The 72,089-nt window shown below is 37.9% G+C and overlaps 5 protein-coding genes across 5 annotated transcripts; 2 read left to right on the plus strand and 3 right to left on the minus strand.

The window, feature by feature from the left end:
* The first annotated feature begins 15,767 nt into the window (after nt 1–15,767).
* LOC104249997 (uncharacterized) lies at nt 15,768–18,920 on the plus strand. The gene is made up of 2 exons (XM_009806535.2): nt 15,768–17,353; nt 18,417–18,920. Exons 1-2 carry the CDS (start codon nt 16,870–16,872, stop codon nt 18,464–18,466), a joined length of 534 nt encoding a protein of 177 aa, XP_009804837.1. The 5' UTR covers nt 15,768–16,869; the 3' UTR covers nt 18,467–18,920.
* Nucleotides 18,921–25,426: 6,506 nt separating this feature from the next.
* LOC104249996 (kinase-interacting protein 1-like) lies at nt 25,427–29,529 on the plus strand. Its single transcript, XM_009806534.2, has 2 exons — nt 25,427–25,738; nt 26,768–29,529. Exons 1-2 carry the CDS (start codon nt 25,645–25,647, stop codon nt 29,431–29,433), a joined length of 2,760 nt encoding a protein of 919 aa, XP_009804836.1. The 5' UTR covers nt 25,427–25,644; the 3' UTR covers nt 29,434–29,529.
* Nucleotides 29,530–29,737: 208 nt separating this feature from the next.
* LOC104249995 (nicotinamidase 1) lies at nt 29,738–32,680 on the minus strand. The gene is made up of 5 exons (XM_009806533.2): nt 32,356–32,680; nt 31,147–31,330; nt 30,932–31,065; nt 30,622–30,804; nt 29,738–30,144 (listed from the first exon to the last, which is right to left on the minus strand). Exons 1-5 carry the CDS (start codon nt 32,509–32,511, stop codon nt 30,049–30,051), a joined length of 753 nt encoding a protein of 250 aa, XP_009804835.1. The 5' UTR covers nt 32,512–32,680; the 3' UTR covers nt 29,738–30,048.
* A 2,128-nt stretch (nt 32,681–34,808) lies between these two features.
* Nucleotides 34,809–35,558, minus strand: LOC104249998 (uncharacterized). Its single transcript, XM_009806536.1, has one exon. The coding sequence runs from the start codon at nt 35,556–35,558 to the stop codon at nt 34,809–34,811; it is 750 nt and encodes a 249-aa protein (XP_009804838.1).
* Nucleotides 35,559–61,846: 26,288 nt separating this feature from the next.
* On the minus strand, nt 61,847–66,790 carry LOC104242028 (protein ecdysoneless homolog). Its single transcript, XM_009797004.2, has 5 exons — nt 65,536–66,790; nt 64,327–64,647; nt 63,754–63,887; nt 62,919–63,079; nt 61,847–62,606 (listed from the first exon to the last, which is right to left on the minus strand). The coding sequence occupies exons 1-5, from the start codon at nt 66,678–66,680 to the stop codon at nt 62,424–62,426; spliced, it is 1,944 nt and encodes a 647-aa protein (XP_009795306.1). The 5' UTR covers nt 66,681–66,790; the 3' UTR covers nt 61,847–62,423.
* Nucleotides 66,791–72,089: the final 5,299 nt, after the last annotated feature.

Here is a 72,089-nt window from a genome sequence, read left to right on the forward strand (position 1 = left end):
CTTTGATTTGCAATCTGAATTATTGCAATCTGAATTAGCCAAAGTCTTAGACACTATCGAGAAAAGTCAACAACCTGTTGATACTCCTTCTCCTGCACTTGATGCTCCTGGAACGGAAGAGCTTTTAAATGAAGAAGTGGCTACTGCGGCAATTGGAGTTGCAATTCCGGCTCCCGAAGGTGAAACTTCTATGACACAGTCCATGGAAGCTGAAGCTCCCGTGACTCTTGCTTCCCTCGGTGATTTTAACATTCCAAGCCTAATTGAAATTGCTCCTATTACTGCTCCCTCAGAAGTTGTTACCGTGCCTGTGATTGCCCCTGAAAATGAAATTGCAACTTCTGATGTTCCAACCCCTTCAGTGACTAGTTGAATGTATTTCAAACTTTACTGCTGTTATTGTTTTTGTTTTTATTAATTGGTGGTGTTTTCCCTTGGCAACTTTAAGGGATCTTTTGACGAAGTCCCCAGTTATCATAATGGGGCATTTGTAAAAAAACAAATATTTTGCTGACTAAGTTTGTACTTAGTCTTTTATATTAAGAAGTTTTATCGGTACTTCTGTATATTTTATTCTTGCCTATTTATCTAGGACTTATAGAATAGCTTAGCATTTTTATCCTTTTAAAATGCTTTATGATTCTTCTCATGGATTATCAACATGAGGCTTATAAAAGAGGGCCCTTTCATTTTATCGACACTTAATGAAGAAGACGTCTCAACTTCATAATGGTGTTATAATACGATGAAAGAAATAGGAATACACATGTTTTGTATGAAACAACTTTGGCAAGTTTTTATTCATGAACTTTAACAAGTGTTTGACTATTACATGTATTACAATACATCTACAACTTTCTCGTAACTGTTTTTCTTGTAACAGATTCGTACATAACATAGAATAAACAAGGTTTTTCTTCATAACCTGTTTCAGTACATAGTCATGACCCTATCTTTATATATTAAGAAGGGTTTGAGAGGTGACTTTGTTTATGAGTTTGAGAGATGACTCTGTTGTTCTCATGAATGCTGAAGACTTCGTAACTTTTTCTCAACACTTGTCTCTTTGTGGCCGACTTTTGTTCGATATTCGTATCTGTTTTTCTACATTTATCTGCGTATAATATGTAGTCCCCCAAGTGTTTGAGCGATGAAGTATGAAGCCTCGAGCACTTGTTTATTTCTTTTACTTTGTCCCTTTTCCTAAAATAGAAAAATATACGGGACTCGGAGGTGCGATTATAGATGAAGACTGTCTAACTCGTTTGTATTTCCATCAGATTAATTGTAACCATGGGCTGGGAAATTAAGAATACTCCATCTTGCCTTGCAGGTTGTGACTCATCATTTGGCACGAGTTAGGGTTTTTGCCTAGCATCTAAAATCGTTAGTAAAACATTAATAATTCAAGAGAGAAATTTTAACATGGTGATACCTGACCATGGGTACTTTCTCAGAAGTAATATCTCCTTAAATGGACGGCATTCCAATGTGAGGGTAAAACTTTGCCGTTCATGTCTCCAACTCGTATGCTCCTTTTCCCGCAATGTCACGAACTTTGTATGGTCCTTCCCACGTTGGACTTAGCTTTCCTGAATTAGCAGCCTTTGCATATTGGAACACCTTTTTAAGCATGAAGTCCCTAATTTTGAAAAATCTGAGGCGTGCTTTCCTATTGTAATATCGTTCAATTACTTGCTTTTGTGCTGTCATTCTTATCAATGCAGCTTCTCTTCTTCCTTCAAGCAAATCAAGGTTGACCCGCATCTCTTCATCATTAGATTTCTCCGTTGCCCGATCGTACCGTGTGTTTGGTTCACCTATTTCAACTGGAATTAAGGCTGTCGCACCATAAACCATTGAAAATGGTGTTTCTCCAGTGCTTGTTTTTGTCGTTGTACGATAAGCCCATAATACTCCAGGTAACACCTCAGGCCAATTACCTTTTGAATCCTGTAACCTCTTCTTCAAGTTGTTGATAATGACTTTGTTAGTGGATTCTGCTTGTCCATTACCCACTGGATGGTATGGAGTAGACGTTATCCTTTTAATCTGTCAACTTCGAAGAAATTCTGTGATTTGAGCTCCTATAAATTGTGGTCCATTGTCACACACGATCTCCTTTGGTGCTCCAAAGCAGCATATTATATTTCGCCATATGAAGTCTTTAACTTTCTTCTCTCGTACATGTTTAAATGCTCCTGCTTCTACCCATTTAGTGAAATAATCTGTGAGTACAAGTAGAAACTTTACCTGACCTTTTGCTTGTGGAAGTGGACATACGATATCCATTCCCCATTTCATAAAGGGCCACAGGGCTATAACAGGGTGTAGTAACTCAGCTGGTCTGTGCATATTATTGCCGTATCTTTGACATTTATCACATTTGGACACGAAACTGTTTGCCTCTTCTTCCATCTTAGGCCAATAATATCCTGCGCGAATTAATGTTCTTACCAGTGACCTCCCCCATGCGTGATTTCCACAATGTCCTTCGTGCACTTCTCTCATCACATATTCTGTTTGAGAGGGTCCGAGACACCTTGCTAGTGGTCCACCGAACATCTTTCGATAAAGATTTCCTTGATATAAACAATATCGAGCAGCTTTTTTGCGAAGCGCGTGAGCCTTTCCTTTGTCATTAGGCACGGTACCGTGCTGTAAAAAGGCAACAATTTCGTTTCTCCAATCCCATGTTAAATGATTAAAATTTACCTCGTTTTTATCAGGTTCGAGAACGGAATGAAATAAATGTATGACTGAAGCATTTGTATTGTTTGCTACGTCTGCTGTAGATGCGAGATTAGCCAAAGCATCTGCCTCTACATTCTCATCTCTTGGGATCTGCACTATTTTCCAATTTTGGAATTGCTTTATTAACTCCCGTACCTTTGCGAGGTATTCTTGCATTCGCGTCTCCCTGGCTGTATAAGTCCCCAGCATTTGATTGACCACGAGTTGAGAATCACTCTTGATTATAATTTGTGTTATGCCGAGTTCTCGTGCCAATTCCAGACCTGCAATTACAGCCTCATACTCTGCTTCATTGTTAGTTATAGAGTGACATTTTATAGCCTGTCTAATAGTATCACCCGTAGGTGGTACGAGGACTATCCCTAGGCCTGCCCCTTTTACATTAGATGAACCATCAGTGAATAAAATCCAAGTCCCCGGGTTTGCACCATTAAAAACTTGTAATTCTTTTTCTGCTTCTAAATGCATCCCCTGACTAAAATCAGCCACGAAGTTAGCTAGTACTTGAGATTTTATAGCGGTCCTGGGTTGATAAATGATTTCGTATTCACTTAGTTCTATAGCCCATTTTGCTAATCTTCCTGAAAGTTCGTGTTTATGCAAAATATTTCGAAGCGGAAAAGCAGTAACTACAATAATGGGATGACATTGAAAATAAGGCCTTAATTTTCTAGATGCCATGATCAAAGCTAATGCTAACTTTTCTAGCTGTGAGTATCGTGTCTCAGCATCTAATAAGGACTTACTTACATAATAAATAGGAGATTGTTTACCTTGGTCCTCTCGGACTAAAACAGCACTTACCGCAACTTCAGATACTGCCAAATAGATGAGAATCTTTTCCCCCACCTTTGGTTTTGCCAATAACGGTGGTTTTGACAAATAAGCTTTCAAATTTCTAAGGGCTTGTTGACAATCTTCATTCCATTCAAAATGATCTTGCTTTTTGAGTGCAGAGAAAAACTTAAAACACTTTTCTGAGGATTTGGAAATAAATCTCCCCAAAGCTGCAATTCTTCCCGTTAATCTTTGGACTTCCTTTTTATTAGTAAGGATATCAGGGATTTCTTCTATTGCTTTGATCTGAGAAGGATTTACCTCAATACCACGGTTAGAAACAAGAAAACCCAAAAACTTACCTGATGCAACTCCAAATGCACATTTTTCTGGGTTGAGTTTCATATTAAATTTTCGCAAAATATCAAATGTAACAGATAGATGAGAAATATGATCATGAGACTGCTGGGTTTTGACGAGCATATCGTCTATATATACCTCCATTGTCTTCCCTAAATGTTCTTGGAACATTTTGGTGACCAACCTTTGATAGGTTGCCCCAGCATTTTTGAGACCAAAGGGCATTACTTTATAATAGTAAGTCCCCCTATCTGTGATGAAAGAAGTTTTTTCTTCATCACTAGGATCCATTTTAATTTGATTATATCCCGAATATGCATCTAAAAAGCTTAAAAGTTCATGACCTGCGGTTGCATCAATTAGTTGGTCTATATGCGGTAAAGGAAAAGAATCTTTTGGACAGGCTTTGTTTAGATCGGTATAATCCACACAAACGTGCCACTTACCATTTTTCTTGGGTACGACCACCGTGTTAGCTAACCAATTAGGATACTTTACCTCGCGGATCGATCCGATTTTTAATAATTTTTGGACCTCATCCTGAATCACCTGGTTCTTGAAAGCACCTTGCTTTCTTTTCTTTTGCTTTATTGGTGTGAAAGAGAGGTCCTCATTGAGTTTGTGAATCATCACACCCGGTGGTATCCCTGTCATATCAGCGTGGGACCAAGCAAAGCAGTCTAAGTTAGTTTTTAAAAATTCAATTATCATACCTCGCATGTCTGAGCTTAAATTGGCTCCGACATAAACCTTCCGTTCAAGCCATTGCTCAAATAATATCACTGCCTCGAGCTCTTCAATTGTTGTTTTGATGCTTTCATTTTCTTCAGGTTCCTGAATTGTATCAGGCCTCGAGTCCAAATCTGTCTTTTCTTGTTCAGCTGAAGTTTGATCTTTTACACCTTCAACTGTTTCCGGTAATTGCTATTTTTCTTTATTTACGGTGCTCGTACCTGTTACAGTGTTGACACTTCTACCGTCTGCTGATCCCCACGAATTTGGCAAATTCCCCATGGTGATGGGAATTTAATAACTTGATGTAGAGTTGATGGGACAACATCCATATCATGTATCCATGGTCTCCCCATGATCATATTGTAGGCCATTTCCATATCAACTACCTGAAATTTAGTTTCTTTAACAACACCTGTAGCAAAAGTTGTTAGAATTACCTCTCCTTTTGTTACCACACTTGAATTGTCGAAGCCTGACAAGGTATGCGCCTTGGGTATCATTTTGTCTTCAGCTTGCATTTCACGTAATACCCTTAGTAGTATAATATTTACGGAACTCCCTGGATCAATCAAAACTCGTTTTACATTAGTATCATGTACAAGTAAAGATATTACCAGAGTGTCATTATGTGGAGTTATCACTCCTTCGGTATCTGCGTCATCGAACGAAATACTTTCATTTTCTAAAACCTGCCGCACCCGTTTCCCGTGTGTAATTGTTACCTTAGAAACCTTGTTGGAGGCTGTGTAGGTTATGCCGTGAATATCGTCTCCCCACTTATCACATTCACTGTTCTCTTGGGTGAAGGAGGCTTTGGTGGCTCTTGCCTATTTTTCATATAGGCTTGTTTTCCTTTTTCAATAAATAACTCGGTGAGGTACCCTTGCTTCAATAGATGATCCACTTCACTCTGCAAGAATCTACATTCTGAAGTTTTGTGCCCGTGATCATTGTGGAATTCGCACCAATAATCTGGATTACGTCTATTTGGATTTGACCTCATCTCTTTTGGCCACCGTACCTTATCTCCCATGCTTCTCAAAACAGCCACGAGCTCGGAGGTAGAGACATTAAAATTATATCCGCCGAATCGTGCCTTTAAACTTCTATCATCATCTCGTGACTCTTGTCTGTTCCGATCATTCCTGAATTTCGAAGAAGAACCAGAGTCCCTGTTCCTCGATTTTTGATCATATTGCTAGCTATCTTGTTTTGACCGTGGGTCTTTTCCTGCAGGTCCCATATATGGATCGTACCTGTTTTTACCTGATCTTTTTTCGGTTTCTGATCTTCTGGAACCACCCCTTTCTTCATGATGAAACTTAGGTACGGTATCTTCTTCAATTCGCAGCTTCGTACTATACCTGTTGTAAACATTATTCCACGTGGTTGCAGGAAATTCTCGAAGGCTTTCTTTGAGTCGTCTCGTGGCTTTAGAACTTTTGTCATTTAAATTACTTGCAAAGGCTGTTGCAGCCCACTTGTCAGGCACACGGGGTAGAGTCATTCTCTCACGCTGGAATCTATCAACAAAATATCTAAGCAACTCTGAATCTCCTTGTTTGATTTTGAAAATATCTTCCATTCTTTTCTCAACCTTTTGTGCTCCCGAATGTGCTTTAATAAAAGAATCTGCAAGCTCAGCAAAAGAATTTATAGAATTTTCAGATAAAAGAGAATACCAGGTTAATGCACCCTTGGTGAGTGTTTCTCCAAATTTCTTGACCAGTACTGATTCAATTTCTTGTTTGGTCAAGTCGTTGCCTTTCACGCCTGTTGTAAATGCAGTCACGTGGTCACGTGGGTCTGTAGTACCATCATATTTCGGGATGTCAGGCATTTTGAACTTTTTCGGAATTGGAAGGGGAGCAACACTTGGCTTCCAAGGTTGTTGTGAGTATTTGTCCATGTCTACTCCTTTTATTACAGGCGGAACTCCAGGGATTTGCTCAATACGCTCATTTTGTTCCTTAATCTGTTTCTGCAAGGTTAGTACTAAATTTTGCAAATATGAATTATTTGAATTACCTGGTCCCCCTTCCTGTGGTTCACCGGTGGTTCCTCCATTTCCAGAATTAACAAGACCAGAACGGGGATTCTCCAATGTATTATTATTAGGAGTTGGTGTGGGTGGTGCAGCAGGCAATCGACTAACTAGAGTCTGAAGAGCTTTGTCGACCTGTGCATCAATTAGCTTTTGTAAAACTTCATTTGTACCTCCTTCAAAGTGTTCAGATTGTTCTTGTTGATCAGCACGGGATTCAGTAACAGGAGTGCCTTCACGAGATTGACGTGGTGAATCTGGAGGGGAGGGAACCACGTCACCTTAATTTTGATGGATTTGATTTTCATGGTTTCCCAATGTGTTATTACTGTTATTGTCGGTGTTGTTTTTTGAAATGGTGATAACAATGGACAAGATATAGCTTAAAAGAAAAGATTATCAGATTCCAGGTAACGGAACCAATTTGTTTAACCAAAAATCTGAGTCTTTGGTCAAAGCTAAAAAGAAATTCGGGTTACTGATAATCAGGAGACGAAAATAAAATGTTTTTGAGAATGATGGTAAAGCAGTAAATAGTTTTGTATTGCAGTAAGATCTCAATAGTATTTTCGTGTCTCTACAGATGTTGAGTCCTTCCTTTTATAGTTGATTCTAGGAGAAGATGTAATGCCTTTGTCTTAATGAGGCAATTATGAGCAATAAATGACATTAAAAGAAACGTTACACAATCATTTCTATTTAATTCAAATATTCTAACGTATTTGATATTTAATGTTGTATTTAGACTCTTTTACGTCATCAGATTCGTATCTTCAACTTCTTCCGATCTTCGGTCTTTAAATGACTCGAATAGGTACGAGACTCGTACCTATTTTAGTAACGGTCCACACCTATATTGCTTTCTTTTTCCCTTATCTGTTATCGCCCGTGTCTCTTGGCTATTTATTGTCTTTTGACCATTTGACCAGTCCACGTGTCATGCCACGTCACCTACAATGTAAATTCAGTTGCTTTTAGTATCGCCAGTCCCTTATCTGTTATCGCCAGTTGCTTTTATTAGTATGAACAATAATTATCATATATAGTTGCTTTTCTTCAAAATATATTTAACTTTCACATTCATATTTAATTCCCTATGCAAAACGTGTCACACATATATATACACGAACATATGTCTGCTGTATATCTTCTAAGATTGTGATGGCTTGGCTAGCCATTAATCGTTGAATCTTAATTACTAGATTCTAGAATTAGCACATGTTACATAAATTTGAGATCTTTGAATGAAATATCATAAAGTACAATCGAAGAGGTGGAATCAGAATTTAAAATTTATGGATTTAAGCTTCTAGTTCATTTAAATTATTAAATTTTAAATTAATAATTTATATATTCAATGAATTTTTATAATAAATTAATATACAGTTTGAATTAAAGCTACTGGCTTCGGCCGAACCCGTAACCTGTGTTCTAGCTCTACCACTGAGTACAAGTTTTGATTAATTATAAATTGATTGGAATCTAATGAATCAATAAGTAACACGTACACAGCCTATCATATTCGTTTCACTCCTGGGAAATGCACGCTAAAATTCTGAAAGATAAGAACCATGCAAAGTTCTATGATCAAGAAATTTAAGTGAGTAGGTGTTGAAAAAAATTGTCACATTTACTGTTCTGCTATATATAAATATAATATATAGGAACTAATATAATATACGATATATTTTCTAAAATGTTTCATATATATATAACTTCAGTTTATGACAATTGATTTAAAGATCTGTTGTCTGCAATATATATCCAAACATTACGTACAACAACGTATTCCATAAATTGGTCAACCAAATTTTTTAACGAAAAAGCTTGTAAATTGTAAATTTTAAAAACCGGTTGTATATGTTTTAGAGAACCCTATTTTGTTTTATTGAGTAGTTGAATAGAAGTGCTTTAGATAAAGTAGGGCGAATATAAAGGATCATATAACTAGCTAAACTAAGTTCATTCGCCTTGCGCGGGAAGGTAACGAAGTTCAGTTCATGAGATTGCAACGTAACAGAGTGGAGCAAACGCGACACAAAGTTTCTTACCTTAGTTGGATCTCGTAGATGCTACCTAAAATGTAGGTAGGCGACAGATATGTAACGTTTGGAGTTGTCATTCGTGCATATGTTTATGATGGAAGAATGAGCGATATATTTCCCTGCTAATCATGGAATCATAGAACCGTTACCCCACGACCCCCATCTAAAATGAAAATCAAAAGAGAAAAAAAGAAAGAAAAAAAAAAAGAAGAAGAAGAAAGAGATGATAAAATAGGAAAAAACCCTCTAGCTCACGTTAGTCTTGATTTACTTCCTATTAAATATTAGTATTAAGCTAATTACTCGTAAATGGTTTCTTACAGCTGCAAAAGCAACTTTAGGTTTACCAATTTTTTTTTTAATTAATTTTATGAGAAGATGGGTAGTGCACCAATCTATAGGAATTTATGACAATTTACAATGGGTAGGAAAATTGATTATAAAATATTCATCATTGCCTAGGAAAAGGACCCTTTCAGGCTAAGGTAAACAGAATATTTTGGTTTAAAGTAAGAGAAAAGTTAAATAAAGTGCGGCTAAGGTCCCGTGCACAAACAAACTTTTCATCACCATCTTTATTTAAAAAACAAAATATACGTTTACAAGTAGATATCCAAATTAATTTAAATTGTATTGGTGAGTGCAAACTATTATTCTATTCATTAATCATTTGTGCAATGACATTAAACTTTATGCTCATAGATACGTTCATGATCTTTAATAGTTCCTCGGTCTTCTTATTTGTCCTCGTCTAAGGTTTTGATATATATTAAGAAAATTATTTAATAACATTAATTGTTTGAAATGAAGGAAAGTCTTGAAGCAATAATAAAGTTTTTAGCAAAAAAAATAAATAATAATAAAGTTGTTTGTACTATAGGTCATGAGTTCGAGCTATAAAATCAGTCATTGATGCTTACATTAGAGTAGGTTGCCTACATCACATCCTCTTGGGGTGCGCTCCTTTATTCGAACCCTGCATGAAGGCGAGATGCTTTGTGCACCGAGCTACCTTCTTTATTGATTAAATTAGGATTTTTCTCTTCTCAGCTTTTTCTAAAAATTGATGAGATTAATTAGTATGACTTTTAGAGAAAAAATGAATGTATAGATCATTTATTGAAACGGTGATAAATTTTTAAAGAGATAATTAATACAATCTTGATGTTCTATTTTAAACCTAATTTGTTTGATTAAAACAATAAATAAAAAGGATAAGCTAGAAAGAAGGTTATCCTTATTTACTTTTATCTATCTTTTTTCTCAAAACTTTAGTCCAGGGCATATATGCTAAAACTTTAAATATTTGCTTCTTTAATGTGATCCAAATCATAAGATATGGTTGACGTTCAACAAAGTAGATTAATACAGATTCTCTCTATGTTGATTCATTACGTAGATATATAGAAGAACTTAAGTACGTTGCATACATTAGGAATTTTAACCACGCGCAATAGATAAGATCCGATTCAGTTTTATGTAGAGGTCTCGAGTTTGCAAAAATTAAAAATTCAGGCAAGAAGTAATTTTCTTTTGATAGATTCTCGTACATGACACATATCTGAATTAATTTGTTTTTATCCAGCTATTGACAAAACTAATACAAAAGCTAAAAGAGGAAGGATTAAGTAATGGAATTTCCTCTCCAATTATTATTGACTTATTATTACAGACATAACCAAAGTCATTTCCTTGTAATATGGAGTCTAAATTCCTTAGTGCTTTCTTTTCAAACAATCTATTCTTGTTGAGGATTGTTTTGTCGAAAACGTTTTCGATGATGTAATTGGGGAATTATCAAAGACGACTTGATCTTTTACTATAAGATGGTCAAGTATTTAAATAAGGAAATTAAAAAATTTTAACGTTAAATTTATTGTACTTTTAAAATTATATAATATAAAAGTACCATTTACTAAAAATTTAATAATTTTTTTTACATATAATTATATTTCACGTTAAAAATATTTAATTCAAATGAATTTGTTGCTTAAGAGTTACTAAATGATTTGGACATTAATAATATCCTTTCTCAACAACTTCTCTCCATAAATATTTTTACACGTACCCTCATTGAGTTTTTGGCATATATTGTCCCTTATCTTTGAGGGTAGGTCTATTTTGGTCATTCAAATATAACCCTAAGCATATTTAGTCCCTTAAGTATGCTAAAGTGGAGCACCTTTAGTCTCACTGACACAATGTGTTCAAAAACTAACGGTGTTACCCAACTCTGATTCATGAAGCAAATTTTCTGCTCTGAAGCAAAACGTTTCCTCTCCTTTTATTGGATAACACAAATTATCACTTTAATTCCTCATTTTTAGATAATGTTTTTTAAAATTTTGACCTTGAAAATATCCCCTTTTGTGTCAGTTTTTAATGAGAAAATGACAATGTATAGCCGCCGTAAAAATAATAACCGAAAAAATATATACAAATTACATATACTTTTTCCGCTACCAAATGCAAATAGTTTGTGGCACGGGCTAAAAGTGATAATACAACCCGGTTATTTGTTTGCTTCAATGATATGCCTAGAAGTGATCGTGCAGCTCTATTTTTTTTAAAAAAAATTAACTTTTCTTTTTGGAAAAGTCAATCGAAATTATATATATATAAATTTTATTCATTTTTCGGCTATTAGTTTTACCACATCCATATAATGTCATTTTCTCGTTGAAAACTGGCATAGAAGGGGATATTTTCAAGGTCAAAATTTCAGAAGACATTATCTAAAAAGTGAGGAATTAAAGTGGTAATTTGCATTGTCCAATAAAAGGAGAGGAAACGTTTTGCTTCAGAGCAGAAGATTTGCTTCATGAATCAGAGTTGGGTAACACCTTTAGTTTTTGAACATATTGTGTTAGTGAGACTAAAGGTGCTCCACTTTAGCATACTTAAGGGACTAAATATGCTCAAAATTATATTTGAAGGACCAAAATAGACCTACCCTCAAAGATAAGAGACAGTATTAGCCAAAACTCCTAAAATGCACGGCTTCAAACTTCGAAGCACTTACTTTTGGGAAAAAATCCAAGAATTTTCCAAATACTTGTTTACTTGTTAAAATTATTTATTTAATATTTATTATATGTTTTGAAGTCCGACTAAATTCAAATTCATGTTGAAAAGAAAAACTTGTCTATTCCTTGTATAGAGAATTTCTCTTCTTTTTTTTTTTTGTTTGTTTTTATGTAGAGGTCTATTTGTTGTATAACTAATTAGTTATTTTCTCAAACTCAGACATTAATTACACTCTCATACTCCGATAGTTTGATGAATTGGTGCAACTTGCTATCAAAGAATTAGTGTAACTTCATCTTGTTTTGCAATATATCATATTAATATAATTTGAAGAGTCTAACTTATACTCACCGTGTAAATAATTTTCAAACTATCAATATAGTTTATTCATTGTTTCACTTTAGTTTTAGGTTGTATTTCAACTATTATAAATAATTACATGTTATTATCTTTTAATTAAATTAATATAGTGTAAAATTTTTGTATTTACAGTTAATACCTAAAAGTTAGACATATTTTAGGGTGTGTTTGGTCAAAAGGAAAATGTTTTCCATGAAAAATAGAAAATGAGTGGTTTTATCACTTATTTTCCTTTGTTTGATTGGTGAGTGAAAAATTTTTTCCGAAAAATATTTTCTAGTATTTGGTTAGAGAATAGAAAATACTTTTCATGTACTCTCCTCACTCCCCTTCCCTCAAGTCCACATGTTTCCGAAAATACTTTTTACTACATCATTTTGTTAAAATGAAAGAAAATACTCATTTGTTGAAATGAAAAAAATAATTTATTTACAACATTAAAAGAAAGTATTCTTAATAATATTTTTATTTAGGGTTGGTGGCGGGCGAGGTTGGGGTGTGGTAGAGGTGGTTGGGGGTGGGTAGGGGTGAGTGGGGTAGGGGGGGCGTCGGGCCGGGCCGGGATGGTAGGTTGGGTTTTGTAGAGGTGGGTTGGTGGGGGTTGGTAGAGATGAGGAATATGGTGGGAAGGTTGAAAAAGAGTTTTGGAAAATGTTTTCCTTCTTGATAGAGAAAACATTTTCCTCCAATTTGAGGAAGATGAGTTCATGAGGAAAATATTTTTCAAAACATTTAACCTAACCAAACATGAAAAAATTGAAAAATATTTTCCGGAAAATGTTGTCCTACCAACCAAACACACCCTTAATACCACTTCATTATGTTGCTCTGAAATAGTCATTGTCTTTTTTGAATTTGCTTTTCTAATATTTGATGTTTTCTTTTGTTTAAAAGTTTAAAGTGTTGTTATTTTTTTTCACTTGATAGTTTCAGAAAAAGACTGCCATTAAAATTGATAAGTAACAATTTTCAACAATGAACTTTCTCGTTTTGTTTTAATGTCTTTTCGAAAGTTGACTAATATATAATCCAATAATTAATGGGGTCATCTCTTATATTTTCAACCAAATTCAACAAATGATTACGATGAGGAAAATATGAACATTATGTCTATTGTGAAACACCTTGACATCAGACAAATTATATGAGAAATCAAAATACTTTTAAATTTAACTCTTTTTTGGTTTACTAATCCGGTTTCGGTACTTTAAAAATATTAAAAGAATTAAACTTAACTCTGGAGAGCAATATAAGATATTTAAGTTACCGTTTGATATATTTTATGAATTTTACTTCTGAAAACTAACAAAAATTAGATATCTTTTTGTTCACAGTAGAGGAAGGAAAGAACAAAAAAAGTTGTCTTCTCAAAAATAAAATAAAAATACTCTTTTCATCATTAACTAGAGATTTTAAGTTTAAATTCTAAAAATGAAATTACCTTTAATAAGGAGCGTTTTATCACCTATAATTGGGATTGGGAAGCTACTCACATGCCTTTTCACCTATTGTCCTCAATTTTCATTCCTCATTTTTCAGGTAATTAAAATTTTTATTAAATAATGTCAAAATATATAAACGTAAATATACCAAAAAATTAAGGAAAGTCAATACATAGCCATTGGATGATCCAACGATCCAATGATCAAAACTGTATCAGAAAATCTTAGCCATTGGATGTCACCCTTTTGAATCTTTAAGTTGGATAAAATTCCAATATCAGAAGGACCAGAAGAAACTTGAATTGTAGATTCCCCCCATATAATTTCTCCTCCCCTAAAACAGAACATCACACTCACATTTAACAAATATAAATTATGCATACATATTTACCAAAATTTACACTTTTTCAATTCTCATGCAAGTATAAGTTACAATCTTAAAATTTAAGCATCATAATTAGTGGTGGAGGCAGCAGAGGCGGATCCAGGATTTTGGCAGGATAGATGTATTATTAAGAAAAAGTGGATCGAGAATCAGAGGCGAATGGGGTGTACTACCGTTGGGTTCAACTCAACCCAAAACTTTCGATGCGAGGTAAATATTCATATGTAAAAATTACAAAAATAGTAGATATGAACCCATAATTTTAAAAATATAATGGGTTAATACCAAAAACCTTAAAAGTTGAACCCATAGAGTTTATCTCCTAGATCCGTCTATGTCAAGAATATAAATTTTACGGATTCAACCTTTAGTTTTTACTATTGCGCACCCATTACACTTTTGGAATATAAGTTCGAAATTAATTTTTTCTTTAAATAGAGTAGTTTTCTTATATCTATGTCTATTTCCATGTTGAAAATATTGGGATAAGTTGAACCCATTGACTATATGCTACACCATACATTATTACAAGTTTTAAAATACATGTTTTGTTTAATCATATAAGATTTTACAACGACAAAAGAAGAATAAGAATTTTAATGTGTGAAAATTTTGAAAGAATAAACCAAACAATTAAAGAAGTGAAAAGAAAAAATACTTAATTACAATCCAAAAAGTGACACCAGACACGCCCATCCCCGTGGGCGTCTAGTTCTAGAAAAAAAAGAGGAAAAATAAACAAGATTGACATAAGATTTGAACTCACGATCTCACCTAATAACCACAACATCATATAATACTTTGAGCATGAGTACATATACATACATTTAAATATTTTTAAAAAAATATAACATTATTGTACACGATTTAGGGAGGGGAACATGGGTTCACGTGCCCCATGGAACCCCTAGATACGCCCCTGGGAGACACGATTACTGCCAAGGGATTCACAAAAAGGAAAAGAGTTAAAAAAGTTGTATCTCGTGGGAATAGAGCCAATGATCTTACAAAGGTTTTGACCTCCCCCCTCCCCCCAATTGACCACTAAGCTATGCTTGGGCTATGTCAAGGGGATTCAAAACATAATATATAAAGGTAAAATACAGATTTTGTCTTATATATACAGTATAACTTTTCGGCGAAGGAGGTTCGCGTGAACACTCTTCTGCCCCTAAATACGCCCTTGATCCTAATTGAACTTGTAAACTAATAATAATAATAAACACATAGAAATCACCAAAACCTACGCTTATCAATTCGACTGCTATAAAAATTATGACTCTAAAAGATTAATTGAAAAATACAAAACATCATGTATATATTCATCAAAACATATTTATCTCCATTAATAAAGCTCACTCATAAAAATTAAAACATTACTCTTCCTCCTAAGAATTTTTTTTTCATCCTGTCTTAATCGAAATCCACATATCCTCAATCGCATACTAAGTAGAAAATAAGTTTAATAAAAAGGGACACAAGATCACGGCGAATTGTGTGTGCACACAACAAAGGAATGTGACGGGATGAATGCGATCCCTTTATTCTTAATTAAAAGTTTTAAGTTCAAATTCTAAAAATAAGAAATTCTAGTACGGAGCACTTTCACCTTAAATAGGTATTATATACAGGAATCTGAATTAGTCAATCAGACCCGTGGATCAGTGGATTTCAAATACCAAATGGTTAAATGAAAAAAAAGTTGTGCATTAAAAAAACAAATTAGGAAAGTTGTGGGGTCAAAATCTAATTTGTACAAAATAACCATATCAAAAAATTAACAAGACAAAATAGTTATCCATCGCTTATATATAGGCCCCGCCACAAAGTAATCAGTTGAGTTTTCCACTGTGTGTGTGTGTGCGTGGGTGTGGCTTTAGGGGGGTGGGTGACAAAAGAGGAAGTTTTAGTGAGAGAGTAAAAAAGGTATTCACCGGCGGTGATAGAAAATGGAAGTGCCGGTGATAAACTTCTTGTTTTTCCGGTGATATTGCCGTTTTGATCTCACTTTCCGGCGAAAATCATTCCCCAAAGTGATAAACAAGTTCGGGTCTGACCCGATTGCAGAAAATGGTCCTTTAGTCCTCTAAATCCCAATTTTGCCCTCATCAATCATGAGTTGATTAAAAAGCTTGATTTTAATTTAAAGAATTTCTCATATTATTAGACCCTTTAAAGTGTTTGACGCTTTCTGAGTGAGTTTTTAAGAAGAAATTTGGCATTTGTAGTTAAATTTTAGTGCTATTTACTAATTCGGGTCTGACCCGATTGCAAAAAAAAAATGGTCCTTTAGTCTTCTAAAAATCCCAATTTTGCCCTTATCAATCATGAGTTGATAAAAAACTTGATTGAAAGTTAGTGATTTCTCATATTATTAGACCCTTTGAAGTGTTTGCTGTTTTCTGAAGTTGGGTTTGAATTTTGAAGCTTTTTCATGTTAAGGGGTTGTGTTTTGATGATTGAATTATGCAAAGCTGTTTGCTTTTTTGCTCTTTTGATAATTAAAAAAAAGTGAAACTTTCTCCTCCATACCATATTTTTATTGTACTAATGGATTAAATATTTGTTGAATTTTTATTCTGGGGCTTGAATTTGAATTCTTGATTTATTTCCTTCAGTCTACTCTCAGTTTTAGAGCTTAAAGTTTGAATCTTTTTGGTGAACTTTGTTCAACTTTGATCATTTCTCGAACCCCTTTCGGATGAAATGACTGTTTCTTGATTTATTTCGTTCAATTTCAGAACTTAAAGTTTGAATCTTTTTTTGTGACACTTGATCATATTTGATCATTTCTAGAACCCCTTTTGGATGAAATGGCTGTTTCTTGATTTATTTCCTTCAAGCCACTCTCGGTTTCCTTCAATTTCAGAGCTTAAAGTTTGAATCTTTTTTGTGAAATTTGCTCATATTTGATCCTTTCTAGAGCCTCTTTTGGTTGAAATGGCGGTTTCTTTGACTCGTTTATCCTGGTGGTGGTGGGGTGGGAAAGAGAAAGAACCAGTGACTAATGGTTCTTCTTCAATGAATCCATTGCAAGATTTTGGATTTGGGTTAAAGGAACAAGGTGATAGTTTGAAGTTTAAGTCAGTGAGGGGAGCTAATAATGTGGCCTCCTCAACTACTAGGAAAGTGAAGAGGAAATGGAAGAGTAGAGAGGAGAGGATTAAGAGGGTTGATAAGAAGTATGATGTAGTGTTGGTGCCATCGGATGGTGTTTGTTTATCAGGTTCTGAATCCGATGACTCGGACTGGTCAATCGGGTGGCTGGAACCACATGCCCCTGATTTCCAGAATGATGATGAGGCTGATGACAGTTTTGCTGTGTTGGTTCCTTGCTACAGGCATGATTGTATTAGAGAAATAGGAGAGCCAAACAATCAGTTTTTAAGTGCCATTGAGAACCTTTCAAATGAGTATTCTGCTGGTAAGAGCTATAGATATTTACTTGTTTTTGCCTTTTTCTGCATTATTTCTGTAGAATAATATCTTTCTCTTAGTAGATAAGGCATTTATAGTTAAATCGGCAGTGCTGGATTATCGGTACTTGATGACTATGATTTGAGGTTCATTGTGCTTGTTTAGAACTGCCCCCGCTTTGACTTAGTGACTACTGGAGCTGAATTTGTTATGTTAGTTATGTTAGTAATACAAGCGTTGGTGTAACTGGTAAAGTTGTTGCCATGTGACCAGGAGGTCACAGGTTCGAGCCGTAGAAACAATCTCTTGTAGAAATGCAGGGTAAGGCTGCGTACAATAGACCTTTGTGGTCCGGCTCTTTCCCGAACCCGCGCATAGCGGGAGCTTAGTATACCGGGCTGCCCTTTTAGTTATGTTATTAATATGTGGACTGAGAAAAAGATACATTTGAGCTTGCAGTACTGTTGTCCTTCATATTACGAAGCGTGTGGTTACAAGCATCACATATATAGTGCTAAAAAGTAGAAGCATGTCTCCCGTTAGGGCACAGATGGATAGACTACTATCATTGGATTCAGATATTAATGAGCAATAGTTCCATAGGAGGTTGATTAGTATTCTCAGAGTAGAACTGGTGAGCAGTTTTTTGAGAAAGATTTTTTTTGTTGAGAAAGACAGTATGCTGTTAATGAGCATTATTTATCATCTCCTTTGTTGTGTAATTTGACAATGAAAACCTGCAACAAAATTTCGTACTAACATAATGCAGCGAGTTCTACAAACTCCCTCTTGGCGATGTTATACTTTTACACCCCAGCCTTATTTGTTCAGATAGAAACCTTAAGTGGTAACTCTTGTTCGGAAGCTGGAGAACTTCTCGTCCGTAGTTTCCAAGCTTAGAGTTTTTATTTCGTTAACCACTTCAAAGCCTGCAGACCTTGTTATTAGTTCTACATAGATTACTACTATGTATCATCTTTATGCTTGTCTATGTAGTTTCTATCAAACTTACTAGCAAATATGACCTGTCATTTCCTCCTTGTTATCTGAAATTCTTTTTATGATTGCAGAGGGTAAGAAGTACATGGAGCAATGGCTATCTTCTCTTCAGAATTTTTGAATCTAGTGCACCCGGTCGTTGTTCTGCATGTTGGAAATTTCTGAAGCAGGAGCTATCTTTTAGTTTACGAGGAGATATGCAAGTTCTGAATTAATATTGAATAGTAGTGGCAGCAGGTCAGCATTTTCATTTGCGAGAGACAAATAATCAAGTTTATCGTGGCAGTGATCTTTGGTTACAAGCTCAAAAATACAAACCATTGTCATCTTCAAACTTTGGAATTGATCAACTTCTGTTATGGCTTTGGGGAGGGGGGGTGGGGATTGGGAATTTGACATGTGAAGCTGATTTTTAGTGTAAATATAGCTAATGTGAATATGGGAGAAGTATTATGCTTTTGGCTGCTGCTGTTGTAAATAAAGCATCTGTCTTCCAAAATCTGGACAAGTGAAACATCATTGTTTATATCTTGATTATACATTAATGTTATATATTATGTTCTCAGTCTTGCTAATTTGCATCATCCTTCTTAGTTCATTTTCTTCTGCATATGTTGCCATAAGATGATTGCTTAGTGAGACTTTCTTTAATTAGTTGCAACAATTAGCAATTCTTTTAGCAATGGCTCTGTTAGCATTCCTAAAATCTATGCATCTCTCCTATAATGTTACTGTGGTTCCACATCTCATTGTCATCAATCTATTTTGTGGTGGTTCCCTCAGTCTTATTGTTCATTAAGGGCAACCCGCTGCACTAAGGTCTCCTTATGCATGGGGTCCGGGAAAGGGTCGAGCCACAAGGGTTTATTGTACGCAGTCTTATTGAAGCATATTGTTTGCTTCATTAGGACACTCTTGTGGAAGCTAGTGAAAATAGTCGTCATAGTCTGAGTTCCTTTCTGCTTTCTACGAGACTTTCTTGACTTGTCAAGCGTTCTCGCCTTCACTAGGAAAGCTATTCGATAAGCAAGATTTTTTTTTTCTGATGATGAAATTACAATGAGATTGGAAAGACTAGGGGCTTTCCCTTTGTTGTCCACGGACGGGCGGATTAATAGTGCAACCATATTATAAAAATCCTAGATTCGACTCTGTCCACCGACAAGTGCATTTGATGATTGCTTCACTCAAAGCCAAGTAAACCTAAAGATCAGTTGGACCATTTTTTGTTGTTGTATTGATTTCAAAACCCCTTTTTAGATGCAAATTGCTTAGAGCATTTGATGTTTGCAGGAATGACATGTGACCATTGCCACTAAAAGGGTGAAAAGTGATTGACAAAAGTTTTGCTTTTAGTATTCCTTCTTAGCCTACTTTTCTCTACCTTTATAAAAAATTTCCAACTTTTTCCACCAGGGGTTTCTGCTAAAGGGATGTTAAATAAATTGAAACAGACCCCACTTTTGGTATTTGAGGTTGCCAATGGGACATATTTTGAGAAATAAAATAAATGGTCATTGACAATTTGTGTGCTCCTTAGCACTTATGATAGGGGGAAAAAGAAAATGTAGTTTGTGGTTATTATTTTCTATGTAATTGGTGCTTGTACACCACATACTATTGCTTAGAATATTTGGATATTTTTAAATTACTTTTAATATTTTGGTGTTGTTTCCTAATTGCATTATATAAAGTTGTAAGCATTAAGTTATGTGGTCTAATGGTCAACAAAGTTTGTTTCAATCTTGAAGATCCGTGAAATTTCAGTAGAAACAAAAAAATAGGAAAATTTTCTCATTTACTTAAGTTTTGATGAACATAATTATTCGTTACGTGCAGATAGGGCACATACCCATTATTAAGGACTCGTTTGTCTATAAAAAAATTCTAAAAAAATTCAAAAATGTATTTGTCCATAAAATTTTGCCAGTTTTTGGAAATTTTTCGAAAATGAATTTTTCACAACCAAAAAGTGGTCTTTCAGAAAAATTTCCAATTTCCAACTCACAAAACTGCATTATTTTTTCAAGTGAAATGTATGTCCAAACATAATTTCAAATTTCAAATACCATTTTTAAACTTAACTTCAAATATAATTTTTTTTCAAAAATTACAAGTTTTATTTCAAACACCTGCTAAAAAAGTTATTGAGAAGTCTATTAGATTCTTAGGGATAAAATTTCAAAAATAGTTGGTGGGGTTGCCCTTAGCAATTTCTATTTCATGTCACTTTCATCAATGTTCCTTCTAATCCAAATAAATATTGATAAGCAAGGTTCATAGAGAGATTTGACAAGCAATTATTGATAATAAAAAAATGACATTTTGATGATTCTAAGATATAATCAATTTGTCTTTTCACAATCATGTTGCGTACTTGGATCAGTTTGTCACGTAAACCAAAGTTGGATTATTCCTTTTGATAGATAATCACATGTCAAGAAAAAATGAGTGATTTGTGGGATTCTCCCTCAATTCTTGATGATAAAGTGAACCTAAATTATATCATGCTAAACTTGTAAGTACAGTCAAATTTCTTTATATTCGCGCTTGTTTCGATATTTTTTAAATGTTATAATAAAGTTTTGTTATAAAGGGCATATATTATAATATAACATAAAAAATCGATTAAAATTTTAATTTTTATAGTAAATGACTGTTATATAAGAATACTATTATAAAAATGTCTAATTGCATTATATTTGGAACCATTATCTCCGTGTAACTCCTGAAAATCTTTATATGGAATAGTTTCCGAAAAATTTCCCGGTCTATATAAAAAGAGAAAAAGAAAAGAAAAGGAAAATTGCATAATATTTAAAAGTTGGAGCAATCTCTTTGAGGGCATGGTTATGTAATGATTGAATCTATTAGATTAAGAACCTGTTTGAATTGATTTAAAAAAAGTAGCTTTTCAGCAAAATAGCTTTAAAACCAAAAAGCAGTAAGTTGGGATTGCCCAGCTTATTGCTTTGGGTTTGTTTTAAGCAGTTTTAACTTATTTTAAGCACTTTTTGACTTTGCCAAACACTGAAAAAAGCTAAAAAGAGCTTAAAAACTGATTTGACCAGCTTAAAACCAATCCAAACACCCTCTAAATTTTATGCAATTTAAGCTCCCGAATTAATTTCTCTCGAACAAGATTTATAGTTTTTAGATTCTTTTCTTTGTTTTTCAAACTCCTTTAGTTATAGCATTAGATTTTAGGAGTGGTCTTTAACTTTTGACCCCATTGGCGGAACTTCAACGTCAAAAGTTTAAAGTGTTGCCAATAGGGCAAGACTGGAACAATACTTGTTAAACTTGATATTATGCATATGGAGCGAGTTGAGATAATCAAGACTATCTACTTTGAGGGTTATTTGTATATTTCACCTCTCTGTAGTTAGGTTGGGCTTTGATTGGGCTCAATATTCATCCTACACGCTACTTCTTTTGGGCCAACTGCAGAATGGTATAGCCTAAAAGCCCATTAGTTACCTAGTTGAAGAAGGAGAAATTTAAAAATAGCCAGATTTACAACTTGTCATTCAAAAATAACCCAATTTTATCGAAATTTAGCCACTTTTCATGTAAAGATAAATCTGAGCGAAAATACTATTCAAACCCCAAAAAATACGCCAGTATATTATACTGGAGTTCCAGAATAAGTATGCTAGAATTCAACATAATATGATGGAGTTCCAGCATAAGTACACTAAAACTCCAGCATAATATACTGGAGTTCCAGCAAGTATAATTGTCCAGTATAATATACTGGAGTTTGGAGCACCGGTGCTCCAGTCTCCAGTATATTATACTGGAGTCAGCAAAGTATACCGGTCCAGCATAATATGTTGGAGCTAATATACAGGTGCACCGAACTCCAGTATATTATGCTGGACCGGTCTCTGTTGCAGCAAAATAGTGGCTATTTTTTATTGACTTCGTAAATGCTGGCTATTTTTGAATGACCAATCCGAAAACTGGCTATACCGTGCTATTTTTACGTTGAAGAATGATGTATTTGATAAAAGCCCATCAGGCAATACATGTTACCATACCTAGTTGAAAAAGGAGTTTTTACGCAAATAGCCGACCATATTCATTATTTACTTTTTTGGCCATATATATAGATACACATTTATTATACACATGTAATAGATAAATTATGCATATATTATATATCCATCGGCTATTTTTAGTTGAAGTGATTGGATGTGCGGCTATTTGGGTTAAATCTTCGTTGAAAAAGGATATTTGATAATGTGCTAATATTAGTAAGTCAACTATCAACTGTCAATCAAGAAAAAAGTAAATAATATCCATTTTCTACTCGCAATTAATTTTATAATGTGTTATACTGTGAAGCTATTCATATTCTTACCTAACGGAAATTATTTCTTATTTGCATTTAGCCCTAACAACTCCAACATGAAATATAATGTTAAACCATAGTAAAGTTGAAACGTAAATATGAACATTTAGCTCGAGTATTTGACACGTAATCCACCAATTTCACATTGGAGCTCAGGTAAAGTCAATGCAAATATGAGATAATTTGCTACCCGTAAAGATATGAATGACTCGATATATAACGGATGACAAAATTAAGATATTTCGTAAAGCAATAAAGTAACTTTAGGCCTATTTGTTTGTTTGTTTGTTTTTCTTTTTTTTCCTGAAGTTAGTATCATGTTATCTTGCTTATGCTAATTTTCTATAATGACAAGAATTGATGCAAAGAACACTTGGGTTTTGTCGTTTTGACCTATCTTGATGATACAAACTAGAGGAAGAATTATATCTTATTTGGAAGTCGAATATTTTGTTTCAAATCTTCAGTTATTCTCTTTATAACACGATATTATATAGTATGTCAAAACATTCGTCTCTGGTGTTAATACTTATAAAAATGAGCAGCAAGAATTTATTAGGGGTATTATCATTTTTAGCGACGTCAGAAATTATTTATATTTGGTAGTCGAAAAAATATATAAAATTTATATAATTTTTGTATATAACATACATAATGTATATATGTTACAAAAAATCTACAAATTTTATACAGTCAATTATTATTTATACAGCGGCTATACGGTGTCATTTTTTCCTTATATGATAGTAAAATACCAGGATAATCATATTATCATATATGAAAGATAGTAGTGAAATAGTTGAAGTATGCAAACTAATTTAGTATTATAGGAGGAGCCAGAATTTAAAGTTTATGGGTTTTGAACTTGTCCCCAACCCATAGAGCATTTTAGTTACGTACTGGGCTCGCAATGAAATAATTTTATATATTTAATAAATCTTTTAATAAAAAATACAGAGTCTAGGCAAAAGTTACTTGGTTCATCCGAATCTGTAAGTAGTGCACTAGCTCCGCCTATGATCAGTATGAACAAGATATATATCCAGCGACTATAAGATGGACAAGTATGAACTCAATATTTCGATGAATCATTTTTTCAAACGGAAAATAAATAAATAATTACTCGAGATCTCACTAACAGATTCCAAACTACAACATCATGGAAAAGTATATCTATATTAATACATGTTATCATGTTATGTTAAGGGGGTTGGGTTGGGGGTGGGGGTGGGGGTGGGGGTATGATTAAAGAAAGGAAGAGAAAAATAATACAAAACAGCAAAGCTAGAGTATATAAGTTCCTTTGGTATATTCTTTTTCCTTCTATGAAGTTTCTTTCTTTTCAGTCTTCATGATTAAAGTAAAGCATAATATGCGTTTATGACTAAACACTAGATACTTTACGCGCTTAATTGTAAATATTACTACTAATTTGTTTTAAGATTTTTTTTTTTTTTGAATATTCTGAAATCTTTTGCCCCAGCAATTAAAAATATCTAATATCATGATGAGTTGTATTTAAATTATTGTTCATCCGAATAATTTATTTGATGTAGTTGACATCATGAAATCATGGCCCTTGTTTTTAATGATTATTTTGATAAGCAAGAAGACCAATTTCGATTATTTTTTCTCTCACATAAAACAAGAAGAAAATCTGAAATTAATATCTGATTCGAACGTTACAATTAGACAAAATTAAGTTTCGTTACATAATATAGTTTTAGCAACTCCAATACAATAAAATAAAGAAAAAATAATATTGCACCGTCGCTCTTAAAATAATAGTCGAAAATATATATTTTTTGTATATATATATATATATTATCTATATTATATACAAAAATTATACAAATTTTATATGTTTTTCGGCAACCAAATATAAATAATTTTCTAGACCGAAAGTTAGTTAATGACAGGCCGAAAGCTGCTATTTGTACTACATGAAAACGCAGAAATATTCAAAAGTTAGTTAAAGAAGAAAACTTTAGTCTTTTCCAATGTACACAAAGAAAAAAAGAAACTTTAGGACAAGAATAAATATATTTTCTTTCTTCTTTTGTTTATTGGACAAGAAACTTTAGGAAAAGTTCTGTATGAGAATGTGACAAGCTGTTGAAGAGGCCAGTGGATGCCACGTTCACAATAATCAAATTTGTTAATTGGCTGTCAATAGCTTTGGCTTTGGTTTGCCAAATAAAAAATTAATAACAATTTTGGTCCCTCGATTATTGGCAAATTATGATCTAATCCTTGTAATATCTAGCTAAGCACATTGAAACTTCAATTAATTGAAGTACTGCACTTTTAATCCTTATGCTTGCGAGCAATGACAAGATTAATGAATTATCATCCGTTATACTATTTAATTACCCGTGTGTAATATTTAAGTTTGTATCGGTACTCAATTTTGGAGGGTAATGTAGTTCTAAAAAAATCTAAATATAATACATTTTCTAAAGAAGGAAACCGAAAATACACATGCTGATTAATTGAAGGTTAAAAATGCTAAGTCAGATAACGCAAGGACCAAAATCTGAATTTAGCAATAATGGAGGGACTAAAAATGCTATTGTCGCAAAAAAGAGAGAGTTTGTGAAAAAAGCTAAATTATTAATAAGGATAGAGAAGGGTGCAACATTTATTTTGGTGCGAAAGGAGCTCTCAACCAATAAACACTATAATTAGACATTAAAGGCAAACAAGAGAAAAAAAAAAGACATCATAGTTTGTTGTCCCTTTCAACTATGATTCCATTTCCTATGATTATTCAATAACTTTTCTTAAAACAAGAAAACTTCTCCTGCTTTGAAACTCTTTCTCTTTCCTATAACATGTTTTCTTTGTTCTTGTGAGGAAAAAAAAGAGGAAGAGTTTCATATTTGATTTGTGTTTTTTGATTATTTTGAAGAAGTAGAAGAGAGATCAAGAATTGGTTCAAGATGTTACAGAGAGCAGCAACTAATGCTTATTCATGGTGGGCTGCTAGCCATATTAGGACTAAGCAATCTAAATGGCTTGAACAAAGCCTTCAAGGTATGTTTTTTTAACATCAAAAGTCAAATGGGGTTATGATTTCAAAAAAGGCATCTCGTTGCATGAAGTATCCCGCATTTTTACGGAATTCGTGGAAGGGTCACACACCCCAAGGGTGTTATGTAGGCAACCTACCCTAATGCAAAAGCATCAGTGATTGATTCCACGGGTCGACTCCGTGACCTATAGGTCACACAGAGACAACTTTACTGTTGTTCCAAGGTTCTCTTTCGAAGATTGATTACAACTTCCATACTTAGTGGATAATGGGTTCGCCTCTCTGCCTTTCAGATGACGTTTGGTTTCTTGATAAAAGTGTAGATTTTGTGTTGTTGAGGAGGGGGAAAAAGGAAAGAATATGTAAAGGATGATAATATATTTGAATGTGAATGAGATCTGTTGTTGTTAGATGAACAAAAGGGTCTGGTAAAATGCATATATTTTAATGGAAATTTTGATCCTAAAATTTTGCTGAAAATATGCATTCTTTTTGCCATAAATTTCAAGTTCTTTCATTTTCTTATTGGTTTACATTGTAATGCATTTCTCTCAATTTTTATTCAGTTTAAGTAATAAGAGAATATTATCAAAGACTTCATAGGTTTTGGGCGGGGAAGGGGAGTCTTGGCGTAACTGGTAAAAGGTGTTGTCATTTGACCAGAAGGTCACAGGTTCGAACCGTGGAAACAACCTCTTGCAGAAATGCAGGGTAAGGTTGCGTATAATAGACCATTGTGGTACAGCTCTTTCCTGGATCCCGCACAAAGCGAGAACTTAGTGCATGAGGCTGTCCTTTTTTATTATTTATATGGACTGCACAATCTTATTCAGAACAAGATACAAATAAAGAGGATGTAATCAAGAATATTGGCACCTATTAGAATCTGATATGCCATTTTCTTTCTATGTGCTCTTCTAGTGTAATTCTCAAAGTTATTTTCTTTCTTATTTATTTCCCAAATCTTAAATATGGTTTTGGCTTGTTTAGTGTGGAAATCAAAAGTTCTAGCTGTACTTGTGATATTGCAGATATGGAAGAGAAGGTAGAAGATGTGATTAAGCTCATTGAAGAAGATGGAGATTCATTTGCAAAAAGAGCAGAAATGTATTACAAGAAAAGACCAGAGCTAATAAACTTTGTAGAAGAATCCTATCGCGCCTATCGAGCATTGGCTGAACGATACGACAAGTTGTCAAGAGAGTTGCAGAGTGCCAACAACACCATTGCTACTCTTTTTCCAGAACAAATTCAACTAGCAATGGATGAAGAAGATGAATATGGTACCCCAAGAATGGCAAAGAGTTTCCCACAGACTCCAACAAGTGGTGCAAATATTCCAAAAGCTCCTGTTAAAGATTTGAAAGGTCTGCTGAAAACAGGTACAAAGCAATTTCAAGGCAAGAAACCATATAACAAAGGAAAAGATTCAAATAAAGATGCTCCAAAATCTGGTTTGACAAAAGATGAAGCGCTTGAAGAGATCGATAAGCTTCAGAGAGATATACTGTCTTTGCAAACTATGAAAGAGTTTGTAAAAAGCTCTTACCAAAGTGGGATTGCTAAGACTATGGAAATCGAAAACCAGATTGTTGAAAAGCATCACAAGATTTGCAGTTTAGAGGATGAATTTGGTGAGGCTCGGGTTATTGAGGATGAAGAGGCTCGGACCTTGATGGCTGAAGCTGCACTAAAATCTTGTCAAGAAACATTGGCTCAGCTGCAGGAGAAACAAGAACAATCGACCAAAGAAGCAAGAGAAGAGTTCAAGAAGATTGAAGAAGCTCGTAAGAAACTGAAATCTTTCAGGCAAAAGTATTTGGGTGATCCAGTCGATGAAGCAAAACCTGATGAAAACGATGAATCTGCTGAAGCAGCAGATGAATCACAAAGCTCAAGCCAAGAAGCAGTTGATAAGCAAATAGAGTCGTTGCATGGCAAGATCAACGCGCAATTTGACGCGAGTTCTATGTCATCTCTAACAGTGACACAATTGGCAGAGAAAATTGATGAGCTAGTGAATAAGGTGGTCAGCCTAGAAACAGCAGTTTCAGCTCAAACTGTTCTAATTGAAAGATTAAGAACAGAAGCTGGTGGACTTCACACACAAGTTCAGATATTGGAAGATGACAAGGCAGCAGCTTTAACAGAGGATACACACAATCTTAATGTTAGAGTAACTGCAATAGAGGAAAAGTTGAAGGGTATTCAGGACCTAAACAAAGATGTTGAAAATCAAAACAGTAGCCTTCAGACTCACTTTGCTGAAGCGCGTACCAGTCTTGGCCACTTATCTTTTAAATTGACTAGTGTGAAACCAGATGCAGAGGTTGATGAGACCGATTCATCTCAAGATGAAGAGGAGGCCGTTGCTGATATCAGGTCACAAGAAAAGCCAGAAAAGAAAAAAGATAATGTTAGTGCAAGTGAAGTTGAGAAAGAACAAGGTCCTAGTACAGTAGTTAGCGATAAAGAAGTACAGGAAGATACTAAAACCAGTAGTAAAGATGTCAAACTTCTGGAGCCAACGCCAGCAGAAAAAGGTAAAGAGGAAGTCTCAGCTCGGTCTGGAAGTCGGGTTAATGATGAGACTAAACCACATGAAGACGTGGAGAAAGACGATGACCTTACATGGCAGCAAATGCTGTTGAGTGGACTGGAGAATAAAGAAAAGATCCTCCTTACAGAATATACAACAATTCTCAGGAATTATAAGGAATTGAAGAGGAAGCTGATTGACATGGAGAAGAAAGAAAGGGATACTGAATTTGAAGTCACATTGCAGATAAGAGAGCTTAAAAGTGCTATTTCAAAGAAGGATGAAGAGATAGAAAGTCTGCGTCTGAAGTTGAGCCTTGTGCAAGGAAATGCTTCTGAAAGTCCAAAGTCGAAAGAAGAAAAACAGCAAGATTCTAATCCTTCTGATGATCGAAGCTTAAAACCTGAGGACTCGAGGGAAGACAAGGATGAACATGATGTCAAGATCATTTTAATTGATCAACGTTCATCCCTCTCGCCAGTAGAAGAAAAACTCCGGATGGGCATTGATGCATTACTAGACGAAAACTTAGATTTCTGGCTAAGATTTAGCTCAGCATTTCATCAGATTCAAAAGTTCAAGACCACAGTCCAAGATTTGCAGGGTGAAATATCAACGCTTAGGGACAAGGAGGTGAAAGAAGGCAGCTCTAAAACAGACATGAAATCAGAAATCAGGCCCATATATAAACACCTAAGGGAGATACAGAATGAGCTAACAGTGTGGTTAGAACAAAGCTTGTCACTAAAAGATGAACTCAAACGTAGGTTCTCGTCTTTATGTAGCATTCAGGAGGAAATTACAAAAGCATTAAAGGAGGGAGTTGAAGAAGAAGAAATAAGATTCAGTAGCCATCAAGCAGCAAAATTCCAAGGTGAAGTTTTGAACATGAAACAAGAAAACAACAAGGTAAGAGAGGAACTGGAAGCTGGTGTAGAGCATGTAACTACACTTCAAGTAGATGTTGAGAAGACATTGAGAAAACTGGATCAAGAGTTTGATGTTAGTGGAAGTCAACCACAATTGACAAACTCAGCAAGTAGGTCAAGGATTCCTTTGCGAGCGTTCATCTTTGGAACCAAAGCAAAGAAGAGCAAGCGTTCGTTTTTTCATCACAATAGGAAATACCAGGTCCTGAAAGGTGGAGTACCTTTATAGATGTTTTTATCTTGATCTTGTTTTCTTCTCCCTTTTTTCTCTTTTTTTTTCCCCCTTGTTCTCATTCTTTTCCAGGTATTTTTACATTTATCTGGACAGACAAGGAATGTTGGTTATACATTTTTTTTTCTTTTCTTTTCTTTTTTTGCTCCAAGTGAGAAGTTTTTGGGGATTGTATGTATTGCCTTGATGTGCAAGTTAGTGTAAACAGAGAATTTATATAACAGTACCATTCTTCATTAGCTGATACTACTTTTCAGTAGCCTTTCATAGCAACGCCAAATCTACTCAATCTGTGAGCCTATTTTACAAGGTGTACTCTTATTCAGTTAGTAGTTGATATAATAAGCTTACAATATTTTGATAATAGTCAAATTGTCATTGACAATGTAATCTAGCAAGAACTAATACAATATGGAGAAATAGTAGCTTTGGAACAAGAAAGTTTGGGTGCACATCTCACTGAACAAGAAAAGTTAGTTGCCTATTGACAAATTTATCTTTCTATACTTTAATAGAGATTAAGCAAGCTAAGAAGTCTTTTGTAAAGTCGCAACAGCTGTAGCAGTTTCCTTCTGAAACCCGAAAATCTGGATCCGAGTGTCATATTTAGAATTATGTCGCTTTTGCATATGTATCAAAGGAGACCTCTGAAACTACTTTTGCTCCTCTTCCTTTGGCCATGTAAAGGCCTATATGATGCATCAATTCCTATCACAGCAAATGCAGCAAATGATGAGAAAAGTGAATTTTGTAAATAGAAATTGCTGCGTGAAAAAAAAAGTGTATGTAAAGCTCAAGTCTTTGGTGGCTAAAATACATGAAACAGAAACAACTAATTGCAGTTCCTTTTTAGAAAAAAGAAATTAATATTAAAAAGAAGTCCTAAAATAACCTTGTACTGAGAAAGTGTAATGATAAATTGATAACAGTCACAGGAAAAATGGGGATCTTATATAGAACTTGTGCAGAGCATTTTTGCGAAATACACCGCAACAATTACAAACACCAAACAAATCTTTTTTTCTCACTTTCTAATGTGGAGACTACCCGTCATCCTTCATATATCATATTCATCTCTTTGTTCACTAATTTCCTAGGAATACCGCAGAACAAGCTCAAAATCATCAAATGGTACTGTGATCCATTTAGTATCATTCTGCAGCAGCATATGTATAGTTAGCTTACCTGTGGATGAGGTAAGGCTCCTTTTATGTTAGCAATCTGTGCTGGAAGATCAAAAGTAGAACAGCCACGGGAATATACAATCACATCTTCCAGGGGGGAGAGAAATCCACGGTTCCTTGCAGATAAGGCAGAACACACAAAATCAAGCAGGCAAATGTCCGTGCATATCCCTACAACCAATATCTACACCAACAAATTTCGTACTCCCAATATCAGCGGCCAATCAATGTTTGTTTTAACACCAAATTTACGATAGAATGGAATGGAAACAGAATTTGATTAATTCATGAGAAATATGGTGATAACTTACAGCTTTAATCTCATTAGCTTTCACCCAATCTACAAAGACATTAGATCCATCTTTCTCAATCGAACCAACGAACCCATCAATGCAATCCTTGCATCGCAGTGTCACATTCGGTTCACTTTCCAACCACTGCAGAGCTGCATATGACGATAAATGGACCTCATTGAAAATACATCACTTTTAGACTGAAAAGGAGAAAACATGAAGGGAAGACTAACCAGGAACCAACTTAGATTCATCCGTTCCAGCGATACAATGAGGAGGATGAGGTGGCTCGGGCACATTAGGATGATGAGAATCAAGAAGAGCATAAATAGGCCATTTCTTCTCACAAAACAATTTTGCAAGTTTAACCGACTCATCAACCATTGCTGAAATTTGTTTATCAGGTGCTACTGGAGCCTATAACAAAGTAAATGGCACAAAATCATAATCAATAATTAAAAAAAAATAATCGGAGGAATAAGGATCACATCAATTTCTTAGTCCAAATTGAGATTTACCCACTCCAATCACCAAAATGATCAAAAACAAACATTGGAACCACATATGAATAGAGAGAGAGAGAGAGAGAGAGAGAGAACAATATTGGATTATCACCCAAGGTTCTCTTATCTGCGGATTCTGCACCCCAAGAAAGTATAGTGATTTAAGGAAAGAAATAAGATGATTTTCCAAGCACCGTCTATCACTGAGTAAGTGATAAATATAATACTATATAGAAATGACAGTAGACCGGCTTAATTTCCAGCTCAACTAATCCATAAATCTCATAATAGGTTCATCTCTAACCAATTTAATCACAGCAGTTAAACATCTCCAGTCTTTGAGCTAAAAAGTTCCTAGCTTTACACGAGCTATGCCTAACACGCATTTAAATAGGTATAAACAAAACTTATGTATTAAAAAGAATCTACTTTTAGATGGTGTATATCTAATATCAGAAGCAACAACACATATACTTCCCCCCCCCCCCCCCAAAAAAAAAAAAACAATCTGAACTTCCAGGAACAAATGATCGAAAAAACAGCTATGCATACTCTTAAGTATAGTTCTTCCATAGTCCAATGTAAATTTTCATTCCCTGCTTTTACACTCCAGATATAAATAATACACCTATCTCTAACCGTCTCGTTTGTTGGAACATTTTTTTGCCTTTTATAGTGATTGTGTATATCATAAACTGTAAATCAAAATCATGCATTTTTCTAATATGATTTTTAAAGTAGTTCTATTACTATCAGTTATAATAATTTTAAATATGCACTTGTTTAATTAAAAAAATTATTAATCTACATATACAATGAAAATTGATCCAAACAGAACAGGACAGATGGAATATACAGATCCTTCTAAATTTCACTTGTTTTTTTGCTGTCCATTTCCTCATAAAGACAAAAAAATATATGCATGTATACAAAAATTACCAAATAGCCAGCGCCGACAGTGCAGAAGCCATTAACGATGTCGACGAGTACGAGACCGGTGTTGACGTCGCCGGAGAGAAACAGAGGCTCATCTTCCTTCACCGGAATCTCATTTTTCAGTAAATCAATCGCCGCCTCTTTCGCCACCGTTCCCATCACTGTAAATAACAAAAAACAAATTGCTTATTTTGTATTATCAGTCTTCAAAGTCTTCTCTATTCTTTCTTAATATAGTAGTATTGATGATTGGTGGATGTGCTCAGTCAAAAAGTCCCATAAACTCACTTTCTAAACAATAATAGTACACGTGATGTCTGCGCACCCTACATGAATGTGTAAAAAATTATAAAATATATAAGCCTTTGAAAATTAAATTTTTAAATATATAAACTCTTGAAATAACAAATATTAATCCTATTTAATTTTTTATCACAAATCAATTATTACTTTTCAAAACCTAATGCGTAGTAATTTTAAGAATAAAAACAAACCGATTTAACAACAACAATTCAGTAAAATCTCATAAGTGGGATTTGGGGAGGGTCGTGTGTACGCATACCTTACCCCTATACCGAGTGAGTAAAGAGGTTGTTTCCGACAGACCATCGGCTCAAGAAGACGAAAAGAGACTATATATTACTCCCTCCGGTCCAAAATAAGTTATTTTTTGGTTATTTTCACACAGATTAAGAAATCTACTTTTTAACATTAATTAGGAATAAAATTGACTATATTAACCTTTGCTATCTCTTCACATAAACACTCCTAACACATACTCTAACACTATTTTCTCCAAGGGCAATGTAGGAAAAAAATAATTTATTCATTATTGAAATTTGGAAAAATCACTTATTTTAGACCACAAAAAAAGGCCAAAAAATCACTTATTGTGGACCGGAGGGAGTAATACCAGCAACAGAAACCATAGAAATAATAACAGTATTGTAAGAACCAGAAAATAGATGAAAAGCAATAAAAATAACTAGAAAATAAGGTCTGATACAATGAAAAACGAAGGAATAGTGTGAACATAACATTAACCACTAGCAGTCGAAAACAAAACCCCTATTGGACTAGCCTCACATCCGGTACGAAGTAGAAAATGCTCATTGCCTCCTAACCTACAACTCTAATGCTCGACCTCCACACCGTCCTATCAAGGGTCATGTCCTCGAAAATCTGAAGCTGCACCATGTCCTGTCCGATCACCTCTCCCCAATATTTCTTAGGCCCCCTTCTACCTCTTCTCGTACCCGCTAAAGCGAACCGCTCACGTCTCCTTAGCGGGGCATCTGGGCTTCTCCTCTGCACGTGCCCGAACCATCTGAGCTTCGCTTCCTGCATCTTGTCATCCATAGAAACCACGTTTTACGCATCTTGTCGTCCATAGGAACCACTTATGGTTTAAATTTTAAAAATAACAAATAGTTCATATGAATATTCAAAAAAATAGATCTATATAAGGTAAAATCTTAATTGATTTTTGAAGTCCTATATTTTAGAACTTCTTACATAGTGTAAATAAAGAAAGTTTCTAATAACCAAAATTTTAATCCATTTCAAAATCATAAACATCAAGAAACTAATTAAATGACAATTTCGTCCAATGTGAACTGTAATTTTAACGGGTAAAAACGACAAATGATATTTTTCTAAATTTTTTGTAATTTTAATATAATATAAAACATAGATAAATATGAATATAGATAGATACTCCAATAACTGTCCATGTTTGGGTCAACTAATGCTTATCAGAGGCGAAACTAGAATTTAAAACTTATGAGTTCTGAATTTTAAGCATTTTAAGTTATCGGATTTTAAATTATTAAATTGTAAATAATTGATGAATTGTTCAACACAAATACAAGGTTAGAACAAAAGCTACTGAGTTCGCGGAACCCGTAGCCAGAACTAAGGCTGTATTCTGGGCCGGGCGCGGGCGTAATTGGGCTAAACGGACCGGGCCTAACGGTCCCGGGCTTTGGTGGGCCGGTCTTTGGCGGTCCCGAGCCAAACGGTCCTAATGGGTGAAACCGGCCCACTGTGGGCCTAAGCCCACATGGTCAGGGCTCATTGGGCCGGGCCCATGGGCCTAAATGTTCCGGGCTATTTTTTTGAATTTTTTTTATCTAAGGCAATTTCTTGTAAACTATATATATATATAGAGAGAGTAAAGCAATCAAATTGTCATTAGACAAAACATTAATCTTTAAATCTCTAAATTGGTAGTAGATATTAAAGAGTTCGTGGTGAGTATTACAACAATGATTTGAGCATTGTCCCTTATTACAGGAATCTTGTTCTTCTTCAGAAGATGAAGTATAACTTTCTTCACGAAGGACCCTTAGGTCTTCACTTGTTGATGAAGATCCTTCATCAGTATCAGATATTTCTGGAGAAGAATTCAAAAGAATCGTACATAAAGAATCTTTGATATGATCATCTAAATCCAGTTATTTGATCTTATCTTTGATCTTGCAATCTTTTGCATAATGGCCTACTCTTCCACATTTATAGCAGGCCTGAGGGTTTTTAGATTTAATAAAACCCTTTCTGGCTTTATGAAAAGCCTTTCTTCTTTGGGTTTTTTCATGCCGCTTCTCCAGCGAACCCTTCTTCTTTTTGAAATCTTTTTTATGAGATTTCTTTCTTTGGGATGGTATATCAATGGCGAATTGTTCACAGAATTCACCTAGTTGTTGTCTCTCAGTGAGACGATGTTTCTTAATTTGTTGGTTTAGCTTGATCTCATTACACAGAGCTAAACCTTCCTGAATGCATACACTAAATAGTTTACCATATGAGTAATTATTATAATCAATACTCATTCTTGTGCCTCTAAGGACTTTTCGAATCCTTTCAGCAAATAAGGGCGGGAGTCCATCTATGAACTTAGACTTCCAATGAGTACTATTACTCCCTGGTAATTCCATTACCCTGGATAAGAAAACATCTTTATACCATCTAAAAGATGGGAGGGTTTTACACCTCAAATTCTGGAGCATTATTCTAATGGTCTCACTATTATCAGACCATCTTCCAGAAAAATGTTCAATGATATTCATGATTAAAGAATAGACTGAGTTTTGAACAATCTTATCATCTTCAGTCTTAGTTGCATTTATTATTTGAAAGCGCTGGTCCTGGGTGAGATAATTATCCCACCAGCCTTTCAGTTGACCAGTAAATCCAGCAATAATCATTTCTGCTATTGCTCTAGCTGTATTTTTATTAACTTTACAGATAGTACTATACATCAGCATCCTATGTACTGTCGTTGTAAGCACGTGATTTTTGCTTTACAAGCAATCACTCCAAAAGGAAAACAAAAAATAGTGACAAATGGCCTCGCTGTACAATTTGTCGTTTTTCCGCGACATGTGCTGTTAATCACCTCTGGGTCTGTCCATTTTGCATTTGATCTTATCAAAACAAAATACAAAAAGTATGTGTCATTAAAAGAAAATTCACAAAAAATATGTATGCATTTCTAGGTTGTAATTTAACCATTTTAAAAAAAGTTTTTTTATATATGTATGTGAATAATTGTGTTAAGTATTGATTAATGGGTATTTCAAATTCATTTTTTTTTAATTAATTTAGTTGTATTTTAAAATTAGAAAACAAAATAAAAGAGTGCAAATCATTTAAGAAATCGGATCGGGCCTATTTTATTTCAAATTTTGGAAGCCCAGAAGCAGCCCAAGTCAGCCAGCCCAAGACCCATTCACCGGTCATCAAAACGACGTAGTTCAATACCAATACTACGTCATTTCAAGGACGGCTCATCTCAGCCGTTCCAACCAATCCAATCCAACGGTCCAGGATCACTATCAGTAACCCGTTTCAAAACCCGACCCAGGAACCAATCCGAACCAACCCCCCAACTGAGGCCAAACGGTGTCGTTCCGTTCTAAGTAAAAGATCCTGGCCATCAATCTCGATGCATCCAACGGCCAGGATCTAATTACACTTTACGTATATAAACGTAATTCATTACCCAGCCCCCTATACGAACACCCCATCTCGTCGTCCCCAAGCTCAAACCCAAACCTCCCATTAGAAACCCTAGCCACCCCATCTCCCTCGCCATTAAAGCCGGCGGCATGGACGCCGGTGGCCACCTCCTGAACACCCTAGGACCACCTCACTGTCCTAAACATGGATCTGCTATCCATTTGCCTCGAATCACCTTCCTTCGTCTCGAATCTTCATTTGAAGATTTGAGTCGAACTCTGATCTATACCAAACCACCCCATCTTCATACCAGACACTCCCCTGACCCTCCTCGTGACCAAACCAAACTTGGTTTGGTCCGAATCTACCCACAACTCCTAAAAAACCAGATCTGAAAATCCAAAACCTAGAACACGGATAGCCTTGGAATCCAGCCGACCTTAACAAGGGTTCGAGGTCTAATAGACCTTAATCAAGGTGTTCTCATGTGAGAACACCCTGATTAAAGTTTGTTTGGCCTCAAATGGTCAAAGCTAAGTCGGACTTGGGTCATTTCGGTTTAAACTTTTCCAGTAAGTGTTCTCTTTTCTTTGTTTTGATTGAGTAGTCAACATGATTTGTTGTGATTGTTTGTTATTATCTATTATTTTTCCTGATTTCTTCCATCTCTAGCAAAGACATTTTATTTGGTCGGTTGATTTTCTATGTGTGTTCTAAATGTACTCTGTGATATACATGCTCGTCAATTAGATTAATTGTCAAATAAGTTAACTCATATAGGTTCCCAGTAATTGAACAAAAATGTTTTAAGTCATTCGGGACCCCGTACGTGTTGTTTATATGAGCGACTGATTATTACATGTTATATTTAGTATAGTCGACTCGATAAACGTCGTCGATTAGTTTTCTATAACTGATGGATCAAATGAGCTAATAATTTCACATGACTAATTGAACCTTGTCACTAACTGAATGCCCGGCATCGTCTGGAATGAGTTTGTTTGCATTGCAAAAATGACTGAAAAGGTTCAGTCCAGGGCAGTCCTGAATTTGAACTTTCATAAGTTCAAAATGCCCTGATGTTACAATGGGCAGGGCAGTAATAATCAAGATTTAACAGGGGTAGTCTGGGGTTTGAAAAGAACAAAAAGGCTTAGTTTAAATGAGCTGACAAGTAGGGTACTAATTTGGGATTAAACTAATACCAATGGGGAACAAGACACAAGAGTATGGGGTTTAAAATGAATACTTAAATGAACCCATAACTCTTGATTAAAGAATAATCCAGGCGTGGGGAACAAATGGCTGGCACCAAAAGATGCTTAAGCATGGGTTTAAAGAGTATGGGCAGTCTGCAAGTGGGAGGATCCAGGCAGCTTAGCTGCACTGGGTCGTTTGGCTTATAAATAGGCCATTTCAGAACTTAAAATGGGCTGGACTTTTAGTCTTCAGAAAAAAAAAATAGAAAGAGATTTCAGAATACTGTGAATGAGTATCATTTGAAAACTATGTAAGAGTTCAAGTTGTTCAAGCTGTCTTTGCTGATTGTTGTTGGCTGTTGGCTCAGCTTTTGTGGTTATTGATTTTCTGCTGTTACTGCATTGAACATTCTGGGTTTTCTTGGCTACATCTCATTACTCTTTTCTGGGATCACTTGTTTGGTGCTCGACCATCTGTTGGTTTTCTTTGTTCTGGAAATTGTTGCTGGTTGTCTGTGGACTGTGGAAAACACTTGTGGTTGTTGGTTTGTTGCTGTGTGGTTGCTGTGTATCTGCTGTTGCTGTGTTTATTGCATACTGCCCAGCTGATCATTCCTTTCTTCTTTGTCCTCTATACCAGGTACACAACCAATGCACTGTCAAATGTAATTGGAAAAATTGAGCATGAATACAAATGAAAAGACCTGAAGAATGTCTTTTATACATAGATTGTTACATTAAATATTCATGTAATGTATAATGGTTTACATTCTTGTTTTGGATGCTGGAGATAGTCTTCATGCCTAATAAATGTCAATGTATGGTAGTTGAATGTTAGACTGTGTATATAGGTTGGTGATAAGAGTATGCCCAAGGCAGTAGGTTGTATCTCAGATTTAGTTCAATGGTGTAGTATAAGTCTGTAATGTATGCCAAGCATGAAAATCGTACACTACCAGTTAAGTTCTTTCCTTTCCGATAAATTGCCATATATAACTGTTAAACCATGTTTTAAGACAAAGAACACAGGGCTTGTAATCTCAACCCCACGAAGGTTGAGCCCAGGTCAAAACAGACCAAGCAGGCCTGCACCGGACAAACAATGGCCCAGGTCTGGCCCATCACGCACGGGCTGGATTTGGGCCTTTAATTTTTGCTCTGCTGACTGTGTACGTGGCCGTGCTTCTGATTTTGCGCAAGCACTCGGAATTCTGTTATAGATAACTTGCAAGCATGTAATTAATTAGGACTATCTACTGTTTTCAATTAGTAGAGACAAACGCGACAAGAAACGTAGTTGCTATAGGATATCCTTTTAAAATAAGAACGAGATGAGCCTCGACAAAAATAAACAAAAACGCGCAGGCTGCGGGGCCCTCGTTAAATGTATATTATCGAAGCATTCAGTTTCCAGGATGGGTCGTTTAGCAAATCTCACGGCCCTCCCAGAATAATAACGCGATAGTCTCTTTAAGCGCGTACTTAATAATGTTATCTCCTTAAACTCGGGTGCACATTTATGTGACCCAAATCCAAATCTCAACGGAATCGAAATGTGTCTCTAACCACGGGTACATTGATTGTGGCGTGATCTGAGATGCATTTCCATGACGTTGCAAATTCTTTTCATAAGGAATGAGACGAGCCTCGACAAACAAAGATGTACAAAGTGCGGGGCCCTCTAAATGTATATGTATAAAAATACTTAGAATTCGGGACATGCCGTTTAGCGAATTTCATGGCTTTTCCCAAAATAACAATACGCTAGTTGCTTTAAGCGCGCCTTTAATAATTTATTTTCCTTAACTCGGGTGCACATTTATGTGACCCAAATCCAAATCTCAACCGAGTCGAGATATGTCAACAATCACGTGTACATTGATGTAACGTGATTCGAGGTATGTTTTCACGACGTTGCAATTCCTTGTAAAAAATAATAATGAAAGCGGTAAAAAGTTAAAATTTGCACATAAGTTCATATTTGTATAAAATCAGATAATCAAGCCGAATATAACAGTTGAGCGACCGTGCTAGAACCACGGAACTCGGGAATGCCTAACACCTTCTCCCGGGTTAACAGAATTCCTTACCCGGATTTCTGGTACGCAGACTGTAACATGGAGTCATTCTTTTCCTCGATTCGGGATCAAAATTGGTGACTTGGGACACCCTAAACCTCCCAAGTGGCGACTCTGAAATAAATAAACAAATCCCGTTTCGGTTGTCCTTTAATTGGAAAAAACTCCCTTGCGCCCTAGCGGGTGCGTAAAAAGGAGGTGTGACAGCTCTGGCGACTCTGCTGGGGAATATCTTTTTAACCCAGAACCACTGGTTCAGGGTTCAAGAATTCGAGCTTAGAATAATTGTTATATTTGGCTTTATTATCTGATCCTTATTACATGTTTCTGCATAACGTGCTAAATTTTGTCTTTTACCGCTTTGATATTATCTGAACTGTATATAAACTGTGCCGAAACCCTTCTCTTCTTACCTCCGGGGAGAAGCTCGCTGGTCGAGACTCCCTATTCTGTTAGTGTCATACCCTGAAATAAGAAAGAGGTCGGACAAGTTACAAAGCCGGACGATCTCGCGGGTCCCCGGTACGTAGCCCCCTCCTCGACTCGAGTTGTCCGCTCGGGTACACAGTCTAGAACAAATACCCAGGTTATAAACCTAGTATAACGAAACTTCATGCCGGATCCCTAGTAGGAACGCTTATTTGCATCATGTTGCATTTGACTTAGGGGACTCAACACAGGGGTTGGGTCCGTCTAGGATAGGCAACCTGAAATGAAAAGACCATCCTGCTGCATCCTACTTGTTTGCGCATTTATTTGCTTCAGTTCCGCATGCTGACCGGTTTCTAAATGGAAAAAATATATTCTCTTTAATTACTTTCAAAAATGGAAAATTCGTAATTCAAAAAATGTTGTTTCTTTTAATGTACCTTTTCTATATTTTCAAAAAAAAAAATATTTTCTTTAGTCTTTATCTCTTTTCAAAAAGAAAATATATTCTTGCTTTCTGGGTCTAATTGATTTTTCTATTCATGATGTACCGAACTACGCCGGTTTGATTCTCACCGGATGTGAGATACGTAGGCAACCCTCGTCGGGTTCAACCCCATTTTTGCTAAAATAGCCAAAATCAATAAATAAAAAAAAATGTGTGTCAAATTTTAAAAAGTCATAAATAAGTCAGGTGATGCTGTTTTGTCATAAAAAGTCGAATGTTCCCAAAAGGGACGCCGGAAGGCTGACTTTGCATAAAACAGCCACCTTTGGGTCTTGTTTAGTATTGTTTCCAGTTGACCCACATGGCCTTAAATCTTCGTCCCCGAAGTACTTAAAGGTCGTGTTCAAAACTTGATCCCATTTGTAAAATATTATTGAGTCAAGTCATTTTGTTAAAACCACCTTAATAAATGTGCAGGATGAGCACGATGCAAAATGAACATTTTTCAATAATGACCAAAATCCCTGTCAAGTTACGGCTATGGTGGAATGATCTAGGTGTTGAAGGACAAAATGAGGTCAAGAAATATCTGAAAGGTCTCGTGGGTTTGTTGGAAATCCAGCCTCGGGGAGATATCATAAGAGCTTTGGTTACCTACTGGGACCCGGCGCACAATGTTTTCCATTTCTCTGATTTTGAACTCACCCCGACTTTGGAAGAAATGGATGGGTACATCGGAATTGCTGAACTTCCGTTAAAGCAAAAATACCTGGTCGCCCCAAGAGCTGTCACGGTGCATCGGTTCCTCGATTCACTGAAGATACCCAGAACGGTCCACAACCCGGATCTGGCTGCCGGTTTTTGCACTCCATGCTTCATATATGATAGGTACGGTCATGAAGAGGGATTCAATAATCCAATCAACAAACTGTGCAGCAAAGATATTCGTCAGAAGTGGGACAAACACAGACGGGTAGCCTTCTTGATGATGTTCCTGGGCCTTCTGGTATTTCCAAGGAAAGACGGAAACATTGATTTGAAGATATCCGGGGTCGTCAGCACTTTACTCACGCAAAGTGACAGTACTCTAGTGCCTATGGTGGTATCAGACATCTTCCGAGCCCTCACAGCTTGTAAAGCTGGGGGAAAATTTTTCGAAGGTTGTAACTTGCTCCTACAAATGTGGATGACCGAGCACCTCTGCCATCGTTCCGAGATTTTGAGCCATGGCTCCCTGGAAAAGACTTGCATAGAAGAATTTTACACGAGAACCAAAGAGATTAGTTTGCCCAAAGGAGTCCTGGCATGGACCTCGTTCTTTCAAGCTCTTACTGCCAGCCAAATACAGTGGACGCTGGGATGGTTGCCTGTTGATGAAGTCATATATATGCCGGCAGCTAAAACTCATTTCTTACTGATGGGGCTTAAGAGCATTCAACCTTACACGCCCTACCGAGTTTTGAGACAGCTCGGAAGATGCCAGACAGTACCTCATGAGGAAGATCTTAGCACTCAAGCAGTTGAGATAAGTCCTGACGGACGGTTTCCAGAAGCGAAAATTCGCCAAATCTGGAGTGAGTGTCAATATTTGAAATCAGATACTTGCGTACGGGATCGAGCCAAAGGTGAGACGGCACCAGGTTACCTCGCATAGTATAGAAGGGAACTTGAGCATGAAATGCCGGCTAAGAGACCCCACATCCTGAATTTCGCTGAAACATCGCAAAAACAATGGGATTGGCTAGCAAAAGAAAGAGGGTATTGCGCCGAAATCAGCAGGTTGAAACAACAAGTGGAAAGCTTGAAATATGAGCACAATGTGCAAGTTGCTGCCAATCTGGGAGAGAGGAACAGGCTAATTCAGGAAAACGAAATGCTTAGAGCCCAGATCAAACAGATAAGGGCGGATGCGGATAAACAGCCAAGGCGTCGATCAGACGAGCAGTTGATAAAAAGGCTAAAAAGTGAAATCAGGGAATGGCAAGATGGTTTGGAGAAATCCGAAAACGACATAGCAGAGCTCAGGGCACAGTGGGATACAAGAGTAGATAAGCATCGCCGATGCTTGAACCAATTGAAACGTGACCACGAGAAGACTGTTGCCAAAATAAAGAGAGAGATGGCTACACTTGAGTTTAAAGCAGTTAAGCGGGCCAGAGATTTCCAATTGGAGAGTAGATACTGTTACGACTTGTTGGCCCAAATGAAGACAGAAGTGCGGCAGCTGAAGAATCAACATATACAAGACTCACAGGTATTCAAGACGTGCAGTGATCAGATAAGACACCTACTCATAGAGAAGAAACAAACCAGAGATAAGATCAGGGCCATTGCCCATGCCATCATCAGACGGTGTCGGCGGTGCGAGAACATGACCTGCGTTACCGTTCTCTCAGCAGTGATGGGTTATGTCAAACAGACCATGCACGAGTTGGAGCAGCTCGAAAGGGATCTTGCACCTAGAACCGCGAAAAGGCCGAACGATGCCTCGCGGGTCCCTAAGTTGGAAAATTAACCTTTGGTCGAGTCTTGTTTATTTAGGCTTTGATGTTTTCCCATATGTTGTTTTTCTATTTTTCCTTCAATCAAATAGGGTCAAAGAACCGTGGAGTCTGTATTGTTGCTATTCCTTGTTTGAAGTAATAGCAAAATTTTGAGAATGAATTTATGACTTCACAAGAATTTTGTATTTCTTTACTTTGAGGCAGAACTACGCCTGGTCTGATTCACGCGGGGACGTGATACGTAGGCAATCCCCATAAGATTTGACCGCTTTTAATAAAGAAAGAAAAGAAAATAAAATAAAACACAGGGTTTCCCAAAATACTTTAAGAAGGGACGAATGAGCAAACCGGGATGACGCATGTTGTTTGAAGCAAAGCATGTAGAAACAGTTAACTGCCTAGGTACATTGCATCCTCTATGTGTTATGATCAAATCTGTTAAACTCTAACGCTAACAAAGTCTGTTGTTGTCTGATCCAGACAAGTTAGTTGTTAAAGAACTCTGGCAACACACTCATACCAAACCAGATCCAAAGGACCGGTAGCAACAAGCATGACTACTTCAGAGAATAGTAATGAGGAAGAAAGGCCAATGAGCCAGTTGTTAAAAGAAGCAATGGAAAAGATCGAAAGGATGGGACTAGAGATGAATGCAATGCAGCTAGCCATAGCCAAAACACAAAAGAGCCCTGAAACACTGGGACACATGCCGGAGTACCCTCACTCTGGCCCTTCCACAAGCCGCCCAAATCCCCTTTATCATCAAGAAAGAAGCCCTCATGATTCCCAAGCTCCACCACCCCATCAACCTCTCCCAACACCCAATATTCCCATTTTTGTGGGACCAACATCAGCCCCTTTGCAAAGAACGACCAGTGAGCCATTGTTTCAGGCTCACGATACACAATACTACCCCCCCGAGCCTACGTTTCATGCCCCCGAACCACAGGCTTACAATCCACATTTGGAAGTGCCGGCAGAGATTGAGAAGCCGGCTAAGGCCCCTGAACAGGATGAAGTATTGAGAAAGTTCAAAAGCCTGGAGCAGTCCTTCAGGAACTTGCACGGGCTGGGCAATCAAGTCAGCGTAGCATACAAAGATCTGTGCCCTTTCCCAGACGTCCAACTCCCGGCTGGGTTCAAGATGCCTAAGTTTGATTTATATGAAGGGCACGGTGATCCCATGGCACATTTGCGGGGATTCTGTAGCAAAATGAGAGGGGCTGGCGGCAAGGATGAGCTGCTGATAGCTTATTTCGGCCAAAGTCTGAGCGGATCCGCACTAGAATGGTATACCAGGCAGGATTCCAGTAGGTGGTATACTTGGGATGATCTGGCGCAGGCTTTCGCAGGTCATTTCCAGTACAATCTCGAGATAGTCCCTGACCGTCTCACATTATTAAGAACTGGGAAGAAACCCGGGGAAAGTTTTCGCGAGTTCGGGTTCCGCTGGAGAGAACAAGCAGCTAGAGTCGATCCTCCCATGAGAGAGGGAGAGATGGTGGACTATTTCTTGCAGACATTGGATCCAACCTACTTTGGTCACTTGGTGACAACGGTTGGAAAATCTTTCAACGAGGTGGTCAAGATAGGGGTCATGATAGAAGAGGGTCTGAGGTCTGACAAGATCTTGAACTATTCGGCACTCAAGGCCACAACCCAGGCTATTCAAAGCGGCACGGGAGGTGCGCTGAGAAGAAAGAAAGAAGAGGTTGCCATGATCGAGGCAGGCAGTTGGTCCAGGGCTGGCAGGCCACACTACAACCAACCCAGACCTCACAGGTCAAACTACCCATACAACCCACCACAAAATTTCTATCCACCTCAAGAACCACATTGTTCCGTACACCAGGCCCAGGCATACACCCAGCCTCCGGTTCGCCCGCAATGGCGCGCGCCGGCTCCCCAGAACATATATGCACCACCACAAAATACCTATCCACCACCAAGGGCGTATAGAAACCCTTCAGGGGCAAGCTTTCGGGGAAATCCAGATGCTAGGAATGACAGGTTGCGGAAACAGAGAACTTTCACGGAGTTGGGAGAAACATACACCGCTTTGTTCCACAAGTTGAGGCAATTGGGTTTGGTTAATCCTGTCCAGACTCGAGAACCAAATCTCCCACCTCAGAATGTGGATCGATCATTAAGTTGGGAATACTGCTCAGGGATGCTCGGACATGATACCGAGAAGTGTTGGAAATTGAGGCATGCCATACAGGATCTTATTGACACCAATAAGATCGAGGTCCAGACACCGGAGGCTCCTAACATCAACCAGAACCCACTACCAGCGCACCACGAGACTCACATGATTGAGTTGGTATATGAGGGAGTAGAGCTGAGAAAACCCTCACAAACGGTGATGATGATCCAAGACGCCCCGAAGGAAGTTTCAACCAGTGGGGGAACGAGGGTACAGTCACAGGGAGAAAGCATCAAGCTAGTAGTGATATTAGGAAAGAGTCCGTCCGCCACAACAAGCAAACCCGAGCCAAACAAGTTGGTAATATCAGGGGTTCCACCCGCACCTACTGTTGTGGTAAAAGGGGCATATAAAGAACTGGTCACCGTAAAGCCTGTAGTCCAGCTGCCGATGATTGATAGCAAGGTTGTGCCTTGGAAATATGAAAAGGCGGTGGTGATGTACAAAGGAAAACAGGTGGAAGAAGTCAGTTGTGAAGCGCAAGGGCTGACTCGATCAGGTCGATGTTTTGCTCCGGTGGAGCTAAGAAGAACCAACCCAGTTGCAACCAAGAAACCTGTGTCCGAAGAAGAGGCTGAGGAGTTCCTGAGGAAGATGAAAGTGCAGGACTACTCCGTGGTCGAACAGCTGAGAAAAACACCGGCCCAGATCTCGTTGCTGTCATTACTGATCCATTTTGAGGAGCATCGACGGGCCCTGTTGAAGATATTGAACGAAGCTCATGTACCCAGTGAGATTTCTGTAAACCACCTGGAAACCATTGCCAGCAAGGTTTTCGAGGTGAACAGGGTAACATTCTCAGATGATGACCTGCCGGTGGAAGGTACAGAGCATAATAAAGCTCTATACCTAGCTGTCAAATGTGAAGACTCGGTGGTAACTCGAGTATTGGTGGATAATGGCTCAAGCGCCAATATTTGCCCACTATCTACCTTGAACCAGTTAAAGATCGACCACGGAAGGATCCACAAGAACAGTATCTGTGTCCGAGGGTTTGACGGAAACGGAACGGCCACTGTGGGGGATGTTGTACTTGAACTGACCATCGGTCCAGTCCTGTTTACCATGGAATTCCAGGTATTAGACGCCACAGTATCTTACAACCTGCTGTTAGGATGACCATGGATTCATGCAGCCAAGGCGGTGCCCTCCACCCTACATCAGATAGTGAAGTTCGAGTGGGAAAGACAAGAGGTCGTGTTACACGGTGAGGATACAACGTGCACCATGGGCAGAGCCATTGTACCTTTCATAGAGACCGCTGATGACAAAGGTCCTTGGGTCTACCAGATTTTCGATACAGGGTCGGCCAACAAAATTTCTGAAGGAGAAATCATCCCGCACCCTAGGGTAGCTGCCGCAACAGTCATGATGGTCTCAGAAATGCTGGGTAATGGATTTGTGCCAGGAAAAGGCCTGGGAGTCGAGCTTCAAGGGATTGTCCAACCTGTCTCCCTTCCTAAAAATCTGGAAACTTTCGGATTGGGGTTCAAACCAACCGCAGCAGATAGGAAGCAAGCGCGAAAAATGAAGAAGAGGGTCTGGTTTCTGCCTAAACCAGTGCCACGCCTCTCAAGGTCTTTTGTCAAAGCAAGTGCCAAGGGGTCACCGGTCCCAAAGATTCTAGGACCTTTGATCGGTATAAATGAAGACCTGAATCAGAGTTTTGAGAAGCTATTCGCGGATGTCAGTATGGTGGAAGCTGGAGAAGGTTCCAGCAGAGCAGAGATACAGTTTGTGGGGCCTGAGGCCAAGACCAACAATTGGACAGTTACTCCTCTTCCTGTCCGAGGGGAGTCTTGGTAGTAGGCTTTGATTTATGTTTTGTGTGTTTTGTTTTGTCCGGATTATTCAAGGGTGTAATCCAAATTTTACTTTCGTTTTTGTAAAAGTGTGAACCCTTTTATCCCGCAAGTTTAATAAAGTTCTTTTCTTTTGTCCCATTTTAATTTTGTTTTGTTCTTTTTCTTTCTGAACAGTTCTCTTTTTACTGGTTCTAATGACATGGCATGCACAACGGATCTTCGACCTAGTCTAATAAATCAATCTGAATCCGACTCAATGATGCAAGAGGTCGTTTGTGATGATGAATCTGAATGTGACGAAGGTGAAGCCTTCGAAGAGATAAACCGAGAACTGTGCCAATTTGAAGAGAAACCCAAGCCTAACCTAAATGACACTGAGGCTGTGAATCTAGGAGACGCTGATAACGTCCAAGAGACCAAAATTAGCATCCACATTGAGCCGAATGTCAGAGAAGAATTGATCAAAACCCTCATGGAATTCAAAGATGTTTTTGCATGGTCATATGACGATATGCCTGGATTAAGCACCAATTTAGTGGTTCACAAATTGCCCACTGACCCGGCATACCCTCCGGTCAAGCAAAAACTAAGGAAATTTAAAACAGAAATGAGTGTAAAGATCAAAGAAGAAGTGATTAAGCAGTTGCAAGCGAAGGTCATTCGGGTCACTCGATATCCCGAGTGGTTGGCCAATGTGGTACCAGTCCCAAAGAAGGATGGAAAAATCAGGGTGTGCGTCGACTACCGCAACCTCAACAAAGCAAGTCCCAAGGACAATTTTCCATTGCCCAACATCCATATCTTGATCGATAATTGTGCGGGGCGCGAGATCGAATCCTTTGTAGATTGCTATGCGGGTTATCATCAGATCCTAATGGACGAGGAAGATGCGGAAAAAACAGCGTTCATTACGCCATGGGGAACTTACTGCTATCGGGTAATGCCGTTCAGATTGAAGAACGCCGGGGCAACATACATGCGAGCAATGACTGTTGTGTTTCATGACATGATACACAAAGAAATCGAGGTGTACGTCGATGATGTGATCATCAAATCCTGGCGTCAGGAAGACCATGTAGCAGACCTAAGGAGATTTTTCCAAAGACTCCGAAGGTATGATATCAAGCTCAACCCGGCCAAATGCGCATTCGGGGTTCCATCAGGAAAGCTGCTAGGATTCATCGTCAGTCGACGGGGAATTGAGTTAGACCCATCCAAAATTGAATCCATCCGAGATTTGCCACCGCCAAGGAACAAAACAGAGGTAATGAGTTTGCTGGGTAGACTCAATTACATTAGCAGGTTCATCGCCCAACTCACAGCAACTTGTGAGCCCATATTTCGATTGCTGAGAAAGGATGCTGCGGTAGGTTGGACGGCAGAGTGTCAGGAGGCCTTCGACCAAATCAAAGGGTATCTGTCTAATCCACCCGTCTTGGTCCCGCCTAAGCCATGGAAGCCCTTAATTCTTTACCTAACGGTCTTGGAAAATTCATTTGGTTGTGTATTGGGGCAACATGATGACACAGGAAGGAAGGAGCAGGCCATCTACTATCTTAGCAAGAAATTCACAGTACATGAGGTCAAGTACACTCAACTCGAGAAAACATGTTGTGCCCTAACTTGGGTAGCTCAGAAGTTGAAGCACTACCTGTCTTCGTATACTACTTATCTCATATCCCGTTTGGACCCATTAAAGTATATCTTTCAGAAACCTATGCCCACGGGAAGGTTGGCAAAGTGGCAAATTCTACTCACAGAGTTTGATATCATCTATGTGACGAGGACGGCCATGAAAGCCCAGGCGCTGGCAGACCATTTGGCGGAGAATCTCGTTGATGAAAAATACGAGCCCTTAAGAACGTATTTTCCTGACGAGGAGGTAATGCATACAAATGAGTTGGAATTACCTGAGGAACCGGGTTGGAAGCTTTTCTTTGATGGAGCTGCAAACGCAAAAGGGGTTGGAATAGGAGCAGTACTCATTTCTGAAACAGGACGCCATTATCCTGTTACGGCTCAACTATGCTTCTATTGCACCAACAATATGGCCGAGTATGAGGCTTGCATTCTGGGTCTGCGCTTGGCTGCTGACATGGATGTCCGAGACGTCTTGGTCTTGGGAGACTCGGACCTCTTGGTACACCAGATTCAGGGTGAATGGGAAACGCGAGATCTAAAACTCATACCATACCGACAATGCTTGCATGATCTGAGCAAGCAGTTTCGATCGGTGAAGTTCAAACACATCCCGAGAGTTCACAATGAGGTTGCGGATGCCTTGGCCACCTTAGCATCAATGCTGCACCACTCTGACAAAATGTATGTTGATCCTCTGCACATCCAGGTCCGTGATCAGCACGCCTACTGCAATGCCATAGAAGAAGAAGCAGACGGCGAACCCTGGTTTCATGATATCAAGGAATACCTCAGAATGGGGATATATCCAGAACATGCCTCTGGAGACCAAAAAGAGCCCTTCGGCGTTTGTCGAATGGTTTCTTCCTCAGCGGAGGAGTATTGTACAAAAGAACCCCGGATTTGGGATTATTGAGATGCATAGATGCCAGTCAAGCAACGACGGTTATGGCAGAGGTACATGCTGGAGTTTGTGGGCCACACATGAGCGGATATGTATTGGCAAGAAAGATCCTTCGAACAGGGTGTTATTGGCTCACCATGGAACACGACTGTATCACTTTCGTGAGGAAATGCCATCAGTGCCAGATACATGGAGATTTGATTCATTCTCCGCCAACGGAGTTACATACGATGTCAGCACCCTGGCCGTTTGTGGCATGGGGCATGGATGTCATTGGGCCCATCGAGCCGGCAGCATCCAACGGTCATAGGTTCATTCTAGTGACCATTGATTACTTCACCAAATGGGTTGAGGCTAAAACCTTCAAGTCGGTAACTAAAAAGGCAGTGGTGGATTTTGTGCATTCCCATATCATCTGCAGATTTGGGATCCCAAAAGTGATCATCACGGATAATGGTGCGAATCTTAATAGCAGCCTGATGAGAGAGGTATGCCAACAATTCAAGATTACACACCGCAATTCCACCCCATATCGTCCCAAGGCGAATGGAGCGGTCGAAGCAGCCAATAAGAATATCAAGAAGATACTGCGAAAGATGGTGGAAGGGTCCAGACAATGGCACGAGAGATTACCCTTTGCTTTGTTGGGTTACCGCACTACCGTCCGAACTTCCATAGGCACAACTCCTTATTTGTTGGTGTACGGAACTGAGGCCGTAATACCAGCGGAAGTCGAAATTCCGTCCCTCCGAATTGTCGCTGAAGACGGGATTAATGATGATGAATGGGTCAAAGCTCGATTGGAACAGTTGAGCTTGATAGATGAGAAAAGATTGGCAGCAGTGTGCCATGGTCAGCTATACCAAAAGAGAATGGCGAGAACATATAATAAGAAGGTGCGCCCCAGGAAGTTTGAAGTAGGGCAGCAGGTATTGAAGAAGATCCTCCCACATCAGGTCGAGGCAAAAGGCAAATTCGCCCCAAATTGGCAAGGGCCTTATATCGTGACCAGAGTATTGTCCAACGGTGCTTTGTGTTTGACAGATGTCGAGGGTAGATGTGTCGACATGGCTATCAATTCAGATGCAGTCAAGAGATATTATGCGTAATTTCTTTAATTATGGCAATTTTTGGTTTATTTGTTTGTATTTGGCATTTGTTGGATAATGAGATGACGGAGGCAATTCTTTCTTCTATCCAAACACTTTTAACCCTTGCTTCCCCCTTTGAGCCTTAAGTTATTCTTTCATACCCCTCTTTTGGAATCACGAATGGAAAAGACATGAAAAAAAAAGAAAAAAGAAGAAAAAAAAAAAGAAAATGAAAAGAAGGAAAAGAAAAAAAAAGGAAGATAAAATCATAAGAAATACAAAACCGTGGGAACTACGTTTGACCTGATTCCTCAAAGAGGATACGTAGGCGCCTCACGGCTCGGTCATAGTATGCATCATAGTGAATATAGGATGCATAATGTACATAGTGTGCATAATAGGCACAGTGTGCGTAACGCACATAGCGCAACATAAGTGTAAAAAATAAATTCCCCAAGCAAGAAAACTGGGGCAGAGGTTATGTTTTGAGTTCCAACAAAGGTTTGATTCCAAAAGTTGTAGCACATCACCCATCAAATTATTTTCATTTTTATAGCCTTTCGTTAGCCCCACACCAAAACCAACATCGACGTCCAAAAGACCTCCCGATCAATATCCAACAGATGCGAAGTCAGGCAAATAAAGCCGAGAATAATACACCGATCCCCAGCAAAGAAGAGATCATAAGACTGGGGTTGAATTGATGGTCAAAGGGATCTCCAGAAGAGAGGGTCGTATTGACAACACCCCGATTCTTCAATAAAGAAATAAAATGAGAGAGTCTTATCGGTGAAAACCTTCACAGGCACCGAAAGGCGATGTAAGATGAGAGATATGAAACGAGAGAGTCTTATCGGTGAAAACCTTCAAAGGCACCGAAAGGCGACGTAAGATGAGAGATATGAAATGAGAGAGTCTTATTGGTGAAAACCTTCACAGGCACCATAAGGCGCCGGGAGATGAGAGAAAAGAGAGAGTCTCATTGGTGAAAACCCCTCGAAGGGCACCATGAGGCGACGAGATAGATCAACAAAAAAGCGACCACATTCGCAACAAAATGGACAGTCATTTATCATCCCCAGCAAGTCAGACCATCGGGCAAATCGATTGATATAAATAGACTGGGTCGGGAATCTATGGTGCACGTCATGATCACGGGGACCTGCCATGTCCTCCAGATAAGTTCTTCTGAGTTTCTTCTCCCACCAAATATTGGTTCAGAAAGATTTTCTCCTTTTCTAGCTTTTATTTCTCTTCCTAAAATTTGTCTTGAAAAGGATTTTTCAAAGCTTACTACCAGAGACCGAAGGGGAATTCATCCAATGCAGGATAACACAAACAGTCTTAAAGGCCGGCACCAGGCAATACAATAATCGTGCCTCGCAGTTTTGGAGGAAGTAAGCTCCAAAGGGAATGGTTTCGGGAGTAAAAGCAGATTCCCACAGCTCGTGCTTAAAGAGAAAGTAGAAAAGGGAACAAATTGAAAACCAGCCCCAGCAGGCTAGAGACCCCCAGCAGGCAATTTTGTCCACTAACCAATTATGGGGACATAGAGCAAGAAAAAGAGAAGAAAGGAAAAATCATCCGCCGGAAAGGCACCCTCTACCACCACGATGAAAACTTATTAAATCCTTTTGTCTGCTGCAGGAAAACAAAGGATTGATGATGGCAGCAAGATTCAACGCCAGGGAAGTCACCAAAAACCGGGGCAGAAAATTTTCTGCCGATTGTCAAAAATTTTCTCGGAAGAACGGGGAAACAATTTCGAATACATTTAAGTTCTAGGTCGCCCACCAGTATAATGCGGGAATACATTTAAGTTCTAGGTCGCCCACCAGTATAATGCGGGAATACATTTAAGTTCTAGGTCGCCCACCAGTATAATGCGGGAATACATTTAAGTTCTAGGTCGCCCACCAGTATAATGCGGGAATACTTTTAAGTTCTAGGTCGCCCACCAGTATAATGCGGGAATACATTTAAGTTCTAGGTCGCCCACCAGTATAATGTGGGAATACATTTAAGTTCTAGGTCGCCCACCAGTATAATGCGGGAATACATTTAAGTTCTAGGTCGCCCACCAGTATAATGCGGGAATACATTTAAGTTCTAGGTCGCCCACCAGTATAATGCGGGAATACTTTTAAGTTCTAGGTCGCCCACCAGTATAATGCGGGAATACATTTGAGTTCTAGGTCGCCCACCAGTATAATGCGGGAATACATTTGAGTTCTAGGTCGCCCACCAGTATAATGCGGGAATACATTTAAGTTCTAGGTCGCCCACCAGTATAATGCGGGAATACATTTAAGTTCTAGGTCGCCCACCAGTATAATGCGGGAATACATTTAAGTTCTAGGTCGCCCACCAGTATAATGTGGGAATACATTTAAGTTCTAGGTCGCCCACCAGTATAATGCGGGAATATATTTAAGTTCTAGGTCGCCCACCAGTATAATGCGGGAATACATTTAAGTTCTAGGTCGCCCACCAGTATAATGCGGGAATACATTTAAGTTCTAGGTCGCCCACCAGTATAATGCGGGAATACATTTAAGTTCTAGATCGCCCACCAGTATAATGCGGGAATACTTTTAAGTTCTAGGTCGCCCACCAGTATAATGCGGGAATACATTTGAGTTCTAGGTCGCCCACCAGTATAATGCGGGAATACTTTTAAGTTCTAGGTCGCCCACCAGTATAATGCGGGAATACATTTAGGTTCTAGGTCGCCCACCAGTATAATGCGGGAATACATTTGAGTTCTAGGTCGCCCACCAGTATAATGCGGGAATACATTTGAGTTCTAGGTCGCCCACCAATATAATGCGGGAATACATTTAAGTTCTAGGTCGCCCACCAGTATAACGCGGGAATACATTTAAGTTCTAGGTCGCCCACTAGTAAAATGCAGGAATACTTTTTTGCTCTAGATTTTGGAATCAGTAGCCCCACCTGAAGACAGAAGGTTACAACAGAGATCCCCTAAGCAAGAAACAATAAAATCCCCAGCGCAAAGAAACAGAAGGCTGTACTAAATATAACAGAGTACATTTAAAGGTTTGAACGTGTCTCAGAAGAAGCAGTTTGGGAACGTTGTAGCATGCCTAATATAACAATTTTGATGAAGAAAGCCATACCACTGAAGAAACCATTGAAAGATTTAAGCCATGTTCCCAGCAAATCAAGCGAAGTGATGAAAATTGGCATTCAGAAAAGGCGAAGGACCAGCATCATCTCCCAAGTTCACAAAATAAGGGCATCAGAGGAAAGCGTTAGCCGACAAGAAAGCAAGGCAACAAGAACAAGTTGAAGATAGATGAGATCTCATACTCTAACTTAGCTTCTTGTTTTTCCTTTCAAGAACAATGTAACAAGGAGATCGGTTGAGCGGTAGCATCCTACAGCGGCAGGCAACAGCGCACAACAACAGCAAGCACTACAGTGACACGGTAGTCCCAGCTACCAAAGTTTCCCGAACTACATTGACCTGATTCCTGTTTAGCCCAGGATACGTAGGAAACCTTTGAAGCAAAGGTTCGGTCAAACATTTTTCAAAAATGCTTCACACGGAGTACTCAGACGAGCAAAAATCACCCGCTTTGTCTTCGCGCGAAAACCCTTCGTGTCTTCGGGCAAAGAGGGGCAGCTGTAAGCACGTGATTTTTGCTTTACGAGCAATCACTCCAAAAGGAAAACAAAAAATAGTGACAAATGGCCTCGCTGTACAATTTGTCGTTTTTCCGCGACATGTGCTGTTAATCACCTCTGGGTCTGTCCATTTTGCATTTGATCTTATCAAAACAAAATACAAAAAGTATGTGTCATTAAAAGAAAATTCACAAAAAATATGTATGCATTTCTAGGTTGTAATTTAACCATTTTAAAAAACGTTTTTTTATATATGTGTGTGAATAATTGTGTTAAGTATTGATTAATGGGTATTTCAAATTCATTTTTTTTAATTAATTTAGTTGTATTTTAAAATTAGAAAACAAAATAAAAGAGTGCAAATCATTTAAGAAATCGGATCGGGCCTATTTTATTTCAAATTTTGGAAGCCCAGAAGCAGCCCAAGTCAGCCAGCCCAAGACCCATTCACCGGTCATCAAAACGACATAGTTCAATACCAATACTACGTTGTTTCAAGGACGACTCATCTCAGCCGTTCCAACCAATCCAATCCAACGGTCCAGGATCACTATCAGTAACCCGTTTCAAAACCCGACCCAGGAACCAATCCGAACCAACCCCCAACCGAGGCCAAACGGTGTCGTTCCGTTCTAAGTAAAAGATCCTGGCCATCAATCTCGATGCATCCAATGGCCAGGATCTAATTACACTTTACGTATATAAACGTAATTCATTACCCAGCCCCCTATACGAACACCCCATCTCGTCGTCCCCAAGCTCAAACCCAGACCTCCCATTAGAAACCCTAGCCGCCCCCTCTCCCTCGCCATTAAAGCTGGCGGCATGGACGCCGGTGGCCACCTCCTGAACACCCTAGGACCACCTCACTGTCCTAAACATGGATCTGCTATCCATTTGCCTCGTATCACCTTTCTTCGTCTCGAATCTTCATTTGAAGATTTGAGTCGAACTCTGATCTATACCAAACCACCCCATCTTCATACCAGACACTCCCCTGACCCTCCTCGTGACCAAACCAAACTTGGTTTGGTCCGAATCTACCCACAACTCCCAAAAACCAGATCTGAGAATCCAAAACCTAGAACACGGATAGCCTTGGAATCCAGCCGACCTTAACAAGGGTTCGAGGTCTAATAGACCTTAATCAAGGTGTTCTCATGTGAGAACACCCTGATTAAAGTTTGTTTGGCCTCAAATGGTCAAAGCTAAGTCGGACTTGGGTCATTTCGGTTTAAACTTCCCCAGTAAGTGTTCTCTTTCCTTTTAGTTTTGATTGAGTTGTCAACATGATTTGTTGTGATTGTTTGTTATTATCTGTTATTTTTCCTGATTTCTTCCATCTCTAGCAAAGACCTTTTATTTGGTCGGTTGATTTTCTATGTGTGTTCTGAATGTACTCTGTGATATACATGCTCGTCAATTAGATTAATCGTCAAATAAGTTAACTCATATAGGTTCCCAGTAATTGAACAAAAATGTTTTAAGTCATTCGGGACCCTGTACGTGTTGTTTATATGAGCGACTGATTATTACATGTTATATTTAGTATAGTCGACTCGATAAACGTCGTCGATTAGTTTGAACCATGTCACTGACTGAATGCCCGGCATCGTCTGGAATGAGTTTGTTTGCATTGCAAAAATGACTGAAAAGGTTCAGTCCAGGGCAGTCCTGAATTTGAACTTTCATGAGTTCAAAATGCCATGATGCTGCAATGGGCAGGGCAGTAATAATCAAGGTTTAACAGGGGTAGTCTGGGGTTTGAAAAGAACAAAAAGGCTTAGTTTAAATGAGCTGACAAGTAGGGTACTAATATGGGATTAAACTAATACCAATGGGGAATAAGACACAAGAGTATGGGGTTTAAAATGAATAATAAAATGAGCCCATAACTCTTGATTAAAGAATAAGCCAGGCGTAGGGAACAAATGGCTGGCACCAAAAGATGCTTAAGCATGGGTTTAAAGAGTATGGGCAGTCTGCAAGTGGGAGGATCCAGGCAGCTTAGCTGCACTGGGTCGTTTGGCTTATAAATAGGCCATTTCAGAACTTAAAATGGGCTGGACTTTTAGTCTTCAGAAAAAAAAAATAGAAAGAGATTTCAGAATACTGTGAATGAGTATCATTTGAAAACTGTGTAAGAGTTCAAGTTGTTCAAGCTATCTTTGCTGATTGTTGTTGGCTGTTGGCTCAGCTTTTGTGGTTATTGATTTTCTGCTGTTACTGCATTGAACATTCTGGGTTTTCTTGGCTGCATCTCATTACTCTTTTCTGGGATCACTTGTTTGGTGCTCGACCATCTGTTGGTTTTCTTTGTTCTGGAAATTGTTGTTGGTTGTCTGTGGACTGTGGAAAACACTTGTGGTTGTTGGTTTGTTGCTGTGTGGTTGCTGTGTATCTGCTGTTGCTGTGTTTATTGCATACTGCCCAGCTGATCATTCCTTTCTTCTTTGTCCTCTATACCAGGTACACAACCAATGCACTGTCAAATGTAATTGGAAAAATTGAGCATGAATACAAATGAAAAGACCTGAAGAATGTCTTTTATACATAGATTGTTACATTAAATATTCATGTAATGTATAATGGTTTACATTCTTGTTTTGGATGCTGGAGATAGTCTTCATGCCTAATAAATGTCAATGTATGGTAGTTGAATGTTAGACTGTGTATATAGGTTGGTGATAAGAGTATGCCCAAGGCAGTAGGTTGTATCTCAGATTTAGTTCAATGGTGTAGTATAAGTCTGTAATGTATGCCAAGCATGAAAATCGTACACTACCAGTTAAGTTCTTTCCTTTCCGATAAATTGCCATATATAACTGTTAAACCATGTTTTAAGACAAAGAACACAGGGCTTGTAATCTCAACCCCACGAAGGTTGAGCCCAGGTCAAAACAGACCAAGCAGGCCTGCACCGGACAAACAATGGCCCAGGTATGGCCCATCACGCACGGGCTGGATTTGGGCCTTTAATTTTTGCTCTGCTGACTGTGTACGTGGCCGTGCTTCTGATTTTGCGCAAGCACTCGGAATTCTGTTATAGATAACTTGCAAGCATGTAATTAATTAGGACTATCTACTGTTTTCAATTAGTAGAGACAAACGCGACAAGAAATGTAGTTGCTATAGGATATCCTTTTAAAATAAGAACGAGATGAGCCTCGACAAAAATAAACAAAAACGCGCAGGCTGCGGGGCCCTCGTTAAATGTATATTATCGAAGCATTCAGTTTCCAGGATGGGTCGTTTAGCAAATCTCACGGCCCTCCCAGAATAATAACGCGATAGTCTCTTTAAGCGCGTACTTAATAATGTTATCTCCTTAAACTCGGGTGCACATTTATGTGACCCGAATCCAAATCTCAACGGAATCGAAATGTGTCTCTAACCACGGGTACATTGATTGTGGCATGATCTGAGATGCATTTCCATGACGTTGCAAATTCTTTTCATAAGGAATGAGACGAGCCTCGACAAACAAAGATGTACAAAGTGCGGGGCCCTCTAAATGTATATGTATAAAAATACTTAGAATTCGGGACATGCCGTTTAGCGAATTTCATGGCTTTTCCCAAAATAACAATACGCTAGTTGCTTTAAGCGCGCCTTTAGTAATTTATTTTCCTTAACTCGGGTGCACATTTATGTGACCCAAATCCAAATCTCAACCGAGTCGAGATATGTCAACAATCACGTGTGCATTGATGTAACGTGGTTCGAGATATGTTTTCACAACGTAAAAAATATATAATAATAATAATTATGAAAGCGGTAAAAAGTTAAAATTTGCACATAAGTTCATATTTGTATAAAATCAGATAATCAAGCCGAATATAACAGTTGAGCGACCGTGCTAGAACCACGGAACTCGGGAATGCCTAACACCTTCTCTCGGGTTAACAGAATTCCTTATCCGGATTTCTGGTACGCAGACTGTAATATAGAGTCATTCTTTTCCTCGATTCGGGATTAAAATTGGTGACTTGGGACACCCTAAATCTCCCAAGTGGCGACTCTGAAATAATTAAACCAATCCCGTTTCGACTGTCCTTTAATTGGAAAAAACTCCCTACGCACCTCGCGGTGCCGGAAAAAGGAGGTGTGACAGCTCTGGCGACTCTGCTGGGGACTTAACCCAGAACCAGTGGTTCAGGGTTAGAAATTCGAGCTCATATAAATTGTTATATTTGGTTTTATCTGATTTTTACATGTTTGAGCCTAATGTGCTAAATGCTGCTTTTACCGCTTTGATATTACATGAACTGTGTATAAACTGTGCCGAAACCCATCTCCTCTCTGAGTCTTCTAAATCATGAAGAAGGGTGTACTTCGTACGACTTCTTTTCTGTATAGTGTAAAATCCCAATTTAGAACGAGGTTCGGACAAGTTGCTAAGCCGGTGAAGCTTCTGTATTCCCGGTACGCTACCCCCCCTCGGCTCGAGCTGTCCGCTCGGGTAAGCCAGGTCTAGAACAAACACCCAGGTTCTGAACCTAGTATAACAAAGCCACATGCCGGATCCCTAGTAGGAACGTTTGTTTGCATCACGTGCATCTGACTTTGGAGGCTCAACACAGGGGTTGGGTCTGTCTAGGACAGGTGCACCAAAAATGAAAATGATTTTGTTTGTCCTTCCACCATTCCAAGACATCAAAGGAGCCGTCGGGATTCTCTTATTCAAGTCCCTACGACAAATAAACTTGAAGCTCATTTAGTTGTGAACTATCACCAATATTATCACCTTGAGAACCCCTGAACTTCGTTCAAGAACTAAGCGTTTTTAGGCCTACAGTTCTTTTAGATGATTGCGAACTAGACGAAGTAGGAGTTGGAACATTAGGTCTAACATGATCTAAGGCAAGTTGATAAGCATTATAAATTGTTTGAGCATTTATTTTAATTGAGGTTTTTGCATCTCCAAGTGTATCAAATTCCTCATCTAAAAGTGATAAAGCCTTATAAAATTTTGTGTACCAAAAGTGAGGACCTCCTAATTTCATGGTAGGATTTAACATGACAGCAACACCAAAAATAGGGGGGATAGGGAAAAAATATTTTTTAAACTTATCTTTCATAGAATTAATAGCAAGTTGATAAATTACCCCACCCTCTGAAAATTGATTAAACAAATATGCAAGTGCTGCAATATAAACTAAACAGTTAGAAATAGTAGGATAATTATTGCCCAGATAATTTATTTGTAGCAACATGAAATTGTTCTAAAAAGTCTATAAGCATTTTAACATTAGTCCAATCCTGATTTGTAAGGTACTCATCATCATCATCATCATCATCATCATCATCATCATCATTATCATCATCATCACCACCACCAACACGAGCATTAAACGTTGCGTTTATTGGGTTTTTATATTCATTTGCAACAACTAAACTTTCATACATGTAATCCATCTACTCGAACAAGGTTTAGGAACCTTTCTTTCTCTAAGGCCAAATTCATCACATTTTTTAAAATATTCTCTAAGTCTACTTCTACGGTTTGAATAAAAAAGTCAATTAAGAGCCATTTTAACCTTTTCAATTTTCACATTTAAAATTTTCTACCATCACCGGCGATTGAATGGTAAATATGACAAATACATCTAACATGAAAAATATTACTAAATGCAGGATTTAGTGTAGTTGTAAGCAAGCCTATAGCATTAGTGTTACTAGAAGCATTATCCATTGAAACTGACATTATTTTATCTCTAGTGCAAAAATATCTACAAATATGTGTTAGCAATAAACTTACCTGTGTGGGGCGAATTAATTATTCTATAAGCAATAATGCGCTTTTGCATTATCCAGTCCTCATCAATCCAATGACTTGTAACAGTTAGATAATCACAATCATTACCACTTTTACCAATATCAGTAGTAATAACAATGCGGCAATCTATATGAGTAAATAAATAGCGCAAATATTGTTTATATTCATGTTTATATTTATAAATATCGCTCTTTACAGTTGTGCAAGGTAATCCTTTATAAGTAGGATTAAAAACTCTTCTAATATAATGCACAAAGCGAGTGTTAGAAGGAAAACTATAGGGTAAGCACATAACAGTAACCATTTTTGCCAATTCTTCACGATCTTTATTTGGATCATTATATAAAATGCCACCGGTAACAATGTTAATTCCCGGTTGAACTAGATTTGACCCTGTACTAGGGTTAACCTCAGTATCTACACTTCTCCCCTCTTGGCGCAACTTTCATTTGTAAATATCTAGCTTTATCTCTAGGGTGTTTCTTTATGTGTCTAGTCAAAGTACCTGTACCGCTACGGTCTCCAGTGTATTTATGAGCCATCAAAGACCCACAAGTTTTACACTTAGCCTTATTTTGTTCTCTTAGTTGAGTAAAATAGTGCCAAACAAGAGATGTTTCGGTCCGTTTAGAAGGTTGTCTATTAAAAGTAGGGGTTACTACAGGAGGGTCAGGCGGGGCATCATTTGGATTATTATCAGTTGGGTTATTAACATGACTAGTAGGTGTATCATCTAAATCATCATTTTCCTCATCATTTTCAAAGATAGTTTGATTAGGATAAAGAGCATTCATAACTTCATCATTTAATTGTTGACCTGGTGCAACACCATGGCAAAATTGACTATCGGAAAATTGAAAACAAGGGTTATCACTATCAAGAATAACAGGTGGAGGAGGACGGGTAACAGGTCTGGGTCGGGGAGCCGGGGGAGGAGTAGTAGCTTGGCGAGTAGATTCACCAATTTTAGATTTTCCCTTCCCACCAAACATTTTTTTCAAAGAAAAGGTCATATTAATTATAATTATACAAACTAAAACAAACAAAATTATAATATTAAAACTTAAGAGTTGGAACGAGTTTACCGAATTGACGAACAACTTTGTTGAAAATTGTATATCGTTGAAGACTTGAATACTTCAATTCACCAACTTCACAATTTTTCACAAAAATGCAATAATAAAGTAAGTAATTATAGAAGAAAATTAGAGAGAGATTGATGAATTTGTAAGTAAAAATGAAAGAATGAGGGGGTATTTATAGTTGAGAATAGGAAAGAAGTGTAATTATAAAAAGTTTGGGGGCCAAATGACTATTTTTGAAAAGGCCAAACGGCTAATATTGCAGGCCAACGACTAGTTTTTAAACTTCTAACCGTTGGCAATTTTTTTTTTTTTTTGAAAAATAGCGTTTGGCCCAGTTGAAATGGCCCAAGCCCGCCTGCCGATCCTGGGCTAAACGGTCCCAGGCTCGCGGTCTATTTTGGGGAGGACCAGCCCACAATGGGCTTTTAGGACCGTTAGGGACCGGCCCATTTAAACCGGCCTGTTTGGCCCATTTGCTAGCGGTCCCGGGCTAGGCCCGACCCACAATACACCCTTAGCGAGAACACTAGCTCTGCCCCTGATGCTTATATCAATTATTTCATCAAGTATTTGTGCTTGAGGAATTTCATCAAGCACCTACTGCTTCCTGCAATGCTAATATAAAAATCTACAACAAAATTTGAACAAATGAGAAAGAGACTCATCCAACACATTTGTTTTCTGTTGGGATTTGACCAATAAACTTGCACCAAATGATAATGGACAATTCGCAAATTGAATATTATACCAACTATAACAGTAGATAAACTACTGCATAGCTTCATAAAAACTCCTCTTGTTCTCAACTCAATCGTCTAATTTCTTTTCAAAATCTTGTGTCCGACTTAAAAGTAACTAGGGGAAGATAAAATAGATACAATGAACACACCAAACTCCCCCTTAAGGGGAGGACCTCTCACAACTCAAACTGATACAATCGCATCACATGCCTCTTGGCCAAAAACAGATCATGGCATCTAAGATCTATTATGTATCGGCTATTAATCTCGTCAAAAATATCATTCCTTGCAACAAGAATTCTCGATTAATATTGGAACATATCTGATGCAGAACGATTGACACAATATATAAACTTCGTTTCAAGGTGGTGGCTCCTGGAGTTGTGTTGCTTTAGCTTGTCATTTATGGGAATATGCATGAGTACACTAGAATGTGGACAATCTTTAACTTCAAGCTAAGCCTCCAGACGACCATCATCTCCATGGCAATCATAAACAAACAGGATACAGAAAAGGAAGTAGAGAAATAAGCTGGCTGCTGGACAAAAATATGCTTATTTTCCTTTGCTAGCATCTGGTGGTGGTAACTGTAGGCCCATGAGTCCAAGCAAGTTAGAAGCAGGTCCAGGAAGTCCTTCTTGAGAAGAAAATGAATCGAGGAAATTCTTTACAAGATTGAAATCCACATCCACTGGAGTGAACTCCTCTTCCATGCTTTCTGTAGCATTAGATGTTCCCTGCTTCATAAATTTGTCCAATGAGTGATCTTAGCAATATTATTTGTAACTTGAAATGCAATGTATGATGGCATTTTTCACTTTTCTGTCTTCTGCCTCTAATTTACAGAATCGGGGTATGTGCGAGCAATATGCTACATTTACAAGAACCCATTTTTTGCCACATAAACACTTTTGTCAATGCTGAAATGATGTTGGGGCACAGGAATAAACTGTAAATTTAATGTAGCAGGAAAATTGCTACCAGCTAAGACCTGATCCCCAGCCAAGATCAGAAAACAAATATAGATTTAATTGAAAGTGTGGACTAACCTCATATTTCTTAACGGATTGTTCATGTGCACGGACAAATGTATTGCTCAGTGTGCTACCTTTAAGTTCCTCATTCAGAGAGTCCGAATATGAATCCATGAAAGCGGCACCTTCCTCATCATCAGATGGCTCGGTGATATCATTCTCATCTTCAGATTCATCTGCATGTCCAAAAAATGTCAACTTTTTCTTCTTCTTTTGCATTTTTTTGGGTTTTGGGGGGGGGGGGGTGGACATGCAGAAGATGCTTTAAATTTGAGCATGTCCCTCCCACCCCCAATCCTCTAGCATTTCTGGCAGGAGTTTGGGATTGTAAACTTAGTGAATTCAAAAGATGAACTTACACCAATACTATGTTAAGTTCCTCCCCAGGAAGAGGAGGGAGGATAAGGGAGAGAAACTACCTGGTTGACTTCCTTATATAAACGTGATTTTTTGTCCACATTCGGACACATTAGAAATGATGGGTAAAAGTTGTCATGGAGGAGCAGCTGAGCCTTCCACTATCACTTCACCTCCATAACCAACAAGAAAAATGATATGGCGCCCTACCACTTTACCTCAACCAAACCCAGCCTAAGGGAGACCAGGTATCACATCCCTCCGGCCTCTCCCACCTCCCCTCCCCCAACAAAAAAAAAAGCAACAAACTATGGTAGGAAAAATTGAAAGTAAAAGCTGTGAGATATCCATCTAAAACTAGGCAATTTTCGTTGGCAGACCCACTAATATTATAAATAAGCGAAAAATTCCAATCTGCATATATAATTAATAAATAACATTTGGCTATTGCTACTAAAAAGATCTACTTGAAGAAATAAAAAACGTGACTCACCAAACTCCATATCCGATGATGACTCTTCTTCTATATCAACATCATTGCCAGTGTCTCCAGAGCCCTGACGCCTCACAAATGATTCCATGTCTTTCATAAAGCGATCCACATCAAAGTCCACTTCCTTTACGTTCCTATAGGAGACGAGGATAAGCCAAAATAAGCTATAGAGGATGGACGCATGTCCTTTATTCACCAGTTTGACGCACTACACACGCACTACACCCTTATTTTCAAGAAGATGCTGCTCCTAAAGAATATAGATACGATATATTTAAGCAAACTAGCCCTCCTTTGACTTTATATCTATTAGACTATTACAAGGAACCTATTTTTTATGACCAAATTTATGATGCAATCTCTTGCTTCATAACTATCTGATCTATTTTAAACTTGGACCCCAGAAAACGTCCAAAGACAATCACTATAATCAGCAAGTCAGTTAATCCAAATAGCACAACCCCGATAAATACAAGATGGTACAATCTAACCTCTCGTCAGTAAAAATAAAACAAAAGAAACCAAGTATATGCCAATCCACGTGCTGAAATGAGAAGAATGAAGGACAAAAACCTGTCTTCTGGAACCTCTGCACCTTCATAGCTGGCCACTTTCGTGACAAATGCTTGCATAGACTTTGATATATCTTTAAGATCAAAATTATCAGAATCATTGCTGGGCCCATCCTGTTCTTTTGATTTTTGTTTCTTTTTTGAATTGTAAAGTTCCATCTCCCTTTGCCTCTCTTGAAGAGCGGCATTTAGCTCATCCTCCCCATCATAAAGCCAAGAATCATCATCAGAGGGTGGCAGCTCCTGATCCTTAAAGTCATCAGCAGACTCAGGAAGAGCAAGGATCTCATCTATTCTTCGCACTGGAGCACTTAGCATATCACTGCTTTTTCAAGAAGTTGATTAGTAATAGGTTAAGGAATACTTAAATGACACACAAGGGCATCTCAGACAAGATTAATATAAACAGTATTATCAGCACATCAAGCAATAAGTGGAGAAAATGGTGAATCAAGCCAAGAGAAAAAAAGTACCATTACAGTAAACAATATGACCATGTCACTTACGTTACCATTTTCAAGTTCTCCTTTTAGTACAGAACATAAGTATTCAAAGACTAACAACTCTCGGAGATTCAAAATCAAGTTCCAAGTTTTTTTATTAAATAAATAAGGCAAAAAGTTCCAAAATCCAGATCATATCTGTATACACAAATTCTGCTTCAAATTTTCCTTTTGACATCTAGGATGCATAGGAAAGTATACAACAATTTGAACTCATTATTGAAAATCCATACAATTGATAGGAGCTATTGCATCATCATATAAACAAGAAATAAAGCTAAACAGATGCACCAGGAGATATTTACCTAGGATTCGTGAAGTTGCAAATGATACCAGACAGATCCTGATCAGGCAATGCCCATTTTATTACCCGGTATGCAGAAATTTCATATTGATAATATAAACTCGATGGCATAATTTATTATTACCCAAATCTACAGATATTGTTAGTGGTGCAACCCACAGTTTTGTTTGTTATCTCACAATAATATCATTCAAGAAGCCATTGCATACACCATTTCCCTTGGCAGAGAAGTTAACTAGACATATATACACCAAATGCCAAGTATAGATTGAACTCGTCCTACCCAAGAAACCAATTGTACCAAAGCTTATGAAACAAACTCTAATAGGTCTGTAAACATGCATCTTCTATAATCTCATTAAAAAAAATCAAGCTTTGACACAAACAGACAAACAACAGGTACCTTTCTCGAGCATGCAGTGAACTATTCTTGTAATACTCCTCAGCATTCTGCATCAATCTTTTATATTCCTTTGATCCCGGCAACAACCCTTCAAAATACCCACTCCTTTCGAGACTCTGTCTAAATGCATCCCAAGTACTCCCTTTTCCCTCCATGCCCTGTGTCTTTCTCAACTGATAAATCATCTCAAATCCACAAGCAATCTTCATCCCTAGCTCAGCTTCCAAATAAGCACCTAAATCACTCTTAGGTGGCAATGGTGGATAGCGTTTTGGCGCCTGAAACGTCTGCTGCACCAACTGCGCATACATTGCCCTGGACATCCTAACCACCACCTGCACCAGCTCTTCCCCGCTCCCTCTCTCCAAAAACTTATCCATCTTCGCTGCAAACTTCATTGTATCTATATCCCTATCGTAAAACCCTTCAACAGCAAGTGAAATCAAACAAGGCTCATGCTTTAACACCTTTGCCACTGACACAGGAACCCTAACCCTAACCCGATGCACATTCTTCTCCGCCCTATTAGGATACTCCTTTAACCTATTCTCTAACTGACGCTGCACTCCCTCGGGTGCTCTAGTTTGAAGAGAACGGATATTATTGCTTAATAAAACTAACGCCTCGCGAAGTTCCGGGGTAGAGGGTATTATAGAATTAGGGATAATATGGAGAAACCCACCTCGAGTGAAAACCCGATTCGTCGCTGTGTCCGGGTTAACCCAACGGGGGAGATGAAAAGCGGTTTCAATTAACAAAAACTCGCCGTCACTGTCCCAAACACGAATCGAGACATCAGGAAAGTGTTTTGAGGTTTCGAATAGCAGGAATACGACGAACCATTCGTCTTCGAGGTTGTCGCCGTAACGGAGTTTGCCGGAGAGATGGGGAAGGGTGGCGGTGGCGGAAAGTGAGAGGGTGAAGGGTTCGTGTTGCCATATGTAGCTGTAAGTGTAAGGGGATAGGGTTTGGAGGATTTGGAGGTGAAGGGATTGGAGTTGAGAAGTTATAGTGGTGGGTGGAGAAGTTGGGTTTAAGGAGAAATCTGGGTATATGGAGAAATACACAGTGTCGTCCGGTGGACCGGAATTTTTCTGGGAGAAGATGTTAGAGGAAGTGGCGGTGGAAGGGTGGAGCTCCGCCATGGTTCGCCGGTGAGGTTCTGGAACTTAGAAGAACTACTGAGAGTGAAAGCTCGAGAGATAGCGGTTTTTTGTCCCGCCTTTTATGGGTTTGGGTTTCATCTGTTCGGGTCGGGGAGGAAATGGGCTGGTTCGAGCACTTTAGGACCAATACGCTACGGGCGATGTGCACAAATAAGGGTCCTTTGGTCGTATAGAAGTTTTCTAAAGATTAATTGTCCCGGCATTAATTATTCTATTTTTCTATAAGTATAAAAAATACAATAATTTTGGGATAATTAATCCCAAAATTAATTATATCACAATTTTTTACCTACCAAATATGGAATAAATTCTTCTTAAATTTAATCCCAAGATTAATTATTCCTTATCCCTCATATCAAACGAGCTCTTAATGTTACCGTTGTTACTAAATAAAAGTAATTTATTAGTAAAATATAAATAAGAAACAGATATAGAAAAAGGGAGTATTTTACTTCTTTTGGTGTCTTTCCAATGTCATTTACATAAAATTTTATAGGCATACAAAGTGAAAACTACTATAGTAAAATAGTATAAGAGATGGACATAAAGTATAGAAATCTATCCACAAGGTATTTATACATGAACTTCATCCACATACTATTTGCATCACTCCCCTTGGATGGTCATATAAAAAAAATATGCATCATTAAGAGCTTAATAGTAAAACATTTGGAGTTATTTTTACTCCCCCCATTAAAACTCAATGGGATAAAACTTTAGTTAAGGAAAAAAAAGAGTACAACACATATTTTTACTTCCCTTGATTAAAATATCACTTAAGGTCTCGGAGACGCCGCATTTCAATCTTGTATATTAACTTCTCAAATGTTGAGGTTGATAATGCCTTAGTAAACAGATCCGCTAAATTATTACTTGGACGAACTTGTTGAACATCTATTTCACTATTATTTTGAAAATCATAAGTGAAGAAGAATTTTGTTGAAATATATTTTGTTCCGTCTCCTTTAATATATCCTCATTTCAGTTGAGCTATACATGTAGTATAACTTAGCCTTAGTCAGTAAGGGAGGGGGGTGACTATTAGATAGGGACTCCGGAAGTTCATGTATTTGATGGTCGGCGTGGCAATAGGCTTCATTTCTACGACTGCCTTCCCAGCCATTGAAAGACTGAGCGAGAATGGTAAGGGGCGCACAAACAAAGAATGTCGTTGTGCGGGGATGTGATTCGACAAGCTAGGGAAAAGAAAGTCGTCCGACCCAGCTTCTGTCTGATCGAAATAATCGAAAAGCCATAGGTCGGAGTGCGCGTACTAAGACTAAGGCTAGAGCTCACTTCTTCCTTACTAGACTGATTGCCATGAATGAATGAAGAGGCTTGACTTTAGCTACAGGGCCAGCGGAACAAATAGACATGGGGAAAAGTCTGCAACAAAATCAATTGAATAGACAGAGACGTCTGGTAAGCCTATCGATTCAAGAGTGTCCGACTAGTTTATGCGCCGCCTTCCAAACTTCTAAAAGCGGTTGGTTTTAAGTCCAGAGCCCTATTCTGGTTACAGAGTGCGGGTAGCCGACTTATCTTCATACAATGTTGTTGGAATATTTCCTTTTAAAGAAATACCACATGTTTCCTGAATGTGTTGAGTTATTGATCTCAACCAAACGCATTCTCGACTTGCTTCATGCATGACTATTATCTCTGCATGATTTTAAGAAGTAGCAACCATAGTCTGTTTTGTTGAATGCCATGATATGGTTGTAACTCCACATGTAAATAAGTAGCCTATTGTCATGCCCCAACCTCGGGAGGCGTGACTGGTGCTCAATCGAGTGATCCCAACTGAGCAAGTCTTTTTAACACTTCCTACCCAACTCCATATGATTAAGGGAACCATATTTTCGTTGACTTAGACAATAGGAAAGATTGTACATTCAGCATTGATAGATCACTTCATATTACAACCTTAAACCATAGTTAAGTTCCAAGATTACATACAGTCACAATTTAGAGAAACAAGAGTTTGAGATTACAACCTAGTTCATAGACCCATCCAACACCCATTCATAACCCACACAAACGTCTACAGAGCCTCTAAAGATACAAAAGATAATTATGACAACGCCGGCAATAAGGCCCCAGCTATACCTCAAAAGTGGAAGTCCACAACAAAAGATGTGCAATATACCCCCTTGAAAGAGGAAGGGGTTCACCAAGACTATGTGAGGAGGATACTCTGCTACGCGCGATAGGCATTGTCCGCTATGGAGCCATCTACATTCATTTGAAAATATAGCGCCCCCAACAAAAGGGACGTTAGTATCATGGAATAGTACTAGTATGTATAACTAAACACCAGCTTATTAGAAAGAACTATCATAGAAGAACAAGGAAATCACAAGAGACAATCAAAAGCTTTAACCGAGCACCACATCATCACATAAAATAATCATATAACTTTCACATCATTTCCATAGCTTTAGTTTGGGACATTTCATACTGTTCATCATTATTCACATACCACAACTATCTTGAGCGGAGTCCGATTACAACCCGATTGGCTAGGTTGCCTCATCTGAGACATATACCTCAAGCACAATCTTATTCTCCTTTTTGGAATTCAATATCAGCACATTACTACCATTTGTGCGGCATGGTATCCGATCACGGCCCGATCGGCTAGGCTGCCTTACCTAGGCGTTGTTCCTTTCTCATTAATCATCTCGTTTGAATCTTTATTTCATATTTATTATATCAATTCATTGGCACTAAAGCCACAATTATCGTATCATTTCTACTTTCAATGCCAACCTTGCAATTTATGATCATAGGCACATACAAAAGCAATTTAAGTTGCAAGCATAGGTAAGATTTCACATAGTTAGCATGACAATCTCAGTTTTAAATCTTGATGTGAAGTCTAGGCAATTTCAACACCTGGTTCATATTCTTTGCACATCTTCAAATATCTAGGATAGTACTTTGCACACATTGAGGCACACTTTTCATGTTTATATATATACAATTCCAAAACCAATTCATGTAAAATAACAATCAATACATCAATCAAGTTATTAGTCTTACTATATTTGCACATACACATACCAACAGAGTTCAATTTTTAATAAGAGGGGGATTTAGCCATACATACCTCAATAGAGCTTTCTTTAAATTCTTACAAAATTTCGGGACCCTTAACAACTTCAATCTATTTTATGAAAATTACAAATTGAACCAAGAATTAGAGACATGATTAATATTCTAGCTCGTTTAGGTATACAATCAAGTACTAAGTGTCCATTGTAATTTTAGGACCCTTTGGTGAGAGATTTTCATCATCTTATACCCCAATTACTATTTTTTGGCTCATAACTTCCCCATACATTGTTATCTCTTATGCATGCAAGAAAATCCATTTTTATACCCATGAACCCACAAGCTAATTACACATTCTAGTGTGAATTTCGAAACCAGAGATTAGGGCTCAAGTTCTTACCTCTTGGGGTGAAAGCCTAGCAAATTTTGCTTGAAAGTCTTCAAAGTTTTGGCAAGGTTTGAGAGTTAGTTTCTCCCTCTAGAGCTCTCTCTCTCTCTCTCACTCTATTTGCAGTAAGAATGACATAAAAAAAGTCTAATGGGTGTTTTTAATAGGATGAGGTCGGATTTTAAAAGTTAGAAAATAGGAGCCCCCACAAAATCTACGATCACATAATGGACATGCGGCCCGCGAAATGGACCGCAAAAATGGTCCCAAAACCTGAACAAACTGTCTGGGTATGCGACAGAAATGTGGTCTGCATACCTGTTCTGCAGTCGCATAATGCACCGCAGAACTGCTTCTCACAAAAATTCCAAGGGGATTATGCGATGACTATGCGACCTGCATATTAATTATCCGATCGCACAATTGGCCGCATAGTTGACCTCAAATTAACCATTAACTGTCTGACTCTACGGCGACTATGCGGTCCGCATAGCCATTATGCGACCGCATAATGGACTGTATAAATGCACTTTTCTGGGAAACATAATTCCTTAACTTTCTAATGCACGAATTTCTAACACATGGTCCCAATTTGGTGCTATGAGATTTCGGGTTTTGAGTAGAAATTTTCACGGGGCCTTACACCTATCTGAGATCGGTCTTTATGTGGATCAGATAAATATCTTGCATCTGCATAACCAACTAATGCTGCCTTAGACTCATTTGAATAGAATAAACTCATATCAATGGTCCCTCGCAAGTATCCGAATATATGCTTAATAATATTCTAGTGTCTTTGTGATGGGAAAAACTAAATTGTATTAACAAACTTATTGAGAAAGCTATATGTGGTCGAGAATTGTTGGCAAGATACATTAATGCCCCAATTGTACTAAGATATGGTATTTCGGCATCAAGAAGCTCTTCATCATTTTCATGAGGTCGGAATGGGTCTTTATTTATATCAAGTGATCTTACAACCATCGGACTACTCAATGGATGTGATTTATCCATATAGAATCGTTTTACGATCTTTTCGGTGTATGTTGATTGATGAACAAAAATTTCATTTTTCATATAATCAATTTGTAGACAAAATCTCGTCTTTCCAAGATCATTCATTTCAAATTCTTTCTTCAAACAATCTACAGGTTTTGGAAGCTCTCAGGAGTTCCAATGATATTTAAATCATCAACATACACAACGATTATAACAAATTCATATTCAGACCTTTTTATAAAGACAAATTGGATCATTCTCGTACCCTTCTTTCAACAGGTACTCACTCAAGCGATTATACCACATGCGCCCTAATTATTTCAATTCGTATAAGGATTTCTGAAGCTTTATTGAACAAGTTTCTCGAAAACTTTTATATGCTTCATGCACTTTAAATCCTTTAGAGATTTTTATAAAATTTTCATTGTCTAATGATCCATATAAATAGGTCGTGACAAGTGACAACATCTATTAGACGCATAACAAGTTTTTCATGCACTTCCAGATTTATAAGATATCTGAACGTGATAGCATCCACCACAGGAGAATATGTCTCTGTATAATCAATGTCAGGTCTTTGCGAAAATTCTTGTATCGCAAGTCGCGCTTTATATCTAATGACTTCATTTTATCATTTTGTTTTTGTATAAAAATTCATGTTTACCCCACTGGCTTTATACCTTCAGGTGTTCAAACTATAGATCCGAAGACTTCATGTTTTTCAAGTGAAGTTAATTTTGAATGGATATCGTCTTTCCATTTTGACCATTCATTTCTCTGTCTACATTCATCAATAGATTTTGGTTCAAGACCCTCATCTTGTTACATTATTTCAACATTAACATTATAAGTAAAACTGTTATTGATAATAATATTATTTCGGTTTCATATTTTTCCCGTTGATACATAACTTATTGAGATATCGTCATTCTCATTATTTTCAG

This window comes from Nicotiana sylvestris, chromosome 5 (genome assembly GCF_000393655.2).
Source record: "Nicotiana sylvestris chromosome 5, ASM39365v2, whole genome shotgun sequence".
In the NCBI taxonomy this organism is placed as follows: Eukaryota; Viridiplantae; Streptophyta; class Magnoliopsida; order Solanales; family Solanaceae; genus Nicotiana; species Nicotiana sylvestris.

Coding starts and splice junctions, on each gene's coding strand:
- LOC104249995 (XM_009806533.2), bottom strand. CDS start 32,511: ATGGGAACGGTGGCGAAAGAGGCGGCGATTGATTTACTGAAAAATGAG. Junction 31,331..32,355: donor CTGTCGGCGCTGGCTATTTG/GTAATTTTTGTA, acceptor ACTTTGTTATAG/GCTCCAGTAGCACCTGATAA. Junction 31,066..31,146: donor TGAATCTAAGTTGGTTCCTG/GTTAGTCTTCCC, acceptor CGTCATATGCAG/CTCTGCAGTGGTTGGAAAGT.
- LOC104249996 (XM_009806534.2), top strand. CDS start 25,645: ATGTTACAGAGAGCAGCAACTAATGCTTATTCATGGTGGGCTGCTAGC. Junction 25,739..26,767: donor GCTTGAACAAAGCCTTCAAG/GTATGTTTTTTT, acceptor GTGATATTGCAG/ATATGGAAGAGAAGGTAGAA.
- LOC104249998 (XM_009806536.1), bottom strand. CDS start 35,558: ATGATTATTGCTGGATTTACTGGTCAACTGAAAGGCTGGTGGGATAAT.
- LOC104242028 (XM_009797004.2), bottom strand. CDS start 66,680: ATGGCGGAGCTCCACCCTTCCACCGCCACTTCCTCTAACATCTTCTCC. Junction 63,888..64,326: donor GCAGAGGTTCCAGAAGACAG/GTTTTTGTCCTT, acceptor CGTCTCCTATAG/GAACGTAAAGGAAGTGGACT. Junction 63,080..63,753: donor ATCATCGGATATGGAGTTTG/GTGAGTCACGTT, acceptor TTGGACATGCAG/ATGAATCTGAAGATGAGAAT.
- LOC104249997 (XM_009806535.2), top strand. CDS start 16,870: ATGGCGGTTTCTTTGACTCGTTTATCCTGGTGGTGGTGGGGTGGGAAA. Junction 17,354..18,416: donor TTCAAATGAGTATTCTGCTG/GTAAGAGCTATA, acceptor TTATGATTGCAG/AGGGTAAGAAGTACATGGAG.